The sequence below is a fragment of the Perognathus longimembris genome, chromosome 13, assembly GCF_023159225.1.
Source record: "Perognathus longimembris pacificus isolate PPM17 chromosome 13, ASM2315922v1, whole genome shotgun sequence".
NCBI classification, from domain to species: Eukaryota; Metazoa; Chordata; class Mammalia; order Rodentia; family Heteromyidae; genus Perognathus; species Perognathus longimembris.
Genome location: NC_063173.1, coordinates 44,541,244 through 44,613,332, shown reverse-complemented (window position 1 = coordinate 44,613,332; position 72,089 = coordinate 44,541,244).

The window sequence follows — 72,089 nt, the reverse complement described above, 5'->3', positions numbered from 1 at the left end:
AACAGAGCTGAATTCCATAGCTAGCTCCACCCAGAAGTCTGCCCCTCTCAACTCTCAGCAACTCTCAGCCAGGTAAACCAGGCCAGAGGCACCCTCCCTGCTGAGTCCACAGCCTATTCAAAGCCAGGCATTAACGGCACTGGCCCCACAGCAGATGGGAGGAGCCACAGTTCCCAACACTGTTCACGTGCCCTATCTACAGAGGACACCCAAGGCCTACCTGCAAGCTGTGCAAACCACAGAGCCCCTGGATTTCACTAACAGAAGAGGAGGGTCAAAGCATATCCACTCCCTGCAAACTGAAAGCAAGTCACACCAGCCAAGCAGCAAAATAGACTGCAGACCATCCCAAGAAAATCAGAGACTGTAGAAAGCCCACCCAAACAAGGAAGACTCCATTTTTTAAAAATAAGTTTTAAACTTCTTTCCTATTCTTTTTTTTTTTCATTTCTGAGACGTTGTTTTTTTGTTTTCCTTTATTTTTTTAAATCAGGTTTTGTGGGGGTTGTTTGTTTTACTGTTTGTTTTTTTAAAAAAAATAATTTTACTGTGTTTTGTGCATTTGTCTTCCAGTGTTTTTTCTTTCTTTCTCTCTTCACATTCACTTTCTTTAAAATTACTTTCCTATGAATAACACTTTCACTCTATTCTGCTAACTCTCCATGTCTATCATTTTAACCTGTTCTTTCTACTGATGCTACTCTTCTACACATTTCCATGCCACTGAAACTAAACCAAAATCATCACCCACCCCCATACATTTTACTCTATTCACTTCACTACCTCTATCCTACCCTCCTGATTTACTTCCAGGATCTCCAGATTCCATTTACCTCTGGTTATTGCATAGAAGGTTTCCCTGCTCAATCAGAGTGAATCAAAGGGGTTCATAGAGAAAACCAGTCCAAAAAGAACTTAATATAAGAACAAAAATAGCTCATAGGGTTGTAACAGTAAATAAGTAACTACTGAATACAGGGCTCAGGATTGGTTGTTATATTGAAAACGTATTCTTTAGGAACACCAAATTTAATTTTATATACAGGTATACAAGGTATCTGTATATAATTGTGAACTTCTAAGATTTACAAAACAGTGCTTGGTAAGGTCTGCTTTGGGTATTAAACGGTGCTCAAAGGTGCTTTTTGGATGGTATTTCCAATCCAAATGGGCAGAAGAAACACAAGAAAGATGGGAAACAATGTAGTCTTATCTCCCACTCAAAGGAAGCAGGAAGCAGAGCAGTCAATCAAAGACATAGAAGAGAACCCTCAAAATGCTCTACAAACTCTACTGATAAACATGATAAACAAAAAGTTTGATTCAATAAAGCAATCATTCCATAAAGTAATGGACGATTTCATGGTCTCACAAATACAAAGATAAATAAACTTCAAAAGTCAAATGAAAAGATACCTACTAAGCTAAAAGATTTGAGAGACAGGACTCAAAACCAAATTAATGAAGTTAATGAAGTAAAGAAGTCCATGCAGGACCTAAGAGATAATTACACCCAGGACATGGAAATCATCAAGAAAGTCCAGTCAGAAGGAAAAGAGATTCGAAATCAAATAGCTATTCTATAGTCCCGACTAGCTGAAGCAGAGGATTGAATCTCAGGAGCTGAAGAGTCACTAGAATCTATGGAGAAAGATCAAAAAGCAATACAAAACCAATTCAGTCAACAAAGCAGATCACTCCAGGAGCTCCAAGACACAATCAGGAAGCCCAATTTAAGGCTAATAGGTATTAAGGAAAATCTGGAGAAGGAAGTTAATGGAATATTCAACCTATTTAAGAGAATCTTAGCTAAGAACTTCCCAAATATCCAGAAGGATAGGCTTATACAGATACAAGATGCATTTAGAACTCCAAACAAACCTGACCAGAATAGGACATCCCACCAACACACTGTGATCAAAACAGGATCAATAGAGTCCAAGGAAAGAATCCTTAAAGGTGTTAGGGAAAACAATTACATGTAAAGGAAAAGCAATCAGAATTACACCAGACTTCTCAGCAGAGACCATGAAAGCAAAGAGAACCTGAAATGAAGTATACCAAACCCTTAATAAAATATAACTACCAACCAAGAATACTGTACCCAGCTAAACTCTCATTCATAGCCGAAGGTCAAATAAAAGTCTTCCACAGTAAGGAAAAACTGAAACAATATATAGACACCAAACCAGCTTTACAGAAAATCCCCAAAAATGTACTATACAGGGAAATAATCAAGATCCCAATACAGACCGAGAAATGAACCCTAAACAGAAAAACAGAACAATAGATCAAGAATTGGGAAGACACATCTTTTAACAAGATAGGGATAATGAAAGGAACAAATGATCAGCTCTCAAACCTAACTCTCAACATTAATAAACTTAATTCGCCAATCAAACGACATAGGCTCATAAGTTGGATAAAAAATCAAGATCCATCATTCTGCTGTCTACAAGAGACACATCTATCCAGCAAAAGTAAACATCTTCTAAAAGTGGAAGGCTAGAATCAAATCTGCCAAGCAAATTGCCCCCATAAACAGGGTGGAGTTGCAATCCTAGTATCAGATGAAATTGACTTCAGAATAAAAAAGGTAAGAAGAGACAAAGAAGATTACTACATACTAATGAAGGGATCTCTCCTACAGGAAGATATAACCATTCTAAATATCTACACACCCAATACAGGACCACCCAATTTCATCAAACAAACACTACTGACTCTAAGAGCACTCATAGACCCAAACACATTGATAGTTGGACACTTTAACACACCGCTGTCACCTCAGACAGATCAACACGCTAAAAATTGTACCTAGATTTAACCAAGATCTATAGAATATTCCATCCTGCAACAACAGATCACACATTCTTTTCAGCAGCACATGGAATATTCTCCAAAATAGATCACATCTTAGGGCACAAAGAAAATCTCTACAAATTCAGAAGTATCAAAAACATTCCCTGCATTCTCTCAGACCACAATGGAATAAAATTAGATCTCACTACAGAAAATCCTACAATTCATGGAGTTTAAACAATACACAGCAAAACCATCAGTGGGTCATTGAAGAAAATAGAACAAAAATTCAAATGTTTATGGAAATCAACCAAGATGATTACACAAGGTACCAACTCCTTTGGGACACAGCAAAGGCAGTACTCAGAGGAAAATTTATATATCTGAATGCTAACACCAACGAACTGGAGAAACAGCAATGCAATAATTTAAGGAAGCACCTTAATCTCCTTGAAAGAGAACAACAAGCCAAACCCCAAGTCAATAGACAGAAGCAAATAGTTAAAATCAAATCAGAATTAAACCATTTAGAGAAAAAAACAACATCAAAAAATCAACAAACTAAGAGTTGCTTCTTTGAAAAAAACAAAAAGATAGAGAGAACCCTAGCAAACCTGACCAAAAAGCGAAGGCAGCACAATCAAATAAACATGATCAGAGATAAAACAGGTAACATCACCACAGAAATAATCAAAATTCAGAGCACAATAAGGGACTATTTTGCAAAACTTTATGCCAACAAATTCGAGAACTTGGAAGAAATGGATGATTTCCTAGAAAAAATTGATATCCCCAAACTCAACCATGAAGATTTAAAACTTCTAAACAGACCCATATCCAGTAGTGAAATAGAAACGGCAATAAGTGATCTCCCATCCAAGAAGAGCCCAGGTCCAGACAGATTCACAGCAGAATTCTATAAGGCCTTCAAAACAGAACTCACACCAACATTTCTCAAACTCTTCAAAGAAATTGAAAGAGATTGTTCACTACCAGACACATTCTATGAAGCCAGTATAACCCTCATAACCAATACCAGGCAGGGACTCATCACGGAAAGAGAACTATAGACCGATTTCCCTGATGAACATTAATGCAAAAATTCTCAACAAAATTCTGGCCAATAGACTTCAACAGGTCATCAAAAAAAATCATGCACCATGATGAAACTGGATTCAGCCCAGGGATGCAAAGTTGGTTCAATATGCACAAGTTAATTAATGTAATCCACCACATCAATTGGAGCAAGGTAAAGAACCACATGGTTATATCTCTGGATGCAGAAAAGGCATTCAATGAAATCCAGCACCCATTTATGTGAAAAGCCATGGAAAAATTGGTATTCCAGGGAATGCTCCTGATAATCAAGGCAGTTTATGACAAACCTACAGCAAGCAAAATTCTAAATGCAGAAAAACTTAAGCCATTCCCTTTAAAATCAGTAGCAAGACAGGGTTGTCTACTCTTTCCCCTTCTCTTCAACATAGTACTAGAATTCCTAGCCAGAGCAATTAGGTAAGAAGACAATATAAAGGGGTTACAAATAGAATATGACATGATCCTATACGTAAAGAACCCCATAGATCCTACTCCCAATCTACTAGAGCTGATCCAAACTTTGGCAAAGTTGCAGGATATAAAATAAACCCTCAAAAATCAATGGCCTTTCTATATGCTAATGACCCAAACGTCGAGGCTGAAATCAGGAAAGCAACTCCTTTTGCCATAGTCTCAAAAAACATAAAATACCTAGGAATAACTTCAACCAATGAAGTGAAATATCTCTATGATGAGAACTTTAAAAACATGAAAAACAAAATTAAGGCAGACTAAGGAAATGGAAAATCCTCCCATGCTCCTCGATTGGGAGGATTAATATAATCAAAATGGCAATATTGCCAAAGCCTATCTACAAATTCAATGCAATACCCTTAATATCCCAACACTATTTTTTAATGAAATAGAGGAAGCAATCCAGAAATTCATATGGAACAATAAAAGACCCAGAATAGCAAAGACAATCCTAAGTAGAAAGAACAGTGCTGGAGGAACTACAATACCAAACTTCAACCTGTATTATAAAGCTATAGTAATGAAAACAGCTTGCTATTGGCACCAGAACAAGCCTGAAGACCAATGGAACAGAATTGAAGATGCAGAAATGAACCCACAGAACTATGCCTACTTAATCTTTGATAAAGGAGCTTAAAAAATACTCTGGAAGGAAGATCAGGAAAATGTGGTACATATACACAATGGAATTTTATGCCTCTGTCAGAAAGAATGACATTGCCCTATTCGTAAGGAAATGAAAGGACTTGGAAAAATTATACTAAGTGAAGTGAGCCAGAGGCAAAGAAACATGGGCTTTATGGTCTCCCTCATAGGGAATAATTTGCACAGGTTTAGGCAAGTGACTGCAGAGGATCACAAGAGCCCAATATCTATACCTTTATGAACACATAAGATGATACTAAGTGAAATGAACTCCAGGTTACGGAAATGATTGCTATATCACTGTTGTAATTACTTTCAACGTGCTATGTGTAACCGTAGCTTCTATTATTGATGATCTTCTTGTATCCCCTTCCTGTGGTTGTACCTGCACTATCTCTGTATCTTATCTGAGTACATTGGAAACTATGTATACTGGTATTAGAACTAGGAAACTGAAAGGGAATACTAAAATCAAAGGACACGGGGTACAAAAGACAAACAACTGCAAAAGTAATACTATTTGGTGTAAATGAACTGAAGAACTCTTTGGGGGGAAGGGTACGTGGGAGGGGGGTGAATGAGGGAGGAGGTAACAAACAGTAAAAGAACTGTATAATGCCTAACATATGAAACTGTAACCTCTCTGTACATCGGTTTGAAAATAAAAATAAAATCAAAAAAGAATCTAAATCTCAAAAAAAAGGAAAAGGGTAAACCAATACAACAGTGGTATTCACAAGATAGTATGTTGGAAATGAACTTTACAACTTGGGGGAGGGAGATTAGAGGGGAGGGAAAGTGGGATAATAGGAGGGAGGGGTAACAATGTTCAACAAGAAATGTATTCAGTACTTTATTGTAACTGTAACCCTTCAGTACATCATGTTGACAATAAGATTAAATTTATAAACACACACACACACACACACACAAAGTCTCATGGACTTTCCTGCCTGGGCTGGCTTTGAAAAATGATACTCACGCTAATCTCAGCCTCCTGAATAGCAAAGATTACAGGCATCTGGCTCTGCACTTATTTCGAAATTTCAAAATTACTATCATTCTCGGCACACAAATTAAAATTTTAGAAATATATGCAATTAAAGGACAATATTGCTCTGTCAGATATTTATCTTGTGATGATTGTGTAAATCTACATTTTTTTAAATGCCATCATAATTTATATACCAATTTATTGTTTGCTTTAACTACAGATTCTGAAAAACTTGTGCATTTTATAAATATGACAAAATTATCAGTACCATGGTCACTTAGGATTCCATTGTATTTAACCAGTCCCTCATTATTCTTTCATTTTGGTCGTCCTCTCACTTCCGTTTTGCTATTTTATAACAGCCCTGACACACTGTGTCTGCATTAGGACAGCCTCTCCTACTACTTCCTCAATCCCTGTTTGTTTCAGATGATAATGCCAAGCAGCTGGCAAAGGGCAGTTTAAACATGTTCAAGTTTAGCAATCATAGACATCATCTCCTATTCTGCTCTTGCTGAAAATCTAATGAGGTCTTTTTTGTTATTGTCAAATTAATGTACAGAGAGGTTACACTTTCATATGTTAGGCCTTGGGTACATTTCTTTCACTGTTTGCTACCTCCTCCCTCATTCCTCCATCCCCCTCCCCCTTTCCCTCTTCACCCATGAAATGGTTTTGTAAATATTGCTTTTGAAGTTGTTTGGTTTTTTTTATCCTTTGTCTCTCGATTTTGATATTCCCTTTCACTTCCCTAGTTCTAATACAAGGATATACAGTATCCAGTGTACTCAAATGAGATACAGTGATAGCATGAGTACAACCACAGGAAGGGATAGAAGAGGATCATCAACTGAAGAAGCTATGGTTTCACAGGGCATGTTGAAAGTAATTACAACAGTGATCTAACACCCTTTTCCATAACATGGAGTTCATTTCACTTAACATCATCTTATGTGTTCATAAGGGCATAGCTATTCAGCTCTTGTGATCCTCTCTTGTAACTAGCCTAAACCTGTACTAATTATTCCCTATGAGGAAAACCATTGGGCCCATGTTTCTTTGGGTATGGCTCACTTCACTTAGTATAATTTTTTGCAAGTCCTTCCATTTCCTTACAAATGGGGCAATGCCATTCTTTCTGATAGAGGCATAAAATTCCATTGTGTATATGTACCACATTTTCTTGATCTATTTGTCTACTGATGGGCATCTGGGTTGGTTCCATATTTTAGCTATGACAAATTGTGCTGCGATGAACATTGTCGTGCTTGCGGCTTTAGTGAGTTCTTGTTTGTGGTCTTTTAGGTAGATGCCCCAAAGTGGGGCTGCTGGGTCATAGGGGAGCTCTATGTTTAGCCTTCCGAGGAATCTCCATACTGCTTGCCAGAGTGGCTGAATATATCACCCTGCACCAAAATCAATTCCAAATAAAAACAGATACCCTGAAAACACAACAAGAAGTAGTAGGAGAAACACTTACGCTCCTTGGCACAGGACGAAACTTCCTTAGTAAAGGCCCAGAAATGCTATGAATCAAAGAAAGGATGGACAAATGGGACTACATCAAACTTTAGACCATCTGCAGGGCAAAGGGCATTGCTCACAAGATAACCAGAAAGCCCACAGATTGGGAAATGGTCTTTACCATCCATACAATGGACAAAGGTCTCATATGTAAAATATATGCAGAACTAAAAAAATTAAATTCCTTCAAAACAAAACAGCAAAGAATCAATAGCCCCAACAAGTGGGTTAAAGACTTACAAAGAGACTTCTCTGATGAGGAAATGAGAATGGCCAAGAGACATATGAAAAAGTGCTCTACATCACTGGCCATTAAAGAAATGCAAACCAAAACAACATTGAGATTCCACCTCACCCCAGTAAGAACGTTCTTTATCAAGAAAACTAACAATAACAAATGTTGGAAGGGATGTGGCCAAAAGGGAAACCTACTTTATTGTTGGTGGGAATGTAGTGAGGTATTTTGTCCAGAGGTGAAACCTGTGTGTCCTTGGAGATATCAGTGATGGTTTTTCTCTGGTGTTTAGTCATCTGGCTATACTGCTCCATGTTATCTTCAATCCTTAAATTGTAAAGCAGGGCTGGCCAGTGATAATAAGCAGTAACGGTAATGGCTTCATAGCTCTGTTTCCACTTCCCCTTTTTACCCTCCATCTCTACATTCGAGGCTTGCCTGAATCAAGTACTTTATTAGTCTGGGATTTTCTAATAAATTTGTGCCTATCCATTAGTAAGAACTTGTGATAAATGAGTCACATGGGTCAGGAAAACTCTACAGGATGATACACATGTTCTAGTTTATCCATAATATTTGAAATGATATAAAGAATTCAAATACCATGTACAGATAGGTTTAGAATAGAATCCGACACAAAAGATGGAACTATCAGATAGAGATGTGGTGGAGGGAGGGTCTAGGGATTTCAGGAGTTCCCTACTGTTTTCCACTGGTTCTGAACACACAAGAGAAAATCTCTTTCAGGAAATTCTCACCTAGTGTGTCAAAATTTTGGGTGTCAGCCGGTCACTATTATCTCACACCTATAATCTTAGCTACTCAGGAGGTTGAGATCTGAGGATTGTGATTTGAAGCCAGCCCAGGTAGAAAAGTGATATGAGACTTGTGTCCAATTAACCACTCAAAAACCAGAAGTGAAACTGTTGCTCAAGAGTTAGAGCACTAGCCTTGAGCACAAAGAGGATCAGGGACAGTGCCCAGGCCTGAGTTCATTCCCCCACAATTGACAAACAAATAGAGTGTCATGAGAGTGGAGAAAAAAAAAAAAAAAAAAAAGCAAAGAGCAGTATGTAGTCTTGAAAAAATAACCAGATAGAGTAAATTTAACATTACAATGCTTCCTAGGAAAGCAATTACAGATAGGAAAAATATACACACACTGAAACACTTAGGTTACAAGATAATGTGGAGCATGATGCTAGTTTTATTACCAAGAAAATTAACCTTTTATTGGCATGTTTGATTATAATCTGCATATCTACCTACCTATCCTGTTGTATTCCAAGGTGCTTCCAATGGTTATTTTTCAGTATTGGAAACTATATTTCCCCCTCCCCTCCTTCTTCTTGATCAGTAGTAATTTTAAATTCTTTCATAGTAAACAGCTGTAGCCCTTCCAATGGAAAAAACAATGTTAAGAGAAAAAGACACAGATCAATTTATAATCCATGTCTTAAAAGCCCCTCTCTATAAGTAGATGTGTATAGAGTTTCATAACATTCTTTTGAATAAATATTATTTCTCCCACCAGAAAGCATTTCCTACGTGGCCTGATTTACCTATAATTTCTTCATGGTCCTTATCTGTCCTTGGCATGCTTGAGGGTGGAGTTTATGTCTTACTCAATAGCGTGGTAGTCAGAGGTATTTTTTTGTTTTATTGTTTTTTTCCTTGAATGATTGAATGAATAAGAAAATTAGGGAATGGGGATGTCACTCAGTGGCAGAGCACATGCCTAGAATTCACCAGAACTTAGGATGATCCACAACATTGCCAAATAAAATCCTTTAGAAACTTTGAATAAAATTATTCTAATTCACTAAAGCTAAAATTAGTCTATGAGATGACATCAATAAAAGAGCAATGCATTCAACATAGGTAAAATTCTTAAATCTTGGATGTAAGAAGGAGAAACAAGTGAAACCGTCAATATAATCTTTTACCCCAAATCAAATACAAAGAGAAAGTAATCTTCAATCTGATTCAGGATCCTTAAATGTAGTAATGTTTCAGATACTTTGGGCCTTTTTTGAGAATACAGAATTGGAAACAGGGCTATGAGCTTAGAATTTCCTAGAAGGGATAATGATGGGAAGTGTATGAGTAGTGCAGGAAGGGAGGATCTAGGAATATATGAAAGGGAAGATAATGAGAGAGCATAGTTCAAGCAACTACAAGGGAACTATTTAGAACTCCTTGTCAGGGACCATGTGTGACAAATAGACACTGGCAGAATTCAAAGAGGCAGAATGATTCAATCTTTCTTTCTTTTTGGACTCAGAGCTGAGTAAGAGGTATGTAAATCTGAGAGAAAGTGTCACCATAGGGGTGGTATGAGTCATGTAGGTAGAAGAACCAACAGAATAACATATGAGGTGGAGTATTACTCTGAGTTATGAAGGGAAGAGTAGCAAAGATATTTGAGGCTTTTCTTGGGTCAAATTTTAAAATGTAAATAACAGCTGCCAAAACAAAATGGAAAAGGCTAGAAATTGAGTTGCTGGAGACCAAAAATAATTGAAGTATCTTCTTGCTTTATTGGAAATCTGCAAAGTGGGGTTTAATACTCTCTCTGCTTCATTCATCCCAAGTTTCTTACTTTTATTAGAAATGAAGGCCATCATTTTTGTTCATTTACCTTGGAGATCTGATTAAATAAAAATTCCTGCCCAAGAGAGAAAGAATATGGAACCCCAAGAGTTCTCAAATTGGATATATGGACTAGGAGAAGAGAGAAAAATACAAAGTATTTGTATCCTCTTGGTGTAAAGCTCTCTTTCTTAGCCTCAGTCCTCTAGAGTATTTCTGGAGTTTGAAGATTTAGCTGGTACTAAAAATATACATGGCCCAGGGATTCTCTGTGAGTTTCATCTCTCTTATGATAACTTCTGAATATTACTAGATAACTTTCACGGAAAAAAAAATTCCCATCATCCAATTTCTCTGAAGAGTTAAGGATTTTGAGGCTTATTAACATGGCAGATGAAAGCTGTCCCTTAGGCATGTCCTTCCCAGATATCTTTTATAAAACCCAAGGCCGGATCATTCGTATTCAACTCATAGTTATTAAGACAGAGTGTGATAGTGTGCACTACATGTTAAAATGTGCTCTATGGGATGTCCTCTCATGAGATGCTCTAAAAGATAGCCTTCAGTATAGTGTCTTACTGGGGAATTACAATTTATATTAGTATTGAAAAGACTCTGAAAATACTATGAGTAAATAAATCTGTTAAGATCATCAAAATATTTGACTATGTAGTCTTTGTGTATATGTAAATGGTATATTATATGTGTATATATGTAGTATATTTTGTGCATATATGTATATATGTGTATATATAAATGTACACAACATATTCACACATAATATGCCATATATGCATAATATATACATATATACATGTACATATATGTAAATATAATGGTCAAAGAAATATGGATATTGGAGTCAGAAAGATATGGGTTTGAATTTAATACTTGCTACTTACTGCTGTGTAACGAAGGGTTCTGTTTTCTTTGTGTAAACTGGCTATCACAGCCCAATAAGATACTTATGCTGTTATATAAGACAATACATACTTTAATGTCCGACTTAGTATGTAGAGCAATAGGTCATGCTACTGGAGACCATAAACAATTACATACATACACTGTGGTAAGAATGTGTGGTATGCAAAGCGGAGTAAGCTACTGTGCCTGAAACCGAAGAGGGACGTAATCAATACCTATCAGGTATATACAGTGTGTATTTTTACACCTCTCTTCTGGGTCTACACTGCGCCAGGTACTTCTGGACAGTTCATTATGAGCTGGAGATGGCCCTCCTCCCATGTGGCTTACTGCTTTGCTCTTGATGGCCTTTGTGTTCTCCAGAGTCCACTTCTGCTGAAACTTGTCACCTTTCTTGTGCCTGGCTGCTGTTCTCTTGACACGAAGACATACTTTTGTTTGTTTCTTATATTATCTCTTCAAGTACAGGTTCCTGAGGGAGTATTGTGCTGCTATTATGTTTCTCCCAGAACTCCTTGTAAACTGCCTGCCTTAAAACTGAAGGCAGTCTCATGGGTGACAGTCAAGTGCTTAGGAGCCTGATGGGGAGAGGAGCTGAATAGTGGTGGAAGTCTGCATAGAAGAGCAACAAGGAAACTCCAAAGCAGATATCAAACTTTCTTTTCCTCCTTATCAGGAAAGAAGGAAAAGAGAGAGAGAATTGTTCTTTCTAAACTTTGGAAAGAACATTTGTGATGGTAATTTTGAAGGGTAATTTAGAGAAAAACTTAGTTACTACTTGAAGTATTATTTCAGGACACAAAGGTAATGATTGTTAAGAAAATAACAGTTAACTAGCCTTCCTTGTACACTTCTCTTAGATATGTTTGAGTGCATTTACATGAAGAGATGTGGCAGATGCTTGAAATCATCAATAAGACAGTGGAGCGTTTTGAGTGGTTTGAAAGATGGAAAATGATTTTTTTATTCTTTGTACAACCTCTTTAATTCCTTTATATATATGTTTAAAAACCAGGCTGGGGGGCTAATAGAGGAAGGGCAGGTGTTATGAATCATTTGGAAGACAGAGAAAGTGTCCCTGAGCCCCAAGCACGTGGCAGTCTGTAGTTTTACTTCCAGCACAATCTTTGAAGACAAAAGATTTCATTCAGAAGACTTAAGGAGCCTTGCAGGTAAAAGAAAGTGTCAGGTATGTGACTGTTGAGGGAGAATTTCCTATCCTAAGAAGTGACCTTGAAATGCTATTCAAAGTTCCTATGAGAGATGTATGGCTTATTTCGGCTACAGAGCCCATGTGCTTTGCAAAAAACTTGTCCTTTGAGCTGAGTCTTCCCTCTAGCCTGGGCACTATTGTGTTTAAGCAGTGTCGCCCACAGTAGGATTCCTTCATAAAGACTTGTCGCTGCTATACCATTTCTAGTACTTTTTAGCTTGCAGTGTTATTCATCCAAGGCAGGAAGAAGGATGTGGTTGAAAAGTCCAAGTGGGAATTAGGTGATGAATTGAATCATCTCTATTTAAAAGTGGTCATTGAAATGAACCATTGACATAGGGTAAATGCTTTAAATTCACCTCCTCTTTAACCTACATAACAATACCATGGCAGATGTGCAATTATCTCCAATTTATAGATGCTCTCTAATTTTCTGAGGTGTAGAAAGATAAAGCGAATTGCCCGAAGTCATAAAACTTGTAAGAAACAGAACTGCAGTTTCAATCCTGCTTGTACTTTTGATACATAACCCAATGCTTTGATAGCAAATATTAGTACTACAGACTGCCACTATTACCTGCCGAAAGGAACAATTAAGCTGAACACTGATAGTTTACTTGTATAATCCCACCTACACGGAAGGCTAAGATCTGAGGATCCAGTGTGGACAAATCTACGAGCCTCTTATCTCCAATTAACCAGCAAAAAGCCAGAAATGAAGGTATGGCATCACATATGGGGGAGAATGCCAAGTTAGAAAAAAAGGCAGGTAAAAACATGGGGCACTGAGTTTAAGGCTCAGTACTGGTGTGCACCTGTATGCATGCACATGCAGATGGACACACACACACACACACACACACACACATACACATAGGTACACATGACCAACAGCTCTTACTCTATGCCAGATGCTACAATAAAGTGTCTAATTTAATCCTTCTTATTAGACTTTGAGGTACAGTTCTTTGGTACCTGCAGTCTCCTCTGATTTCTGAAAACTGAAGATGTTTGTGTTCCTTTTAGACGATGACACAATATTTGCATACAATGTCATAGTCTTGTGAACTTCAAATCATTTCTCAATGATTTATAGTACTTGATGTGATGGGTATCATGGAGATAGTTGTTTTCCAGTCTTTTTAGTCATGAGGAACAAGAATAGATCCGATAAAGATGAAATTTAATTTTTCAAATATTTAAAACCTATGATTGCTTAACCTCACAGAGTGGAAGCAATCGATCCAGTAGGCTAGTCTCCACTTTGAAAGACAGAAACATAACTTAGCCCATGTCACACTCATAGCAAATGAGGAGGCATTTTCTTGGAGTTAGGCAATTTGGGTCTTAGTTCTCTCTCCTTGGGCATGCTATCACCTTTTGATTTAAAAGGCCAGTGTTATCAAAGAATCCAGTATACCCAACCCATAGAGAAGAGGATGGAGACATTATTTTCCTAGACCTTCTATAAAACAGTACCACAAAGTAGGTGTCTTAAGTAACTGATATTTGTTGTCCCACAAAGAAAGGTCAGTATGTTTCCAGTCTTGGTCCATTCTGAAGACTATAAGGTAAGAATCAGTTCTAAGATTCTTTCTTTATGTATATATTTTACTTTTATTATCAAACTGAATTACAGAGAGGTTACAGTTTCATACATTAGGCATTGGATACATTTCTTGTACTGTTTGTTACCTCGTCCCTCATTCCCCCTCCCCCTACCCCCATGAATTATTCAGTACATTTACACCAAAATATTTTGCAAGTATTGCTTTTGTAGTTGTTTGTCTTTTTTTTACCCTATGTCTCTCGATTTTGGTATTCCCTTCAAATTTCCTAGTTCTAATACCAGTATACCCAGTTTCCAATATACTCAGATAAGATGCAAAGAAATTGTATGTACAACCACAGGAAGGTGATACAAGAAGAACATCAATAATAGAGGCTACAATTACATATGGCACGTTGAAAGTAGTTACAATAATCGTTTCCATAACATGGAGTTCATTTCACTTAGTATTATCTTATGTGTTCATAAGGATATATCTATTGGGCTCCTGTGATCCTCCGCTGTGACTTGCCTAATCCTGTGCTAATTATTCCTTATAAGGGAGACCATAGAGTCCATGTTTCTTTGGGTCTGGCTCACTTCACTTAGTATAACTTTTTCCAGGTCCTTCCATTTCCTTATAAATGGGGCAATTTCATTATTTCTGATAGAGGCATAAAATTCCATTGTGTATATGTACCACTTTTTCCTGATCCATTCTTCTACTGAGGGGCATCTGGGTTGGTTCCAGATTCTAGCTATGACAAATTGAGCTGCGATGAACATTGTTGTGCTGGTGGCTTTAGTGTGATTATGTTTGTGGTCTTTTGGATAGATACCCAAAAGTGGGGCTGCTGGGTCATAGGGGAGTTCTATATTTAGCCTTCTGAGGAATCTCCATACCACTTGCTAGAGTGGCTGAACCAGCTTACATTCCCACCAACAATGGAGTAGGGTTCCCTTTTGGCCACATCCCCTCCAACAGTTGTTATTGTTAGTTTTCTTTCTTTTTTTTTTTTTTTGGCCAGTCCTGGGCCTTGGACTCAGGGCCTGAGCACTGTCCCTGGCTTCTTCCCGCTCAATGCTAGCACTCCGCCACTTGAGCCACAGCGCTGCTTCTGGCCGTTTTCTGTATACGTGGTGCTGGGGAATCGAACCTAGGGCCTCGTGTATCCGAGGCAGGCACTCTTGCCACTAGGCTATATCCCCAGCCCATTGTTAGTTTTCTTGATATAGGACATTCTAACTGGGGTGAGATGGAATCTCAATGTTGTTTTGATTTGCATTTCTTTTATGGCCAGTGATGTAGAGCACTTTTTCATATGTCTCTTGGCCATTCTCATTTCCTCATCAGAGAAGTCTCTTTTTAAGTCTCTAGCACACTTGACAAGGGGGCTATTGGTTCTTTGCGGTTTTGTTTTGGAGGAAGGTAATTTTTTTAGTTCTGCATATATTTTAGATATGAGGCCTTTGTCTGTTGAATGGCAAGTAAAGATCTTCTCCCAATCTGTGGGCTTTCTGTTTATCTTGTGAGCTATGTCCTTTGCCCTGCAGAAGCTCTAAAGTTTGATGCAGTCCAATTTGTCCATCCTTTCTTTGATTTGTAGCCTTTCTGGGTCTTTGTAAAGAAAGTTCCATTCTATGACAAGGAGCCCAAGTGTTTCTCCTACTCCTTTGATTAGTGTTTTCATGGTGTCTGTTTTGATTTCTAGGTCTTTGATCCATTTGGAGTTGATTTTGGTGCAGGGTAATATACAAGGATATAGTTTTATTTTGTTGCATGTGTTGAACCAGCTTTGCCAGCACCATTTGTTAAAGAGGCTATCTTTCTTCCAGACTAATATTTTAGCTTCATTATCAAAGATTAAGTAGGCATAGTTCTGTGGGTTCATTTCTGGGTCTTCAATTCTGTTCCATTGGTCTTCAGGCCTGTTCCGGTGCCAATACCAAGCTGTTTTTATTACTATAGCTTTATAATACAGCTTGAAGTTGGGTATGGTAATTCCGCCAGCACCGTTCTTTCTGCTTAGGATTGTTTTTCCTATTCTTGGTCTTTGATTTTTACATATGAATTTCTGGATTGCTTCCTCTATTTCATTAAAGAATGGTGTTGGGATATTAATGGGTACTGCATTGAATTTGTAGATAGCCTTTGGCAATATTGCCATTTTGATTATATTAATCCTCCCAATCCAGGAGCATGGGAGGTTTTTCCATTTCCTTAGTTCTGACTTAATTTCATTTTTCATGTTTTTAAAGTTCTCATCAGAGAGGTCTTTCACTTCTTTAGTTAAGGTTATTCCTAGGTACTTTATGTTTTTTGAGGTTATTGCAAAAAGAATTCTTTTCCTGATTTCAGCCTCGGTCTTTGGGTCGTTAGCATAGAGAAAGTCCATTGATTTTAGAGGATTTATTTTATATCCTACAACATTGCCAAAGTTTTGGATCAGCTCTAGTAGCTTGGGGGTAGAGTCTATGGGATTCTTTAGCTATAGGATCATGTCATCTGCAAAGAGAGAAAGTTTAACTACATCTTTTCCTATTTGGATCCCCTTTCTATTTTCTTCTTGCCTAATTGCTCTGGCTAGGAATTGTAGTACTATGTTGAAGAGCAGGGGAGAAAGTGGACATCCCTGTCTTGTTCCTGATTTTAATGGGAATGGCTTTAGTTTTTCACCATTTAGAGTTATGCTTGCTGTTGGTTTGTCATAAACTGCCTTGATTATATTCAGGAATGCTCCCTGAAATCACAATTTTTCCAGGGCTTTTCGCATAAATGGGTGCTGGATTATATCAAATGCCTTTTCTGCATCCAGAGATATAACCATGTGGTTCTTACCTTGCTCCAATTGATGTGGTGAATTGTATTAATTGACTTACGTGTATTGAACCAACTTTGCATGCCTGGGATGAATCCAGTTTAATCGTGGTGTATGATTTTTTTGATGTCCTGTTGAAGTTGATTGGCCAATTTTGTTGAGAATTTTTGAGTCTATATTCATCATGGAAATTGGTCTATAGTTCTCTTTCCGTGATGAGTCCCTGCCTGGTATTGGGATGAGGGTTATACTGGCTTCATAGAATGTGTCTGGTAGTGAACAATCTCTTTCAATTTCTTTGAAGAGTTTGAGAAATATTGGTGTGAGTTCTGTTTTGAAGGCCTTGTAGAGTTCTTCAGTGAATCTGTCTGGACCTGGGCTTTTCTTGGATGGGAGATCACTTATTACCGTTTCTATTTCAATACTGGATATGGGTCTGCTTAGAAGGTTTAAATCTTCATGGTTGAGTTTGGGGATATGAATTTTTTTTCTAGAAAATCATCCATTTTTTTCCAAGTTCTCGAATTTGTTGGCATAAAGTTTTGCAAAATAGTCCATTATTATGGTCTGAATTTTGGTTGTTTATGTGGTGATGTTACCTGATTCACCTCTTATCTCATTTATTTGAGTTTGCTGCATTCGTTTTTTGGTCAGGGTTGCTAGGGGTCTGTCTATCCTGTTGATTTTTTTCAAAGAATCAACTCTTTGTTTTGTTGTTTCTTTAGATTTTTTTTTGTCTCTAATTGATTTAATTCTGACTTGATTTTAAATATTTGCTTCCATCTACTGACTTGGGGTTTGGCTTGTTGTTCTCTTTCAAGGAGATTAAGGTGCTTCTTAAGTTGTTGAGTTGCTGTTACTTCAGAGATATAAATTTTCCTGAGTAGTGCCTTTGCTGTGTCCCAAAGAGCTGGTACTTTGTGTACTCATCTTTGTTGAATTCCATAAACATTTGAATTTCCATTCTAATTTCTTCAATGACCCAGTGATGGTTCAGCAGTGTGTTGTTTAGTCTCCCTGAACTGTAGGATTATCTGTAGTGGCTGTTTGAGTTGAGTTCTTATTTTATTCCATTGTGGTATGAGAGAATGCAGGGAATGGTTTTGATACTTCTGAATTTGTACAGATTTTCTTTGTGCCCTACGATGAGATCTATTTTGGAGAATGTTCCATGTGTCGCTGTGAAGAATGTGTATTCTATTGTTGCAGGGTGGAATATTCTGTAGATGTCGATTATGTCTAGTTGGGCTATGCAATTGTTTAGTTCTGTGGTTTCTTTGTTCAGTTTTTGGCGTGTTGATCTATCCAGAGGTGATAGTAGAGTGTTAAAGTCCCCAACTATCAATATGCTTGGGTCTATGAGTGTTTTTAGAGTCAGCAGTGTTTGGTTGATGAAGTTGGGTACTCCTGTATTTGGTGTGTAGATATTTAGGATGGTTATATCTTTCTGTAGGAGAGATCCCTTTATTAGTATTTAGTAACCTTCTTTATCTCTTCTTACCTTTTTAAATTTGAAGTCAATTTTGTCTGATACTAGGATTGCAACTCCAGCCTGCTTATGGGGGCCATTTGCTTGATAGATTTGATTCCAGCCTTTCCCCTTTAGAAGAAGTATAAGTTTGCTGGATAGATGAGTCTCTTGGAGGCAGCAGAAAGATGGATCTTGATTTTTGATCCAACTTATGAGCCTATGTCATTTGATTGGCGAATTAAGTCCATTAATGTGGAGAGTTAGGATTGAGAGCTGATCATTTGTTCCTTTCATTACTCCTATCATGTTAAAGGCTTAGTCCTCCCATTTGTTGATCTGATATTCTGGTTTACTATTTAGGGTTTGGGATTTTGATTATTTTCCCTGCATAGTACCTCTTTGAGGATTTTTTGTAAGGCTGGTTTGGTGGAGATATATTGTTTCTATTTTTCCTTACTGTGGAAGACTTTTATTTGACCTTTGGCTATGAATGAGAGTTTAGCTGGGTACAGTATTCTTGGTTGGTAGTTATTTTTATATAGGGTTTGGCATACCTCATTCCTGGCTCTCCTTGCTTTCATGGTTTCTGCTCAGAAGTTTGGGGTAATTTGGATGGATTTTCCTTTATATGTGATTGTTTTCTTCTCTCTAACAGCTTTAAGGACTCTTTCCTTGGACTCTATTGATCCTGTTTTGATCACAATATGTCGGTGGGATGTTCTATTCTTGTATGGTTGGTTTGGGGTTCTAAATGATTCTTGTATCTGTATAGGCCTATCCTTCTGGCTATTTGGGAAGTTCTCGGCTAATATTCTGTTAAATAGATTGCCTATTCCATTAACTTCCTTCTCCAGATTTCCCTCAACACCTATTATCTTTAAATTGGGCTTTCTGATTGTATCTTGAATCTGCTGGAGTGATTTGTTTTGCCAATTGGATTGGTTTTGTATTGCTTATTGATCTTTCCCCATAGATTCTAGTGAATCTTCAGCTCCTGAGATTTGATCCTCTGATTCAGTTAGTCGGGACTGTAGGGTAGCTACTTGATTTCGAGTCTCTTTTCCTTGTGACTGGTCTTTCCTGATTTTTTCCATGTCCTTGGTGTAATTATCTCTTAGGTCCTGCATGGACTTCTTTACTTCATTAACTTCATTAATTTGGTTTTGAGTGCTGTCTTTCAAATTTTTAGCTGGGTAGTTATCTTTTCATTTGACTCTTGAAGTTCATTTATCTTTCTATTTGTGGAGGTCATGAAATTCTCCATTAATTTTTCCTTTGCCTCCACATGTTCTAGAATAATTGACTGAAGAGATTCAAACTTTTCATTTATCATGTTTATCAGTAATCTTTTAGAGCATTTTCAGGGTTCTCTTCTATGTCTTTGATTGACTGCTCTGCTTCCTGCTTGTTTTGAGTGGGAGATAAGACTACATTGTTTCCCATCTTTCTTGTGTTTCTTCTGCCCATTTGGATTGGAAATACCATCCAACAAGCACCTGTGAGCACCGTTTAAGATGCAAAGCAGACCTTACCAAGCACTGTTGTGTAAATCTTAGAAGTTCACAATTATATATGGATACCTATTATACCTGTGTACAAAATTATATTTTGTTCCTAAAGAATACAATTTTAGTATAACAATCAATCTTGAGCCCTGTAATCAGTATTTACTTATTTACTGTTACAAGCTTATGAGCAATTCTTGTTCTTATATTGAGTTCTTTTTGGACTGGCTTTCTCTATGAACCCCTTTGATTCACTTGGAATAAGCAGGGATACCCGCTATCCAGTAACCAGGAGTCAATGGAATCTGGAGGTCCTAGAAGTAAGTCAGGAGGGTAAGTTCGAGGTAGTAAAGAGAATAGAGTAGAATGTATGGAGGGGGATTATTTTGGTTTAATTTCAGTAAAGTGGAAATGTGGAGGAGGGTAGAATCAGTAGAAAGAACAAGGTTAAAAATGATAGAAAATGGAGAGTTAGCAGTAAAGAGTGGAGGTGTTATTCATAGGAAAGTAATTTTTAAAGAAAGAGAATGCGAAGAGAGAAATAAAGAAAAAATACTGGAAGACAGATGCACCTAACAGAAAAAAAATATTTAAAAAAAATAATAAGGAAAAAAAATCAGGCAAAAAAACAAACAAACAAACAAACAAAAAAAGAACTTGATAGAACCAACAGGTAAAAATGGAAAACAAAAACAAACCAATGACGTTTCTGAAATGAAAATATAAAGGGAAAAAAAAGAAAGCTTAAAAAGTGTTTGAGAAAAAATAAAAAAATAAAAAGGAGTCTTCCTTGTTTGGTTGGGATTTCTACAGTCTCTGGTTTCCTTATGATGGTCTGTAGTCTATTCTGCCACTTGGCTGATTTGACTTGCTTTCAGTTTGCAGGGGGTGGATCTTCATGGATAATCCTAAGCTTCTTTCTTTAGCTTGAAGATGGTCAATTTCATGTTCATATAGTAGTATATCTATATGTGTGTCAATCTGTGAATTCTTTCTCTTTTACAGGATAGCGTTTTATGAATTACTGCAAATAGCACTCAAACATCTATTCATCCATCAAACTTCCAGAGTGCCTACTATATTCTGGGTCCCATGGTAACAGTGAGGAGAAAGTGACAATGGCTTTATTTCCAACTTCAAGGCAAGCCCATATTTTGAGCTTTAGCAACCCCCAAGGAGAAAAATCCACTGCCATGGGACTAGAATGCCCTCCAATCCATGAAGCAATAACTCACAAATATTCAGGGAAAAATACCCCCATTTATTCAGGCATGAATAAATGAAGCTGTTTCTGGTCTCTATTAATGTATGTCTCTATTAATTGTTCTGCACCATGGAGGCAATGATTGAAGAAAAATTTAGGACCTCTTTTTATTGTTTTAAAGGTGAAGTACAGTGGGATTACAGTTACTTAAGTCAGGGCATATCTTTTTGAACAGTGTCAACGCTTCCCTCATTTTCTCTATTTTCCCCTCACAGCCCCTCTCCAACAAGTTGTATAGTTTATTTTCAAGCTAATTGTGTAGTGAGCATCATTGCTTCATTTGTTCACCTTTTGTCTCACTATTTCTGCATCCCCCTTGCCCTCCCCTAAAACAAATAAACTTACATATAAGACAAAGGGTATAGAAATAAAAAAAAAAAACAGCAACAAAGGAGAAAACAAAATGAAAACACAAAGAAAAATAACAAAAAATCCTTGTGTTTCCATTTTTTGGAGTTTGTTTTGATATGTATATATGGTCATATGTACATAGCTACTGAGCATTTGTGATCCTCTCCTAAGAATATTCTCCTTTGGTCTCACTATGTGAATGTTTAGAGTCTTCTATAGTTTATCATGTTCAATTGTAATTTTTTAAAGCTCTTATCATCCATATATGTTTACTTGTAGATTTATAGGCACGTTCTAGTTACAACAAATGAAGGAAACCATGCAACCTATATTTCTTTGGGTCTGGCTTACTTCACTTAATAATGTTTTTTTTTTTTTTCCCACGTCTTTCCATTTCCTTATTTATTTTTGTTGATTGTGGGGCTTGAACTCAGGGCCTGGGAGCTATCCCTGAACCTCTTTGGACTCAAGGCTAGCACTCTACCACTTGAGCCACAGCACCACTTCCTCCATTTCCTTATGAATGGTATAATATCATTCTTTCTGATGAGAGCATAAAATTCCATTATGTATACATACCACGTTTTCTTGGTCCCTTGGTCTGTTGTGGGGCATCTGGGTTGAGTCCATATCTTGACTAAACAGTGCTGCAATGAATATGGTTGTTCTGGTAGCTTTAGTATGGACTGGTTTGTGGTCTGTTGGATAAATGCCCAGGACTGGAATTGCTACGTCATTGGGAAGTTCTATGTTTAGTCTTTTGAGGAACCCCAGAGGTATTTCTAAAGGTTCACTCAGACCCTTAAGAGAACAAGGTGGGAATCAGTTTGGCTGTAACTAAAAGGCTCAGGATGGTTCTTGACTGATAGGAGTTACACTCTAGATGTGCTGTGGAGAGACACATATGTTGTTGCATGACAGTAGGACCTTGAAACTATTTGAAGACATGGGAAGACTTGATGAGACCATCAGGAACTACTGAGACAGATTATAGAGGGAAGTGAAGACTGTCAAGAGCTCTTCTCCACAACATCAGAGGATGTTGAAGCCTTGAGGGGGATCACTAGGGACCAGGATAGGGGACAAGTACATTGTAGGTGAAGGAATCAGCCAATGACAACATCAATTGGTGAGTGCTGAAGCAATAACCCAATGAACAATTGTTCCTAAGCATTTGAATCCAATCTTGTCAGCAGAGGGATCTAATCTTAGGGCAGTGTACTTGTGGACACCTCTCTTTCCCTGGGCACGTTGCTCTTCACTGCCTCTTAGTTTTCATTTATATTTCAATCACTACCAGCTAGTGGAGCCAAAGATCCACATCTAAGTCCTTGAAGGAAAAGTGGCATTTTGTTTTTCTTCCTGAGCTAGGTCAGACAATGAAAACTAAAAAAAGAATCAGAGGATTGGTTTTTGTCTTTTGTTTTATTCTTTGCATGTTAAAATGCTGATTTGGGTAGCTCTGTATTTAATACAAAGAAGATGCTATTCCAGAAACATTGTGGCCTATTTGTATTTAATAACTTGACCCACTTATCTTGGCTTTTAAAAATAAAGTCAATGACAGATGTAATTTTCATTTGTAATTTCTTTTGAAGGTGGGTGGAAGTTACAGAGGTAGGACTTACTGTCTCTTCAGGCGATTGTGTGAGGATACTACTTTGAGTGTGGCTTCCAGGAAAGAGCAGTGTTGTCTTTTTTTTTTTTTTTGAAGGATGCTTTCTTTCTTTCTTTTTCTTTTTTTGAAGAGAAGTGACTGACACTTTTTTATGGACCAACAATAACCCATAGACATAGAATTCTAGGAAGGAACTCAAGCCTGTAATTTCTTACTGTTCTCAAAATTCAATTTCAGCAGGAAGGACAAGGGTCTCTCTGTTTTGCCCATTTCATGAAGCATGTGCCTGTTATTACACTCAGCCAGATTCTTTTTTTTTAATTTATTGTCAAAGTGATGTACAGAGAGGTTACAGTTTCAAATGTTAGGCCTTAGGTAATTTCTTGTACTGTTTGTTACCTCCGCCCTCATTTCCCCCCCCCTCCTCCTTTCCCTCTCTCACCATGAGTTGTTCAGTTGGTTTACACCAAACAGTTTTGCAAGTATTTTGTTTCATAATCTCACTTTTATCTGTTTGCTTTCATAATTTCTTGGTTCTCAAATAGAGACACAAGAAAAGCTGTTGCTGTTTCCACTTTAACCTTCAGCATAGATTTTTGGTGCACTTTGGGTGCTCCAGAAATATTTATTAAGTGAACAAAAGAACAGTACATTGCTATTTTTAATAAAGTTCCAAAGCTGTAATGGTTTATTTAAAAACAACTCAAAGCTTACCCAGAGTTAGTAATAGTGTAATACTGATCATTCCACACTTACATGGCAATATTCCACTATGACTTATTAGGATGCAAGAGAAATAGGAACAGTTCCTACTTGTTCCTGGAGAATTGTCAAAGATTTATGTCTCACAGGTATGAGCCACCTTTAAAGAGGGCGAACACAGAAAACACATTGACAAGCAGCTATTTGGGGGAACAGCAGGATTTTCCTGTCAATTTGGTAAGTGAAATATTGAGGCATGACTGACTTCATAAGTAACTTTCTTCATTAGGTAATTTTGTATTTCATGGTTTTAGTACACGGATTTTACTGGTCTATTGCCCATGGCATTGCAATATGTTGGTACATTTTTTGTGATTCTTTCTTATTAATATTTGGGGCCCTTCCTTTTTTGTTGAAAGATACTGCTAGAGTTTGAGTTTGTGATGTTTCCTCCAAGACTCACATGTCTAAAATCAATCCCCAGGTTTGGAGACAGTCGTGGGAGACACAAGGCTTGCAAAGGCGATCCTTAAGTGATTAGAAGTCTTTAAAAGGGATTGTGGGTCTTTAGTCTCTCAGTCTCTTTCTCTCTGCTTCCTGACACCCATTACCATCTTACATCTTTACTGATGGCCCAAAGCCATGAGGCTAACCCGGTCTTGAACTGGGACCTCTAGAACCCTGAGCAGGATAAACCTTTTCTTTGTATAAGCTATTTGCCTTTCGCACTTTGTTATAGTGATGGAAAGCTGACGGATACAGGCATTTTCCTTTACATAGAAAGAATGAATTGTGTATTTGTAACTAGTCCTAGAGACCTTTGTCTCCTCTGAAGGTAGGAAAGAGGGTCCAATTTCTTGTCAGAATATTGTTTTTCAATAATATTATTTTTCAAAAATGCCTTTCTTGAGCACAGAGAACAGTCTTTGGTGGCTTTATCTTATTCAGATGGTTCCTTTTCTTCTTGTATCCTGCCTATAATGCCTTAAACTGTACTTCAGATTGGCAAACATGGGGTGCAGAGAGGGAAGATACATTTCCAGGTGAGGTAAGATGTGTGGTCACCTGGGAACCTAGCTATTGAAGTCTTCCTCAAATTTCTCTACAGGGATAAGATGTGTATTTGTGGTTCATCTTTTTCTTTTGGAGGAATTTCTTTGGTTTGAGGGAGCACGGGTGGATCTCAGCAGGCAGAGTGTGGATCCTCGCAGATTCTTCCCTGAAGGGGGATTCAAAATAGGACTGATATGGTGACCAGAGGAAGTCACCTGATAAACCCAGCTTCCTCTTTTTTCTCCAAGCCAACATTCCCAAGTGGTCATGGCACAGAATGAGTGCTAAAACGTATTTTCAATTCAGTTCCAGCTGTTGCTTTACAGCTTTTGCTGTGAAGATACAGATTAACTGGAAGCAAGCTGGGAAGTGTTATTATGAGTTATTAAGACAATTCTGTCAGGTAATCTCAGTCTCCTAGAGTCCACCCTTTTCTGCTTTGTGTAGTGCTTTTCATATTTATTGTCTTCTGTTTTTCCACATCTTTAGCTTTCCAGATCTGTCCTGCTTTCCTTATCAATCTCTTGTACTTTCTGTTCCTTAAGCCTGTTTTTGCAATTCCACCACACAGAGGAACATAACATATTCTCACCAGTGGCAATGATTCTTGCCTACTAGCCTGAGCATCCTGGCAAATAGTGTCTGGTAGACAGTAACATCCTACTATTAGAAGAAGGAATGAGTGACATGCAGACATTGCCGGGTAAATTAGGGTGATGGGATTGGTATTTGTGATGCTTTATCACACACAATCTTGGCCATTGCCTCGGGGTCAAGGAGAGATTTGCTTGCATTTTGGGAGAATCACTCAACAATAAAGTTCCTGTAATATTGAAAAAGTAAAAGTTTATTTACAGCCATTTCATTTTACAGATAGGATTCTGAGGCCAGAAGAGGAAAGAAACATGTATCTCTCGATATTGAATTATATCTATTACTTATTCAATGATTTAATATTAAAATGAAGCCAGCAGTATGATTACAGGGTACAGAAACTTGCCAAATTTTCATCCTCTTTCATTCAAAACAAGGGAACTTTGCAAAGCAGCATGGTGATAGTTTTTATATGTATCAAACATTATGCACTGTATAAATGTATTCTCTTATTTCATTGTCATACAAACCCTAGAAATTGCTGATCTTACTAACCCTAGGTTAAGAGTGAGTATAGCTAGGCTAAAAGAAGCTAAGATTTATCCAAGATCACTCTGAGAGTGTCAGAAACCAAGAAATCAGATCACTGAGTCCATCTTTATAATGGGTACACATTTTCCTTATGCTTTCATTGAGAACAATTAGAGTACACCATGCACAAAAGGGATACATGTGTGAGAAGTGAGCTGAGCTCGGTGTTCAGTTTCTAGTACAGGCTCATTCCTTCTGTGTGCTAGGTGGTCAAGGTTTCAACAACCCTCCTACACCTAGGACCAGATGGGCTCCCCTGTTGCCTAGAACAAAAAGGACTCCTGATTTTTTCCTGTTCTTTCAGTGTAAGAGGTCTTGTACTTAGAAAGGGGTAACTATAGTAATAGGAGTCTGGTGATTTAACTGTATTTTTGAAACTTATAAAGCATTGGTGAAACCTTTTGCTCAAAGACAGTCTTGAAATTTATCTCAATTCTTATGGTCTGAACCACACTATGGGGCCAGTAAAATTTCTTGGAAGAAATAAGTGTTTGATCCAGTCCAATTTTCTCAGTCTTAATTTATCTTAATAGTTGTTGTGGAAGCATCCCAAGGGGCTGTGGGTGGAGGAGGTCAGGTTGGTTGTTACTGTGCTACAATTTCAATTGCTTATCAGAATCCCTGCCATTTCCTGTGGTCGTTTAATAACAAATGAACTTTGTAGCATCTGTCTTCATAATATAGTGTGGATTAAATCAGAACATTGCCGGTGGGTGAAAAATCAGCTACACAGGGTTAGTGTGAAGGAATGCAGCCAGGAGAAATACTCCAAATATTTTAACAAACACAAATGAAACATCCCTCCTTCCTCTTTTGGTACATTTGGGAGTTTCAATAGATTGCAGAAGGACTAAGCTTTCAAATTGGAACCGGAGCCACATAAAGATTTATCCTTACTCCTTCTGGTTCTGGAATCTGGAGAAGAAAATGAAGGCATTCCCTCTTCTCAGTGATTAGCTGGCTGCCAGGAGACTGTGCAGAAAGGCTTTCCAGTCCCAGGAGCTCTGGGAAGCTGCCATCAATAGCTTTTATAGTCTCAGTGCTTGAGAATTTAATTTATTTGACATTTGGTTGTTGAAGATGATTTATTTTCCCTGGCTTGTTTTCATTATTTCAGGCACTTGAGAGGGGGAAATTTAGAGACTGGTAAGCAGGAGAACAGTTCTTTAGCTATTGGCTAGCACGGTCTCTAGGCGAAGACATTACCAGGTAAATGCAGAAGCTCAGGTCCCTGTCAACACCTACAGACTTAGAGTCTTCACTTTTTTATGTGTGTACTGGTATACTGGCATTTTTAGCTCAGGGCTTAGGCTTTGCCTGAGCTTTTTTAGCTCAAGGCAAAAATCATTTTATATGTACAACATATCTGGATCAGTGACACACCTTGTGAGAGTCTCATGCTAACTAACGTGGTCCATCTTTCAGAGCTGAAGACTTCAGTCTGGAATCACAAGGAATGTGTGATTTGTTGGGGCTTTTTTTTATACACTTAAAGTCAATTGTACAGCTTATAATGGACTGTAATACAAGGTCTTGGATACAAGTGTCTTGGATATACAACTATGTCCATTGGTTAATAAGCATCCTCAATTTAAGTACTTAGCTTCAGTAATTGCTTTGGGTCTAGGTCTGTCCCATGAAAGAATTTAGATTCTGTCTGTATTAAATGCCAGTTTCTTCAGGTGAGGTGTGTGGAAACATAGAATCAGTACCTTACCTCGAGTGCCATCTTTATTGACTGCTATCATTATAAAGCAATGCCATTTGAGAGTAAAACAGAGTTGGGTTGAATACACAGATGAAGGACCAAATTGCCTGGGGCTGATTGTTAATTCCAGTGCCTACTAGCACTGCTAACTAGCAAAGGTACTTAACCTCTCTGTGCTTCATTAGGCTCATATATAATGTACTTTATAACTTTATAGGTTATTGTGAGGATTAAATGAGCTGATACTTATAAAGCTCTTGGAATGACCCAGGTAAGTGTTTCTGTTATACTTACCATTCTGAATACCTATTTCCTTATCTGTGCATTAGGAATAATCTGATTTCTCATGAGGCAGTGAGACACACATAGCCACATCATAGGTCTATTGCAGGGCATGGCATGAGCAGGGACACAGCTAGTGTTTCTTTTACTAAGCCATGTGACATGTCAGCTATCATTCTGAAAACAGAGCCTTGTGCTTGTATTCTGCCTTTATGTGCATAATGTGGGGGTATAAGTTGTAAATATTTCCTAGACTTAATTTACTTTACTCATTTATCCTAGTACATAAATCTCTAACAAGAGAGGTAAATACCAGATGAGCTAAAAACTATATATAACGAAGCAACAGTGATTATGAAGCTAGCTGTTTTCCAAATTTTCATTGGACAACTGACATGGTCTCTTGGGTAACTGGTAGGGGTAGATGACTCCAACGTCATTTAGTTAAGGAGTTGCATCCATGGCAACTAATGAGACAAAAGCGAGGCTGGGTCAGGTAACAAAATGATGGGAATGGCATTTTTTAAAAGCTTTCCGAGAAATCATAAGCTCAACTCGGCATTAGAGAACTGCTCCAGATGAGAGGTGGCTGGCATGGACCTGTGCAGCTAATTTCTTCACAGTACTGGAATGTATGATGATGACACCAATGATGACCCACCTGACCAGCTTTCTAACAGGCGGGGAAGTCCCAGAATGACATTCCCCTTATCTGATGGGTTGGCAAGGTTGTTCTTAGGAGATAGTGTAAGGTGAGGTGTACCTTGGTGCAATCCAGTCCCCTCCTCCCTCCCCCCTTCTCTGTAACGCTTGCTCCTTGTCACTATATGTGAAATCTCTTTCATTCCCTTACTCTACCACTGATTCTGAAGTTCTTTCTTTTTACTAAATTAAACTTTTTTCTTTATTCTTAAGTGTGGTACAGAGGGGTTACAGATTCATATGTACGAAAGGGAGTATATTTCTTGTTCAACTTGTTACCTCCTCCCTCATTTCCCCCCCTCTCTTCCCCCTTTCCCTCTCTCCCCAAGAGTTGTGCAGTTGATTTACACCAAATGGTGTTGTAAGTGTTGCTTTTGGAATCATTTGTCTTTTTGTTCTTTGTCTCTCGATTTTGATATTCCCTTTCCCTTCTGCTGTTCTAATACCCATATAAACCGTATCCAGAATATTCGGATGAGATATAGTGGTAGCAGGTCCTTCTCTTATGTGGTTAAAAAGATTCATAAAAGGTTTAGAGGATAAACTATATAACTTAAGGTCATTCTTACTCTTGAGGTATTTGTGTATTAAAGTTTCTTGAAGACTAAGAACCATATTGCTGGCAGAGCGTATTTTGAAGACTTTTTGGTTCAAGTGGACTCAACCTCCCAAGGGGAGACCTGTGTTTTAGGGTTCAGACAAAGCATTGCTTTTCTTTGAGGACATTTTGATAAGCTTCAGAACAGGCTGTGGATTTTTGTTGTCATCTTGGCTCTGGGAAAGTCAGCCTTGGTTCCACATGAAATGTTCTGTCCTTTACTTTCTTGCTCCAGTACCTTGTGGTTTTTAATTTGGTTTCTCCTCTCTGCTCAGCCAAGCCTTCCAGGGGCTCACACAGCTTCCATTGCAGATGGACTATGGGGTCTGAAGCTTGAGTAAAGCAGCTTTGACAAGTGTCTTAAAGTACCTCTTGCCTCAGGAATGTACTGAAATCTAAGCATTTGGGAGGTAGAGGCAAGAGTTTGAGACTTACATAAGAAGTTCAAGGCCAGTCTGGGTTGTATATTTTGAGACTTAGTCTCAAAATAATTATGTATATATGCACACACATATATTTATGTGCATATTAGTATATGTGTATATATTACATATGTAATATATGTAATATATACACACATATACTTGGATAGTTTCCAGTTTTCATCTAATGCAAGTCTGTAATCTGTGCCTTAGACTGCTCCTTGAACCCCTGGGTGACCACACCGGCCTACCTATTATCTTATTGCCTTCAGCCTTTCTAGCTAGGCCAATGGTTCCTAAGCTCAGTGCCACAGGAACTGATAAAATCACCTCCTAGGTTCTGTTTCAGTGTCACCAAGTCAGACCAGAAATTGGAGACCAGGAATCTCTAGAATCTTCAAGAGAAGTAAGAACAATAGAAAGTTTGTATTTGATGTTCACACAGACACTCCACCTCTAGTTCCAAGTACTTGCCCTTGGGAATCAGTTCAGCACTTTTCAGTTCATCACAATGAAAAATTGGTCCCAAGAAATTTGGCCTAAGCCTGTGAGTCAAGACTCTTAGCAAATTTGGTATTCCCTTTGAATTACCTACTTCCAATACCAGTAAACACGGTTTCCAATATACTCAGATAAGATTACAGAGATAGTGTAGGTAAAACCACAGGAAGGTGATACAAGAACATCATCAATAATAGAAGCTACAGATACACATATGACGTTGAAAGTAGTTACAACTGTGATACCAAATTTGAGAGACACAGGGTAAAAAAAGAGAAACAACTACAAAAGCAATACTTGCAAAACTGTTTGGTGTAAGTAAACTGAACACCTGGGGGGGGAGGGAAAGGGGGGAAGGGAAGGGGATATGAGGGACAAGGTAACAAACAGTACAAGAAATGTATCCAATGCCTAACGTATGAAACTGTAACCTCTCTGTACATCAGTTTGATAATAAAAATTTGAATAAAAAAATGATACAAATAGAAAGGCAAAAAAAAGACTCTTAGCAAATTGCATCTGTATCTGGCTTTATGATTATTGTTAGCTTTCCTTTCATTGTGACCACTTAAGAAGTACTGGCAACTGACTGTACGCTGTAGGTGAGAGGTGCCGATGTGTGGCCTCCTTAAACAGTTGCATAGCTACTTTTACTGGAGTCGGAACTCAATGGTCTCCTCCCGTTTCATCAAAAATAGATTTTAGTTTATAATGTACCCCCCCCAACTAGGCTTACTTTTTATTTAAAGGACTTTCTATTATGTTTAAAGAATACTTTGGGGCTGGGAATATGGCCTAGTGGCAAGAGAGCTTACGTCGTATACATGAAGCCTTGGGTTCGATTCCCCAGCACCACATATATAGAAAATGGCCAGAAGTGGCGCTGTGGCTCAAGTGGCAGAGTGCTAGCCTTGGGCAAAAAGAAGCCAGGGACAGTGCTCAGGCCCTGAGTCCAAGGCCTAGGACTGGCAAAAAAAAAATTATTGTTGCTTAATTTCCCAATCAAGTATGCACAAATATTTTACAGATACAATGTTACACTCAATTTTTTTGAAATTGCCCTGTGTGGCTTTATCAAGAGCAGAGCTGGGGAAGCTAATTTGTCTGATTGGAAGAGGGGTCATATATATAATTTAATCATTCAGGTGGTAAACACAATAGGCCCATGAAAGCCCTAATATCTGTTTTTATCCATCAGATTTAAATTGTAAAGGAAACAGTCATGATGCATTCAAAAATGCACACCATGTTTTGCTAACATAATCAGAAAAATGAAGTTGCTACAAACCCTTTCCTCATCTGCCAGTCATTGTATTAAATGCTTTTGCAATTTTATTAGAATTCTCTGTCTCTGCAGATGCCAGTCAGCTGTGAAATTGAAATTGCAAACAGAAATATTACATTTTCATCCACAGTGGAAATGGAGAAAAGTCCATTTTTATGGCAAGCAAAGAAATAGCATGACCTTGTCAACTGGGCCATTCTCTGTTTCATTTTGAAGGCAGCATTTGGCTCATCTCTTGAAAGGGAAGAAGGAAAAATGGCTCTATATTCCTCTTTGCTTTCTCTGGCAATCTGACCAACAAGTATCCTCCACAATTCAGAGATGGAGAGCCTTTGAGTTCATCAATGCAACCCATTTTCTTCTTTCTCTGAGTGAAGAGAGGTTGTACTGAAGAGGTTATAGTTATGAGAGGAAAGGACACTGTAACCAAATGTTAGCTCTACAATCTCTCATTTTCTCTTGGCTAAAGAAGATGAATGGCAGAGATGGATAGTTCTAGTTGGACTGTGATAACCAAAGTTCGGCGTGAGCAAAGGTTGAGATTGATAGTTGGATTGTCTTTGCTTAAAGCACTCTTTCCTATCTTCTTCCTATGGGCAATGTTTGCTCATTCATTTAGTCTTACTTAAGTGTCACTCTCTTTTGGAAGATATCATCCATAAGCCTCAACCACTCACTCAAATCCAGGTTATTTGTACCTGCTTTGGGGTACAATCACCTTACAGACCTACCGATTTTATCTCTTAAATGTCTACTTTGGTTGATAGATTGCAGATTTTTGTGTGTGTGGCAGAGGCCCTAGACATCTTGTTTGTTATTTTATTGCTGGGCTTAGAATAGTGCAAGTGTGCAAGATTTGGACAGACATGATTTACATGAGAGCAGGGAGATCAGAACTAGGTTAAGGAAATGTAGGAGGGAGTTCTCAAGGATGCAGCATTATCATGAGGGTGAGGAAATTACAACAAGAAGCTGCTTACAGCATGTATAAGCTCTGACTCTGACCAAGAATTTTAACTGGCAGGGGAAAGTTATGGTGGACTTTTTTCTAGGTCAGAGCATGGACTCAACTCACTACCTATTGTTTATGCTCATTGGCTGAGCCAGTGCCTCCAACCAACTGAGTCATGCCTCCAACCCGGAAGGTGGACTCTTGTAAAACACATTTTTTTTTTTTTTTTTTTGGCCAGTCCTGGGCCTTGGACTCAGGGCCTGAGCACTGTCCCTGGCTTCTTCCCGCTCAAGGCTAGCACTCTGCCACTTGCGCCACAGCGCCGCTTCTGGCCGTTTTCTGTATATGTGGTGCTGGGGAATCGAACCTAGGGCCTCGTGTATCCGAGGCAGGCACTCTTGCCACTAGGCTATATCCCCAGCCCCAAAACACATTATTTTGATATTAATTTGTTTTGAACAGATGCTCTTTACATTCACCATGGAGCCCAACTCCGTTTAGCTACCATGTCTTTGTATAATTATGACTTAAGTGTTTCTTATATATCGTCTTACAAATCCTCTAAGCATTTTTTGTTTCGGTCAGGGAAGTTGGTTCTGAAGCTTGAACTCAGTGCTTTGTGTTCTTGTTTAGTTTTTTTTTTGTTTTTTTTTTTTCTCAAGGCTGGAACTCTATCACTTGAGCCACACCCCTAACTCCTGGCTTTTTCCTGGTGAGATGAGTATCAGAGTACCTCAGACTTTTCTGGCAGGGTTAGCTTTGAATGGTGATCCTCAGATCTTAGCAAGGACTACAGGCATGAATCACTAGAACCCAGGTATCCCAACCTTTTTTTTTATCCTTTAAAAAAAAGAGGAGGAAACTGAGTCTCATAGCTTCCTGACTTCATAAAGTCATGCTGATAATGATGGCGAGATTGTGGCTTGCAGCTATGACTGTTGGATTCCCAAGGTCAACAGACGTCAAAATATTCATAAAGAGCTGTATGCTTACACAGGTCAGAATCTTTGTGTTTAATTGCCTTGAGGAAGGACTGTGGGAATGTCATCAGGACTGTCCAGTGAATGAACCAAGGGACTTTCACAAGAGGGCCTGGAAATGAGGCCAGTGGGGAGGGAGAAACAACCCCTTGTGGGAGAGAAACTGGGTCTTGATTTCACAGGTCATGTCCAGCTGCTCCCAGCCAGGTGCTTGCATCGCTGTTGTACACTGACTCTGAGCAGTCGCGGCTCTGAATCAGTGTTTTCCAGATGTAGATAGCTGCTTGCTTGAAAACCCTTCAAAAAGGGAGACCAGTTCTTTGGAGCATGGCTGGTGGTGTGCCCAGCTGTACTTGAAGCTATCTCATCTGTGATATCGTGAGAGAATAGATCATGTGACTTCCTGACCATTCCTGCCTGCACATGTGCTCTTTGTTCATCTCCCTTGCTTGGCAAGACCAAAAGATAGGGAAAAAACCCACCTCTCAAACTTGGGGCAACAAAAGAAAAGACATCAAGCAAAATATAACTCCAAAGTTCACTGGCCTCTTCCCCTTTTTATGAGTTCCTAGGCATGGATGGCCTTCTGCATTTGGTCCTGACAACCATAGACATTGTTTTTTCTATTTAATATTATATCACCTTAGTGGTGACTAATATTTTTGAACACTTTTACTATATTGTGGAGTTTAATTGCCTTGTTTCACTGTCATTTGTTGTTTGCAATCCTTTCCTATGTAAGGAACTCCCTTAAGATCACACAATAGTAAGTCACAGGGCTGCACAGCATGGGACGTCCATGCTGGCTCCAGAGTTCAGCTCTAATATCAATACACCACTCTGCTACTCTCTACAATGCTGAAGAATTGGCTGGGCCAAATTAATAGGCCTTGTCACAGAAGTTACGTTTCTGGTGGTCTAGGTGTGACATACACCATTGCCGGAAGGTCTATCATAAAGTCAGGTAGACGGGAATTTTTTTTTTCTTTTCTGCCAGAATGGCTCTGTTGCCTGTGACTTCCCCTTCAATAACAAAGTCCATGCACAGCTGAAGGACACCAGAGGCAATTAAAGGTTCTTACGAGCCAGTACTTCTCTGAGGGATATAAAAGCGACATCCCAGATCATTCTGGTTTGCTCTGTTGAGCTAGCTGGACACTTAGCTTCTGCAAGGTTTTTTATCCTCTAGGCTAACAGCTGAATGCCTTCCAAAAGCCTCTCTGGCAAAAAATTGTCCAGGAGGCACATGCTATTTTTGAATACTGTCTTCCTTTGCTGGCATGGTTCCGGAATTTAATTATGGAGCCTGGATTAGTGTAAAGCCATGTTCCATCTACTACTGTACTTAGTTCCTCTTCTCTCAAGAGAAGTGGTCCTTTCCACCTCCTTCTTCCAATTTCTATTTGTTTATTTTTATTTTTTTTTTACATTTCTTTTTTTATTATAAAAGTGATGTACAGAGAGGTTACAGTTTCATACGTTAGGCATTGGATACATTTCTTGTACTGTTTGTTACCTTGTCCCTCATACCCACCTCCCCCCTCCCCCTTTCCCCCCCTGAGGTGTTCAGTTCACTTACACCAAACAGTTTTGCAAGTATTGCTTTTGTTGTTGTTTCTCTTATTTTACCCTTTGTCTCTCAATTTTGGTATTCCCTTTCAATTTCCTAATTGGAGGCGGGCTTGTCAAGGTGCTTAACTAGTGTCTGGTGGGTGCCTTTGGGCTGGTTGTCTTGCTTCTGATTTCTGTCCAGACTGACTGCCACCAGCTTGGAGATTCACATTCTGCATTGGTTTGGTTTTGTTCTGTTTTCTGTCCAAGCCTTAAACACCTCCTCCTCTTCCTCCTTTTCCTCCTCCTCCCCCTCTCCCTCCCCCCTCCTCCTCCTTTTCTTTCTCCTCTTTTTCTTTTTTTTTTCAAATTTTTATTATCAAACTGATGTACAGAGAGGTTACAGTTTCATACGTTAAGCATTGGATAAATTTCTTGTACTGTTTGTTACCTTGTCCCTCATACCTCCCTCCCCCCCTCCCCCTTACTCTTTCCCCCCCTGAGGTGTTCAGTTCACTTACACCAAACAGTTTTGCAAGTATTGCTTTTGTAGTTGTTTGTCTTTTTTTACCCTGTGTCTCTCAATTTTGGTATTACCTTTCAATTTCCTAGTTCCAATACCAATATACACGGTTTCCAATATACTCAGATAAGATTACAGAGATAGTATAGGTACAACCACTGGAAGGTGATACAAGAATATCATCAATAATAGAAGCTACATATACAGATGGGACGTTGAAAGTAGTTACAACTGTGATATAACAATTGTCTCCATAACATGGAGTTCATTTCACTTAGCATCATCTTAGGTGTTCATAAGGGTATAGCTATTGGGCCTTGTGATGCTCTGCTATGACTTGCCTAAACCTGTAGTAATTCTTCCCAATAAGGGAGACCATAGAGTCCATGTTTCTTTGGGTCTGGCTCACTTCACTTAGTATAATTTTTTCCAAGTCCTTCCATTTCCTTACAAATGGGACAATGTCATTCTTTCTGATAGAGGCATAAAATTCCATTGTGTATATGTACCACATTTTCCTGATTCATTCGTCCACTGAGGGGCATCTGGGTTGGTTCCAGATTCTCGCTATGACAAATGGTGCTGCGATGAACATTGTTGTGCTGGTGGCATTACTGTGATTTTGTTTGTGGTCTTTTGGATAGATACCCAAAAGTGGGGATGCTGGGTCATAGGGGAGTTCTATATTTAGCCTTCTGAGGAATCTCCATACTGCTTGCCAGAGTGGCTGAACCAGATTACATTCCCACCAACAATGAAGTAGGGTTCCCTTTTGGCCACATCCCCTCCAACAATTTTTATTGTTAGTTTTCTTGATATATGACATTCTTACTGGGGTGAGATGGAATCTCAATGTTGTTTTGATTTGCATTTCTTTTTTGGCCAGTGATGTAGAGCATTTTTTCATATGTCTCCTGGCCATTCTCATTTCCTCACGTTCTCCTCTTTTTCTTTATAAAGTCCACAGGAGACTTTATTATAACAAAGGTCAGGGTAGGCTAGCTTTTAAATGCTAACAAAATGCTGTCACTTCTCCTGGTCAAAGATAACCTCAGCACATTTGAAAAGCTGCAAATTGGCATCATGCTTAGTGCCCTTAAATATTGTTGGACATCAGCTCATGCCCCAAAGACTTAGCTTGCTGTGAAGGTTAGTCTGCCTGAAGTGCTCAGTCTGGGTTCAACCCACAATATTGGTGGGCTGTATACTGTGAAGGCATAAGCTTTCAAGCCCATATATCAGGGCATCTTATTCATGGATTTCATGCGTTCTGGGAAAAGGTAAAATTTAAGATTTGGAAAATTGAAACATTCTAGTTATAGGAGGGGGATTTTATTATTTTTTACAGGACTTTGACACTAATGCTCTAGCAACTACCAGACATGGTGTGTGTGTGTGTGTGTGTGTGTGTGTGTGTGTGTGTGTGTGTGTGTTGGATTTCATTCATTCAGTAGGGACCTTCTATAATGGTATATCATCACCACCATTACTTTGAGTTAGGCTAAGACAATGCCCTTCCCTTCTCCACAATTATCTATGTTTCATTCTAGGGGCAACTATTTATTCCAAGCTATATCATGTGTTCTTATCTGTTCTTCAAGTAAAATGCTTGCATTTTGTTGAGAATGTTCAGTTCATTATGGTGAGACCTTGTTGGAAATTAAAGTAAGAATAGATTAATACCACCACTTTTGTTTCTACAAACGGGGACAAGTGACTGGAGCTATCAGCGTCCTTCAGACAAACCGAAAGCTGAAAGTAGACACATTCAGGCCTGAAGGCACCTGAACCTGCCAACACCTCACTTTACATCCCAACTGAGTGATTCGCCCTGTCACCAAGATTACTGGGTACATTTTCAGGGACTGGAAAAAAATATGTCATGACAGAAAGCAGACAACCATGCATGTTCTTGGCAAGATCTTGTTTTCCCCAAAGAAAACCCACGGAGGCTGAACCTTACTTCTTTCAATTGTACATTGAGGAAGTAGGAGATATCTTGTAAATAAATACCTCTATTCACCATCTTAATATCCACTTCAACTATAAAGACAATCTTGCCTATATCCATCTAACACATGGCAGAAAAAAGATAAGGAAGTAGGATTTTTTACTTCTCCAATATAGTTTTTTTTTTTTTTTTACATTGCCCTGACTTCCCACCATTCCTATTTTCCCATTTGAGTGGTAGAATGAAAGTCAGTGGCATTACCCTTAAATGATACATTTGAAGAGCCATATGTATGTTGCTTGCAGGAAAATGCACAATGTTCTGTCTAGAGACAGAGCTGATCATTAGACTGATGTAAACAACTTTCCACTTGGGAGAGGTTTAATTACCAACTCCAGATGTTGGTAGAAGCTGGTTTGTGGACTCCAGGAACCTGACTCTCTCTGCTAGCAGATCTCATCCACCCCCAACCACACCTGCACCCTGGCCAACTCACATCTCAGCAGTAAGAGCAGATGCTCCAGACACTTAGAAATAAAGAAGGTAAGACTGACAATCAAGTGTGCAGGGGTTCCTGGACCACAAGATGCTTCACAGCTTTTCTCTTCCTTTCTTCTGGTTTTTGGGAAGTGGCGCTATGGCTCAATGGTGGTAGAGTGCTAGCCTTGAGGTGAAGCGCTCAGGGACAGCGCTCAGGCCCAGAGTTCAAGCCCCATGACTGACCCAAAAAAAAAGCAAAAAACAAACAAAACAAAAGACTCTAATTGGTGCTATTAAATCATTCCAGATTGTAGCATTAAAATTAGCCTTCCTACCTGTAATGTATGTATTACAGGAACACATTTCTTCACATATTCAATAAAGTGTGATTCCAATGACTTGCTAAAGGCTATCACTTTTCAAGCCTTTGGATCTGATGTCTTGATTTGAAGGCATCCTAAGCAAAAAATTTACGAGATTCTTACCTTAATCAATCAGCAAAAGTTTGTAAATGGAGGTATGAATCAAGTGGTAGAGAATTAGCCTTGAGCAAAAAAGCTGTGATGTTAGAAGTGTCTTGGGATGTTGGGGTTTCACATAGAAATAATGACTCCAGCTTGAAAGGAACTTGACAAGACAAAATTTACTTCTGCAGAAGGGTGGGCCATCAGCTAAAATTTGGATTGGGTAAACAAGCACACAGAGCAAGCAGGTGGCTCCCTTTATATCCCTAACAGGCCCTGCCTGCCCAGTAGGAGTAGAGGAGGCCCAGCCCCTCTGTTCATATTGGCTGAGCTCTGCAAAAGGATGAAACTAAAATTCAAGGAGCTTCTAACAGGATGTTTCAAATAAAAGGAAGCAGGAAAAGCAGGAAAAGTATGTACCTACAATGTATTTAACAGGGGCCAAGCCACCTGGTCAAGGCAAGAGCTTTTCAGAAAAATAATTCTCAGGATAGTAACAAAGGAAACAAAATACTTTGATAGAAAAGGCACTTTTCTCCACAGCAAGAAATCAAGGCCCAGTACTGACATGAAAAGGAAATAAATGTATTTATGTATTCTACATTTTTAAAACACTTGTCTTCCCTTTTGTTTTGGTCTAAGTTAAACAAGTCATTTTTCAGTTATTAATATATTTACCTGTATTTCTTTTATTGCATTTATTGTTTTTTTCTTTTTGCTGGTCGTGAGGCTTGAACTCTGAATGCTGTCTCTGAGCTTCTTTGATCAAGGCTAGCACTCTATCTCTTGAGCTATAGCACTACTTCCTGCTTTTCTGAGTAGTTTATTGGACTTTCCCTGCCTAGACTGGCTCTGAACTATGATCCTCAGATCTCACTCTCCTGAGTAGCCAGGATTACAGGTGTGAGTCACTTACATGGATAATTTCTTTACAATGAGATGGAGCCTTAACAAATGTTTGCTGAATTAATTTGAATGCCTACTATTTTAGACATTGGCATTTCTGAGATTTTTTTTTTCTTGTCCCTCCTTCCCCCCATTCTTCTACCCAGTCCAAATATCTCATTAATAAAAAATACAGGGTTTTCCTTGCAGGGATGAAAAAAATCATACATGATAGCACATCAGAGATTGATTCATACCTCACCTTTCCCATTTCCCAAATGCCAGGAATTGTTTCAACAGAGGAAATAGGGTTGCCTTGTTCTGTATCAGAGCATGTTCTTTAGAGAACAAATGTATCAGATGGAGTGGGTACTCACTATTTTTTTTTGTTGCAAACAGGTAAGACCTGAATGTGGAACAGAGAAAAGACAACCTGAAAGAAGAGGAGACCTTATAGAAGGACCCAAGTTTGCAGTGTCTTCGTCTGTAAAATGGAGAATAATTACCCATTTTGTTGAGTGCATGTTGATTCAGGGAGATAGTTCTTGCATAGCACTGAGCACAGGTACCTGGTATGTTAATGATTAAACAAATGTTAGCTATTATATTTATTATTATTTATTTATTTATTTATTATATTTATTATTATATTATATTATTATATTTGAGAACTGTTAACAGCAATTGCTTATGCAATAGTATGTACATCCTAGTTTTTAATTGTCTTTAAGTTGCTGTACAATGGAATTGCCATTCAACATAAGAGCAAGGCAAGGCGAAGAAAAAAACCAAAAAACCTCTGAGACCAGTCTTCAGGAAGTAGAAGGGACTTTATTTATGCTGGTGGGTTTCAGAGGGGATAATTTCCCCTAAATGAGCCCAGATTAGAGTTACGGGTCAGGTTTATATACCCGGAAAAGAGGAGTATTACAAATAGGTAGCATGAAGAGTACCCTGCAACTCAGAGGGGTGGTGAACTTCTGGATCCTTGGTAAGAGGAAGGAAAAAGCAACTTTCCCCAGTCAGGGAATAGGTGCAAGACAGCTGGTTGCACACATTGGAATCTACAGTTTGTTACAAAGCAACAGAGATGGGGAAGGAGGGAGTTAAAAATTGGTTGCAAAAATACACCTTTAGAAGCTTGTTTTGCAATGTTAGTATTGATAACAAGGCTGCCTAAGGCTGAATAGGTGAAAAGCATAAATGCCTATGTGCAACACTATGGCTAGCTGGCAAACTGAGTGAGAGATGTTTTTGCTTTTTACTAGAGCAAGCAAATGGGAAACAGGTAAATCCCAGAATTCAGCAAGCTTGATCCTTCAAAAGCCATTTATTAGTGCAATGAATTTTCATCAATGTCACCCCTTTCATCATTTTCCCCCATCCTTTATGTGCCTTCCTATGTCTCTGTAGTTCTGAGCAACATAATGATGAGAGCACAGGTGAGCTAGGCCTGACTAATCCAACTACTACTCCATTCCCTTGGATACAGTTAGGTCTGGAATGAGTCTTGACCTGAGTTCCCAGCTGTAGGGGTGGAGCTGGAACAATTGGGAAGGAGCATCCATTCTCTTTGCCTGTCATTACTAATTTGGTAGCAGGAAGGACTGGAGCTGCTGGCTTGCCTTGGCTTTATAATCAAGCCAGGAGGAAGCAGAGTGGAGAGAAAGATTCCTGTGGACTCTGTGTGAGTTCTGGATCCAGGCATGCCTCAGGCAAGAAATCCCCGGGCTTCTTTATCATGGGAGACCAGAAATTTAAGTCCATCCCTTGAGTTCATTTATATTTATTTTTTACAATCATAGTAAATGTGAAGGTTGCTGTCCTTTGTTCATAGAAGAGTTTAGGTAGACGGATCTAAAGCAGGCATGAACCTTTATAGCCACATCCTCATTCTGACCTGTGTCATCCCTTCCAGCCAGGGTGGTTTCTGTGCTTCACTATGGAGGTCATGCAGAAATGATGGAGTTAAATGCAACTAGACTCTCATGGTCCTGTAATAGCTGCTGTTTTAAAATTTTTAATTTTTTCCCCTGTTTTACTTAGAGCATTAAAATCCTGTTTGGCAGAGAAATCACAAAAGTAGAAACAGCAGGGATCTCCTTAAAGCACAGTACTGTGCAGTTTCCAATTAATTTGCTGCCTACCCACTCACTGTCCATTTGGAAATGCTTTTATTAACATATAGCACCCTAGGACTTCGTGAAGGTGTCAGGGCTTGAAAGTAAATCACGGGAAAAAGAGGGAAAAAAAGAAAAAAGGATGAGGGATGTCCTCTAGACCCTATACACTCACAAAAGCTTAATTGAAAATACCTGCACAGTGGGTTGGCATAGAACACCCAGGTTGCATTAACACATTTCAGAAAGCAGGTGTCTTTACACTGAGGGCTCAGAAGTTGGCTTTTTCCCAGATACCTGTAGTCCATTTTAGTAATCTCAAACTTTTGAAAATTTCTAAAATGTATGCCCTAGTGTTGTTCTCCCAAATTGATTTCGAGTTTTGGGCAGCAACAACAAGGTCATTTATGGTCACAGAATCCAGTACTCTGGAACTCCCCTTACTTCTAACTTGTGTATATTGACCTTTGCACTACCTGGGTGATTTTTAAAAAATAATTTATATATTGTCAAAGTGATGTACAGAGGGGTTACATTTTCATACATAGGTAATGAGTACATTTCTTATCAAACATGTTACCTCCTCCCTTATTTTCTCCCCCTTCCCCCTCCCCATTTTCCTTCCCCCACCATGAGTTGTACAGTTGGATTATAGTATACAGTTTTGTAAGTATCACTATTGCATTGGTTTTCCTCTTACCCTTGGTCTCTCTGTTTTGATGTTGCCCTTCTCTAGTTCCAATAAATGTATATACAATACCCTACCTGAGTGATTTTTGTACATCAGAGCTACAGTGCATTTCCAAGAGCATAACCATAAATTTGATAGAAAAAATGAACTATAAAACTTGTGGATGGGGATGGGAGGGAAAATCCGGGAGGGATCAAGGGAAGAGGTGACATTGTTCAAAAGGAAATTACTCTCCATCAAACTTATGTAACTTTAATCTAACTGTAAATTACCTTTATAATAACAATAAAAATACACGAAAGTAAAACATCCTAGAGGAGCTAAATAAACAACAACAAAAACAGAATTTCCCCAATTTCTCCCTGCCTGTAGCATTAATTGGGTAAAAGAGTCTCTTCTTGATTCCTGAAATTTTAGTCATAAATATTACATCATATTCTAATTAACTTTGATACTGATTCTCAATTTATTTTAGAGCATGATTTCCCTGGACTGTGGATGCTCCATGAAGGTAGGGCCTACATGATCTATTTATTTCCAAGTTTTCATATCTTGCTACAGTGCATGATACTGGGAAGCATGAAAGACATTTTTGGGGTCTTATAGAACCTTTCCAAGTTCTCTCTTGTACAAAGAGTTTAAAAACCTGAGATTTAACTCCATTATAAGGATTATAGTAGAATCAGTAGTGAGGTATCTTGTGAAATTTGGAAGGTAAAGGAGAGAAGAATATGCTGGTCCTCTGGTGATACCTATGGACAGACATGAGAGAATGGGAGACAACTGTAGTAATTTTTCACCCATCATCTCTGAGGATCCCCTGTTTCCGTCCTGAAGATAGCCTGCAATACTGCTAGTGGTTTCTGGGAATCTCTGCTTCTGCCTTTGGCCACTAAGACCTTACAATGCTCATGCAAATCTGAGTTTTCTACAGTAATGCTCTTTCTAGTTTCAATACCTATACTGATTATGCATTGTCTGATTAAGTGGTGATGGATAAAATAATTACATTAATGACTGCCTGTCTAGAACATTTATGGCAGATAATAATTTTTAATTTTGTTTGAGTTCTTCACATTGGGAAAAGTGCATATTAGCTGCTAATGAGTATAATTATTAGACAGGCCAGAATCTACATCTTAAACTGCCTTTATTGTGTACTGAAGATGGTCTCAGATATAAATCTCTTACATCAATACTAGAAGCTTTTAAAAAGCAAAGGAGATTTGTTGCTTGGTGAGGAATGGTCTACAATTGAAAAGCAATTGCTCTTGTTAATAAGTAGAAATGAAAGGCATGTAAATGAGTTTTGGTATTATTCAGTTTTGACTTTAGGACAAACAACATCAAAATCTCAGTGGTTTAAACAACAAACATTTGTTTGCATGTATGCAGACCTGAGGTCAACTGTGACTTTTCTGGGCTTGACTGGAAACTGGATGGGCTTGCTTGGCTTTCAAATTGGATTTTAGGTTCAAATAGATTATACCTGTTTTTCCATTCTCCATCTACTAGCAGCCCTTCAAGGGAGACTTATCATGGTAAATAAAAGGAATGAGTTGGTGAGGGAAAACAACTGAGACCTTTATTGGGACATTAAGGCTGTTCACACCTCACAATATTCTGTTGGCTAGATCAAGTCATATGACCAAACACAGCTTGAATGAAACAGGGTAGTCTACTCTATCCATTCTTGGAGGCATTGCAAAGAGACCTGGGAAAACAAAACGGTGTGGGAAAATAATTTTAATGTTGGGAAGGAATAAAGGAATGGGAACAAAAATCTAGTCTACCATGGGTTCTTTGTCAAATGAGAGAACTTTTTGGATAAGTTATAGTTGAAACTCCAATAGGTTCATGATTTCTCTGTGTAATATGAACCCATTCCTCTCATAATTACATAAAGCAACTCATTAGACTGTTTCAAGTGGGACAGAACATTACAGCCAAAGTGGTGTGTGAGAAGAATCATTAAAAAAATTTTCTCAGTGATTTGCAAGGAGCCCAGAAGCCAATGCCCTTCTTATCTCTATTCCAAGCAGATATACCATAATATACATTAGATAAATGTTTGCTGGATTGTCAATCCAATGGTAGTATTTGTATTGAGAAGGGGTCAACTGCCAAGTGGAGGTTGGTGATTGATTAGTTATGTCTACTTAGAGATACAGAGGAGGGACATGTATTTCCCTTTTTTATATTATTATACTTCCCCTTAAGTCAGTTGGATCTCTTTTCAGCATTAGTATCTACAGCTCTATGATTGAAATTCCTCACAGGGTAGGATTCAAATTCATTTGTGAATCTCCCACAGAACTCAAAATAAGGAGATAAGAAGTTTCTCAATACCTGGAGAGGCTCAGTATATGTGTTTCTAGGTCAGAAGGGGCAGGATTCAACTCCTATTTTAAATTTCAGCCACCCCCTCCCCACCTATATGTCTTCTCTGTTTCCTTGATCTTTAAAGGATGCTAAATTAAACAAAATAATGCATTCAAACCTCATAGAAAAGTGCTTTGCACATAGAAAAAATACCTGCTGCTTTATCAGTCATTATGAATTTGACACTATTACTTCATTGCTTGAGAACTGATACAGACTTACAGAGCTATTGAAGTGTGGAAAGGGTAGAACAGTACTGTGCAAAGTAAGATTGCACATCTTTGAGAATCAATGATAGAAGTTGTTCACAGTGGTAAAACAAAACAAAGCAAAAGCAAGACAGAGTATAATGTTTACTTTGGAATGCCCAGTTTAACCTTGGAACTAAGTACAAACTCAGTTACTATAGTAATATCCCTCCTTTATGTTTCTTATTCCTTTCCCTCTATTTGAAGTTGACTGAAGAAAACAGCAGTAAAGAATTACTTTCCCAAGTAATCAAACATGCCAGTTGGAAAGTCAAGAGTACCATTTCCCAAGAACTGGTTGGCAATTTGTAAGCTGAATTGTATGAAGGCAGCTGTGATATCACTAGAAGGCTGGCATCCTCAGAGAAGGCTAGTTTGATGTCTTGTCCAATGCATAGGCATGAAGGCCTGCTGAGTGCAGTTTTCCTTTGTAGAACTCAAGGAGAAGAAAGCACAGAAAGCTAAGAGCTCACCACACTGATTTTAGCCATACTTTGTATTAACCATTGCCTAGAATGAGTTTCTTCAAAGTGTTGCATGCTGGTTTCTTGTCAAAACTGGATTAGAATAAATCAACACAAATATCTCCATATTATACCTACCACGATCAGCCAGTAACACCATCATCACCATTAACATCACCATCCTCACCATCACCAAAATCACCTTTTTCAGCTACATCACTATTATCAACATTACCACTATTCAATATTAACATCATCATTATTAAAATTGATCAAGTACTAGCTGTGTGCCCAGACTAATACTTTAGCATTGTGTATATGCTAACTTATTTTATAATCTTCATAGCAAGCCTATGAGTTTGGTTTTAAATGATTATCTCTACTTTGAAGATGAGGAAATTGAGGTTCAGAACTTGTATGAGTTTATGTACTTAAAAAGGGACAGAGGTCAGATGTCAATCTAAGCAATCACTAGAAGCTTGTATTTAATCATTGTGCCTCTCTAATTGCCCAAATATATTTTAAAAAAATCTAGTCATTTCTCTTATATCATCCAGTTCAAATTCTTTGCATAGCAATAATCTCTAATTTTCTTCTTTTGTTAATTTGTTGGCTTTATTCCGCATTTAATGTCACTTCTTATCATCGATGGAAATGAACTAGTCTCTTTCACTTCTTTATCTCATTATGCATTGAGTGACTTGTTGAGAGTGTCTTAGACTTTCCTGCCTGGGCTGACATTGAACCATGATCCTCAGATCTTAGCCTCTGGAGTAGCTAGGATTGTAGTCATGAGAGACTAGTGCTGGGCTTTGCTTACAATTTTTTCAGCACTTAGACTACAGATTGTAACTAAATTTTTTTTTTTTTTTTTTTTTTTTTTTTTTGCTAGTCCTGGGCCTTGGACTCAGGGCCTGAGCACTGTCCCTGGCTTCTTCCTGCTCAAGGCTAGCACTCTGCCACCTGAGCCACAGCGCCGCTTCTGGCCGTTTTCTGTATATGTTGTGCTCGGGAATCGAACCTAGGGCCTCGTGTATCCGAGGCAGGCACTCTTGCCACTAGGCTATATCCCCAGCCCTGTAACTAAATATTGATAGCATACTGATGGACTTATTCTTTGAACAAATATTTATTAATTGTTCTTAATAGGTAGGGTATTGACTTGAAAAAAAGATTTAACATTGAATACAACAAAGTTCAACTCTCATGCTTAGAATTTAGAGGAAGGGTAGGTGAATGAATGATAAACAGATGCATAAATAAATAAGCAACATTTGTTCAGAGAACACCTCCTTTTTAGAAATGAATTTGATGCATCTGGAATGAAAATAGTTGTTCAAACATCTTGGATATGAGAGCATCTCAACTGGGGCAACAGTATAATGTCATAGTAGATAAAGTTTGACTTAAACAGCAAATGGCTAGAGAGGAGTCTAGAGGAGGAGATTAGGAAGAGAGAAGAGGCTAGGCCAGGTGAGAAAGAGAATAGAGAGGAGCATGGATTTTATCTTCATAGGAAATTTACTGAAGGTTTGAAGTAGATATTAGAAGTTATACCATGTAGAAAACATCACTGTTGTCGTTGTCTAACTTTAGTGAATTTTTGAGGTAGAAAGGATTCTGGTTTAATTTCTATATGGGTGTGGGAAGGGGGCTTTGTCCTTCTAGGTCATCTTTCCCACAGAGCAGAAGTCTCTGGTATAAGTATTATGACCTAATGTTGAGAACTATGCCATGTAATGTGCTATTCAAAAGCATAACATACACTTTCAAATCAGGGAAAGGCTCCCAAAGCCATCTATAGTGCAATGAAGAAAAGCTGATGCTCTAGAATTGGAAGCTTCTCCCATCTATTACAGAGGTACACATCAGCCCATTACCAGACAGGGACAAACCCTCCCTGAGAATGGTCAGAATCCAGAAGACATTGGTAGAGATGGGTTGAAATCCAGTATTCACATGGTAGTTATATCAAGCTGGAGTTTCCTTTGTGTAGCAAATCAGGCTGAAACTTTACCATCATTAAATCATATTAAAATATTTCAAACATTTTCTTAGGGTACAACACCTTATTTCTACAACTATTTAAACCTTTGCATTCATTTTCAAGTGGGCCTCAGATGCACATTTAAGGGCTTCTTGCCCCACACCCCCTTTCCCCAGACATAGTGCATTCTCTCCTTACATCTCTCAGTCTTCAGACTTGAACTAGCCAAACCTCCAGTTTATCTCTCTGTGCCACAACCACTCAAGTGGTTAATGGCTCGTAAACAAGTAATGAACTCTCAGTGTATGTTTAAAGGAGTCCTTGGTGAGTAATCTTTTGTGTTGTGAATAATCACTCAATATTTTTTTTTCTTTTCACTAAAAGATGTCCTTGTAGCAGCATTCAGGGTAATTAAAAGAGCATTTTGGGCTACTGTTTGGCTTAGGTAAAATAAATAAAATTAGTAGTTAAAGTGAATGATGTGAGATCATTTAATGTATTACATTCTTTTTCTTTCTTTTTTGCTGTTTATCCTGAGGTCTGAACTCGGGCCCTGGGTGCTGTTCATGAGATTTTGTTGCTCAAGGCTGGTGCTCTCCCAGTTAGGTCACAACTTCCAGCTTCACTTTGGGATTTTTGGTTGTTAATATTTGATAAGGGTCTCATGATCTTTTCTGCCTGGGCTGGCTTCGACCTTAGCTCTCTGCCTCCTGAGTAGCTAGGATTACGGGTATGATCCACCAGTGCCTGTCATTCTAGGATCTTTGAGCAGCTTTTTTTAAAAAAAATAATTACTTATTTATTGTCAAAGTGATGTACAGAGGGGTTATAGTTTCATATGTAAGGCTATGGGTACATTTCTTGTACTATTTGTTACCTCCTCCCTCCCTCCCTGCTCCTCTCTCCCCCTTTCCCTCTCTCCCCATAAGTTGTTCAGTTGGTTTATACCAAATGGTTTTGCAAGTATTACTTTTGGAGTCATTTGTCTTTTTATCCTTTGTCTATTGATTTTGATATTCCTTTCACTTCCCTAGTTCTAATACCAGTATATACAGTATCCAGTGTATTCAGATGAGATAAAGTGATAGCTCCTGGACAACCACAGGAAGGGAATACAAGAGGATCAATAACAAAAGAGGCTACAGTTTCACATGGCATGTTGAAAGTAAAGTAATTACAACAGTGATATAACACTAGTTTCCATAATGACATTCATTTCACTTAGCATCATCTTATGAGTTCACAAGGGTATAGCTATTGGGTTCTTGTGATCCTCTGCTGTGACTAGCCTAAACCTGTGCTAATTATTCCCTTTGAGGGAAACCATAGAGTCCACGTCTGTTTGGGTCTGTGAGCAGCTTTATATATATATATATATAGTTTCCTTTCCTTTTATTTTGGTGACAGTCTTTGAACTTTGAACTTTGAACTCAGTGCATGACTGTTATCCTTGAGCTTTTTGTGTTCACAGATAGTGCTCTCCCACTTGAGCCGTAGCTCCTTTTCTGGCTTTGATTCTTTGGTCTTTAATCATTGCTAAGCATCTCACAGAGTTTTGTAACTGGACTGGCTTTGAACTGTAATCCTCAGATCTCAGCCTCTTAAGTAGCCAGGATTACAGAGTGTAATCTACCAGCCTCCAGCAAGAGTGCTCCCTTGTTTGATTAGACACTGCCTGTTAGGTTACTATAAGTGAAGATTTATCTGACCATCCTTTCACCTGCTGGCCACTCCCAATCAGCTTTTTTTTATTGACTTACCCTCTTTAAGTGATATTAAACACAGAAGACTCTCTTCTCTCTGGCACCTTTCTTGGCAATGAAAAAAGTTCCATTCATATACAATGATCTTTAAAGCCCACATTTTTTATGTGTGTGTGTAGGTAGACTTCAAATTTAAATGCTTAGCAGTTGTCCTTATCTTTCTACATGGATGTTTAATAAGTAGCTAAAAGGTACGACCTAAACAGGGCCTTGGGGATGTCAGATATTCCTGAGTCCACATTCTCATCTCAGGAAATAGCACCACTATCCAAGAAGTCAGATGCCTGTCTTCATACGGTAATACACACAGTCACTTCTAAGTCATTTCTGTAGTTCCTTTCCTAAAATGATCCTAACTGACCTAATTTCCTTTTTATTTATTTTTTAGTCATCTAGTTTGTGATCAATATTAGTGTCTCTTACCACTATCTTTCATCTGATGAGTGTTTTAACTTGCCTCCCATTTAGACTATACTAGAATAAAAAAAAAAAAAAACCACAAGCAATTCATGTCATTGAAATGACATGAATAATCTCTTGGGAAGACAGAATGGCATTACCCCTCTGAAATCAGGTCACTAAGTAATCCTCTTAGCTGATTACCAGGGCTATGAGCTCATTAGTGACCACATGGTGTCAAGACCTTGGTTTCCTGTCTCAGAGACTCAGTGACAGCTAGGCACAATCATTGCAAAATTGGCCAGGAGTCAGCAGGGCAGACATCACAATGTGAACTACCCTCAGTGTCCACAGGAGAGCAGCTTCATTCTGATGGCCTTTTCTTATCCATAGAATTTGGGAACTGAGGAGTCTGGGTGGGATGACTACAGTCTGTTTTTCATGAACAACGACAGTTGACCTGTGGTTTGGTCGGCTAGATACAGATAGCTATCATTCCACATCTTCTCCTCCTTGTACCACACTTTTCCTTTCTCTCACTATGGCTGTGCTGGACTCTCTATGCAAGATGGACCACTCTGGAGAGAGGAAATAAATAAATGTCAAGTAGTAGTGAGTGAAAAAATTATCTCATTCTTTATCACAGACAAAAGTAGTGTTCCCTTCTTAGCCAGGAGGCCTCTGGCAGCTGAAGTATATTTGTATGTAATGAGTAGAGTCCTGGAGAAAGTATAGCTTTAAGGAATGGAAGCTTTCCAGTTCCACTCTTAAACATAAATGTGAGATTGTACAGTGTTTTGTGTGATTGTGTTTGGATGTTTTGTTTTGTTTTTACTTGGAATAATGTCCACATTTTACAATGTGTTGTGCAGAATGGCAGAATCTTTATTCAAAGTAGATAATCCATTGTGCATATTTAGCACAATTTCTTTATTCATTAGTCCACTGATGGGCACTTTGGTTATTTCCTCATTTAGGCCATAAGATAAAAAGTAGCAAATATGTATTATCAACAAGTATAGAGATCTATTATACAATATGGAGACTATAGTAAATAATAGTATCTGGCAAATTCTTAGGTACTCTTGCCTCATATGTGCACACAAATGAGCAACTGGATTGAATGTTGCATAGGTTAATTGACTTAAGTACTATTGTCATTTTATGATCTGTAACTATACCAAAAACACAATGCTCTTATTTTGATATACATATTATTTTGAATTCATTCAATAAAGCTAAGAGAAGAAATAATGAAGTAAAATAAAGTAAAGAAGTCTCCAGTCATGTTTGTCCCTAGGCACTCTGTCCAGATGCCTTGCTTAATGTTGGTTTCTTGCTGTCATCTGCATCATCTCTGGGTTATTCATTGATCCATTATTCTTCCCGTTTCATTAGATAAACTCCTCAAAGGCAGTCTCTACCTTTTGTTTTCTCTGATTCCTCGTGCCTGGCTGAGAGTGGTTAATTAATAAAATGATTAATGAAGTTTGTATGAATGAATTAGAAAGAGAAAAAAGTAAAGAAAAATTAACATAATGAAAGAAAAACAAAGTCATTTTTTGTGTCACTTGTGGAAGAAAGTGATAAAACATTTTCTTGGATGTATTCTAACTTTTACTGCTAATAATTACTATCATATCATGTTCAAGTATTAAAATGAGTTAGGTTATCTTATTCTCCTTTGTTACAAAAAATTCTATCTAACCCCCATCTTAAAAACAGCTAAAGCAAAACAAACAAACAAACAAAAACAAATGGTAGTGTTTCTTTCTAGCATGCCTGAGGTCCTGAATTCATAAACTAGTACTAGAAAAATAAAATCAAGATTATATAGTTGAAAGAGAGTCAAGATGGTAAATTAGAAGGATATACTGTTTTGATAAAAAGTCAGATAACTAAGTAGGTTTTATATTCTAGAGCGAGAACAAGATGACTGGGATTCATACAAGGCGTGGTAGGTTTATAGCAGAGCAAGGAGAATGGTAGACATCAGATAAAAACAACATAAAGTGCTAGCTAAGCCTGACTACATTTCCATCAGGACAGAGAAGGGCATGCACAAACATGAGCCTAAGTAAGGTAAGGCAAAGGGCCCTGGAGAAAAGCCTGTTTTTCCAGTTGCAGCAAAAGGCCTTCTGCACACTTAAAGCAAGCATGGGAGTTTGTTGAGGCAGAAACAAATCAAGACTTAGCTGGGACAGAGGAAAATGGTGGTGATTTGGTCTTTATGACTACTGGACCACAGAAGTGAAGGGTAAAGGGCTGTGGTCTGCACACCCATTTGACAAGCTTGTGGGAACGACAGGTTTCCCACAACCTGAATCTTCTTAGGTAGAGTGTGTCACCTACGTGTACTGAGCTGCCAGTGGCTTAAGGGAACACTCTCTGGAAGAGATAGAAGCCATCACAGGCAGCACCCCACCTGTTCAGAATTCCTAGGACTTCAAACAGTAGTTGTGCCCCCTCTTTCACTGTATCTCAACTGAGTACTGTATATATGTGTATCAGAACTAGGGAAGGGAAAGGGAATATTAAAATTGAGAAAGAAAGGATAAAAAGACAAACCTCTGCAAAAGCAATAATTATAAAACCATTTGGTGTAAACCAACTGTACAACTCATGGGGGCGAGGGGAAGGAAGAGGCGGAGAGTTGGGGGAAAAATGAGGGAGGAGGTAACAAGTTGAATAAGAAATGTACTCACTGCCTTATATTTGAAACTGTAACCCCTCTGTACTTTACTTTGACAATAAAGAAAATTTTTTTTTAAAAAAATCTGCTTAGGTGGGTGCTGGTGGCTTATACCTGTAATCCTAGCTACTCAGGAGACTGAGATCTGAGGATTGCAGTTTAAACCCAGCCCAGACAAGAAAGTATGTGAGACTCTTACCTCCAATTAACCACCATAAAACTGGAAGTGTTACTGTGGCTTAAGTGGGAGAGGGCTAACTCTGATCTGAAGAGCTCAGGGACAGCACCCAAGCCTAATGTTCAAGCCCCACGACTGACATACAAAAATTCTGTTTGTCATCCCTATTGAGGTTACTTGATAGAAAAGTTAGGATCCTCTATCCACTTAAAAAGCTACTTTGTTGAAAGACCCCACCCTGTACACGGGATCGCCTGGGAGGTACAATTCTACGCATCTAAAGCTGTTGCCATAGCAGCCATAGCTGGTCCACACACACAAGCTGCAGTTAGAGATGAACTGATGGATGTGTGTGGTTCACCATGCAGAGGAACTGGACACCACCCACATTGGAAGGACACAGACAGATAGATCTTGGGGAATCAATGGGTGGAGTAGAATATTGAACTCTGGGACAGGCCCAATTGGTATTTACACTTCTCAGAAACATTGACTCTTTTAATTTTCTCAATTTCTCTGTCATAGCTATATATCTCTTTCATATTACTTCCTATACCATCTCCTCTCTCCCTATCTTTCTATGCCGCCCTTTCCCCACTGCTATTATCATTCTCCCCATCCCTCCCAACCTAGCCCCATCCCCTCAATTTCCTAGTGTCATAGGATACACATTGAATAGTGTGATCACATTCTCCCCTCTTCATCCTGTATTTCCAGCTTTGCTGATCTCCACCATAGAATGATTGTGTTTAGCTACTGACATACATTTTCTTACTGGCTGTGCCATTTTTGAGTCTACATTAAATAGGATTTGCTCTTAGCTGTGTGTTCTAATAAGTCCAAATAATAGTAGCTTCAATCATAGAAAATTATTTGTCATTCTTAGCAAACATTTCTGAGTCAATTCAATTGCTCTGTAAAATTGTCGAACACTCAGAAACACTTTCCCTTTCCTTTATTTTAAAGAAAGGCTTAATTGATGCAGAAAAGGTAATATACCTATGCTGTACAACATGAAGTTTTGAAATGTGAAATGGCTTAATTAAATTTAACCTACTCTACTTATAATTTTTTTGTAGGCAGTGAGGATATTTAAATTTTCTCTTTTTAGTCTGCCTTATCTCCTGTAGTTTTCATTCTCAAGGTTGCAAGATAGCTTCTCTATTTTCTAAGCATCACATCTATACTATACACAAGAAATAGGGGGCAAAATTGATAGTTTGTTTCAGCATTCCAAATGACTGTCTTCTTTTACAAACTTAGTCACACAAGGGCCATATAACCTGTGATCGTGTGGATTTTAGCTGTGTTCATTGCTCCTTCATACAATACAAGTTCTCTAATTAAAGAGAAATAGGAGAGTAGTGACCACATGGGTGACTGGCATCTATCCCAATCTACCCTAGGTTAAGCAACAGGCATACGTTCCCTTCTTTTCTGACCCAGGTCAGCGTAACTCCAAGGTTTCACTAGGTGATAACATTCAGCTCAAAGTACAAATAGTGGTCTGGTTCTTGAGTTCTCACATTGAATAAACTTAGTGAAACCTTCTATTGCTTCCCATACAGAGGGTTGGGGGAGAGGACACAGTATAGGAGCAAGAACATGACCAATCAGAGTGAACAGAGACTTGGGGACACACCTCTTCTTGCTTTAGCAGGGAAGTCTCTCTCAGTGTCCTGATAGACAGCTACCTTTGCTCTCCAGTGTTATAACCCTTGGGGCCAAACTTGAGGAGGGCACTGAGAAGAACGGCACTCCGTGAGACTGACTGGCTTCCTCAGACTGGCTTCTTGTTGATGGAAGTCAAGAACCTGAGATTACCTTAGGGGTTAAAAAGAAAAAAAGATAGACCCTTGGTGAACATACCATGACCATACCTGTAATCTTTTCTTTTTTTTGGCAGAACTTCGCTGCAAATTTGTGGCAGGCTATTCATTACCTGTGAGACTAATAACAACACACAGGTTGTTTAGGTGTTGTTTTTAAGCCTGAAGCTTTTTCCTTTTACCTATTGCTCTTTGTACTGTGACCACCGTCCCATGTCTTAGAGTAATGGCTTCTCTTTTGAGGCAATCGGAACAGTGGGCATCAGTGGCAGGACAACCTCTTAATCCCTTTACTGCCAGCAGGCTAGCCTCCTTTCCCTGCCAGAGAACTATTAATGGAAGGTATTTAGAAGAGGCCTGCAGTTTTTGTGGCTGCCTTTTTTTTTTTTTAATCAGTTTTATTTTGGAGTTGTCGAGAAGCCTGGCCTTTTTTTTTCTTTCTTACAATTGTAAGACTCCTACTTAACTTAAATTGCAAGCTGCTGGCAGAGAACTTTCCCTTAACAAATTGGTATTTCCTTCCCACTCTCCTTTTGCTCTTAATAGCTCCAGACTAATTTCATCTGTCTCCTTCAGACATTGCTGAAAGGAACAAGAAGAATCACACATGCATGTAGGCGTGCACATGTGCACACTCACTTGCTCGCTCTATTGGACACCTCTTCTATGTCATCTCAGCTGGGGAGATCTTCTCTCCCCTCTCCCTTCTTTTCTTCATACCCTCAGATGCCAGCTCTACCACAAGACACCTCCATAGCCAATGTGTCATGTGTCAAGAGTCTGACTCCTCCTTATATTTTTGAGGGGGCTTTGTCATGACACCTTGTAGGGTGGTGGAATGGTGTTGTTTCTAGGCTGGCTGCATTAAGATAGATTAAAGAAAAGGAGAAGTGTGAAGTTTTCATGCTGTGAAGTTTTTCCTGTGTGAAACGGGTCAGGAGAGAGGAGGGCACATTAATTTCCTTTCCTTCCTCCTCTGGAACAACACCCTGAGCTTAGTTTCATCTGAAAGCTGACAGGGGAGGAAGTCCCTATGGCTTAGTAGACATAAGTGCGTGGATGTCAGCTGTATATCTGTGCCTATTGACATGACAGCCATTTCCATGGTGATTGAGTACTTTGAGTTGTTTCCCAAGTTTCTCTCACTTCTGTTTTTGTTTTTGTTTTTTTACTCGGCACTGGAATTATACTGCTCAAATAACATGGCTATACCCAACCCCTGTCCAGTTTTGTTTCCTAAGTGAGCTGAGAGAGTACCTAAACACGGTGACTTTTTTCTTACCATTTCCCATAAAGAACTGATGTGGCCACTGGATTTCAGCCCAATAGCAAGACTTCATTGGCTTCTCTAGCCAGCAAAACTGGAATCTCTAATGCCCAAGTATTGATAAGTCTTTCTTTATAGAGCTGGCTACATAATTTGCCAGGCTCTCTTATTCAAACAGAAGGAAAAAAGTGAAGTGCTATAAAAAACACTAGAACAAGCCACGTGTGGTGATGCACACCTGTAACCTCAGCACTTAGGGGACTGAGATAGGAGAGACTGAGGTAGGAGCATGATGTGTTAGAGGCTAGCTCTGGCTGCATAGCGGCACTTTCTCTTAAGTCAACAATGACAAAAACAACTAACCAACCAACAAGCAAATAAGACACTAAATTATAAGGCTCTTGTCTTCCTTCCATGGTCTTTATCTTGACTTATGCTATGCTCACTTTAAGGGTAGATATAAGGGCACTTTGTTGTTTTGTGGAGTTTGTGACATCACAGAGTTTGGGTTGTGGTATTTTTTTCTTCCCAGAACAGTGGAAATGTAAAACAATAGCAGCTTGACTTTTTATTTCATGCCCATTATCTACCAATACTCTGTCCCTTTGTGTTACTGATGAGAAGGGAAGACTGAAAGGAAAAGGAGTTAGGAGTTACCCATACTTTGTTCTCATTCTGTCATTTATCTCAAGGTGCTTATAAGAAAACTCTAGAAAATTCTGAGGTTCAGACAATAGAAACATTTTCTCACAGGTCTGGAGGCCAGGAGGCAGAACAGGATGTCAGCATGGTCAGTTTGGTGAAGGCTCTCTTTTGCTCTCATTATCCTCTCATAGGATAATGAGGCTAGAAAGATCTCTCTCTTCCTCATTTTATAAAAGCATAATATTATTGCTTTTTCACCCAATAACCTCAATTAATGTTAACCATTTGTTACCCTTACCTCCTAAAGACCCCATCTCTACACAATCACACTGATAATTATGGCTTCAATGTATGAATTTTGGAGAACCGTATTTCAGCATAAGTGGCTAGCAATGCAAGTAATAAAGGATCTGATAGAGTTGTTTGGCCAAGTATTTTTCACAGAATGGCATTGCCTTCTTTCTGCCTTCGAAGCAACTTCTGGCTGAAATTGGAGTGGTCTTTGGGGCTGTTAGGGCCTCTTCATGTTTCTGTGCTTCTTCAGTTTTAGATACAACGAATTTACCTTGTTCATCTTATACATTGCCTAAACTTCCAAAAAATATATATAAGTCCACCTGCCCCTTTGCTCATGGGGGATTACAAGCACCACATGCAAGAGGGTGGCAGAGAACAATGTGCATATTGTGTCTGCCTCTTCTGCTCAAGTTTGTGCTTCATTGTCTCCTTAGCCTTTGCTTGCAAACTGCTAGTTCAATTATCAAATTATTTGCAATTTTATAACAAGGGGAACATAACATCAATCCAAATATCAGGCTTTATTGAACCCCCATGAAGCCAGTACTGCCGAGCTACATCTAAGAAGTCCAAATTTTAGGTTCTGTTACCTGTGGCAACATTTTTTTCCCTACAAGTGACATTTGACTCTGGGTGACAGAAAATGCTAAAGCCTTATAGAGAACACAGAGTTTGTTTCCCTATATACTAGAAAGTTCAATATGTGAAACTTCAGTCTGGTGGAATAGCTCCACAAAATCGTCATGAATTCAGCATATTTCTATCTTTTCAGACCATTAGAATGGTGGCTTTCCACTCCTGGTGATAGGATATTTCCTGTCCTTTTATGCAGAAGAAATGCAGGCAATAGGGAAAACTAGTCCCATTAAGGATCTCCCAAAAGAGCTTTATTTTACATTAAATCTCTTTTGAAATTTCAAGTAGGAACACAGACTTGATTCTACTGCTTAGCCATATATTGCTGCTAGAGAAGCTAGGGAAATTAGTATTATTTTTAACCAGAGCTGTTTCAACAAAATCAGCATTCCACTGGCAAAATGAAGGTTGAAATGGATAATGGGTTAGGCACAAGTAGTACCAGCCTCTCAAGCATCCTTGAACTTCATAGCAGAATGCTCCTGCAATCTGTGGGTTAGAAATGCAGGCAGAGCACATTCCTCTGTTGCCACACTGTCTTGGTGAACACAGCTGGTCACACTCAGATTCTGGGAGATAACAGAAACAGCTGATAGGTGGACCTCTTGAGAATTCCCAGATGGTGTAGAATGACTTGAACTGGGCTCTAGATCTTAGTCTTAGGTAAAAAGGACTGTCAGCAAAGCAGGGAATGTATTCTCTGTATGGCTTGGACATCTGTCAATATGGAAGCTGGTTTCTGAGAGGAAATACTCTAAGGGATTGACACAGTCCTTTCTGGCCATTTCGAAACTGACCTGTAAGTTGAGGTGTGATATTAGTTGTAGGCAAGTAATTATAACCAAACCACATTCAAAGGGAAGGGGAACTCCACTTTATGTGCAGCGGGCAAGGCCAAGGCCATGTTGCAGAAGAGCAGGTGGAGTGGGAGATATTGTTATAGTCACCTGTCACAGTTGACTGTCAGGTCCAAGGATCAGTGAGGTGTTTCTAAAGTTCCATTATTATTCTATGTTCTCATGTGCTTCTGATCACTAGAGGGAAAAGCAGAACTTCAATTTCTTTCATAGAATTTTTTGTTTCATCTGGTCAGAAAAACAAAACACCCAGTGTCTAGCCATTCCCTGGATTCTTTCTCTGTGTTCTTGTGCACTTTAGAACTGATATGTAGTAATCATCATTGTTTTTGGTAGGTGCAGTTCTGAGGAATTTAACACTTGGTTAGATTCTTGTCATTAATACTACATATCACATCTAGAACAATCTCAACACCCTGAAGAATTCTCTTGTGCTTGCTGGAAAGTCCCACCTCACTTCTAACCCTGGGCAAGCTCTTACCTCCAGGTAAAATTGCTTTGTTTAGCAATGTAATCAATGTGTTATATATATCCTAGAGGGGCACTCAAGGTATTCTAAAGAGGAAAGCTGGAAAATACAGAAATTCTTTTATTCTATTTGTTTTTGTCTTATCTGTTTACATTTCAATTTTTTTCTTGTTTGAAAATATACATCATACCTTAGCATGGTGGCCCATCCATAATTTATAAAGACATCTATATATGTTAGGAGCACTGTTCAATAACTGATTACTGATGAAGATAAATGATTAAAACATGTTCTTGCATACTACAGCCTTAGATTAACACCCAAGGCAAATTCCTCTGTTGTGAAAGTAGCATTATTTCTTAGCTCCCGCCTTTCCTCAGCTAAATGCTATAGAGAATAGATGAGATGGAAACAGGAAAAAAATGTATAGTTTTCTGATTGAAAACTCTGACTCCCCAAAGGAAGTTACAATGACTTTTTCAGTGTTTGCCTATCCAGATAGCCGATGTGTGCCAGGCAAGGAGGGCCTCTTTTTGTCATTATTTTAAGTTTAAACCTGATGTAGTCTCAGGATTTGAGTTCGCTGGGATGGATGAAACAACCCAGACTGGCTCTCTTGATGAGATGAGTCATTTTCTGGAACTGAAAATAAATAGTAAGCAAATAAACAAATAACATTTCAGAGACCAGTAACTCTCATGAAGAAAAAAGAGGAATTGTGGGAACACTATTCGTTTAGATATCCTAGAATTTCTGGAAAGGCCCTCTTTGAATTAGATCCTGAATGATAGCACAGTCAGCCACATGGTTATCAGTTAGGTTTTCAAATCTGATAACAGATGGGAATAATGTGTCGAGTTGTTGCTTGTTTTATTGATTTTTAAAATTTTTAATATGAAGAGCTGAGAGGATTTGGACAACCTTACAAAATGAGTCTATGCTCATCTACATGGGGATCCATAGCAGCTGAGAATGAGCAGTTACTTGCTGTGTGTTCAGACTGAGAATGTCTGAACTACTGCATTGGCTTTGCCATGTCCTAGCACATCAAAGGAAAACATTCAAAAAATGTCTTACCTTCGAAAAGGGGCCTGGAAGAATTGGCTGTAGGGTCACTTCAGGGAAGACACAGAGACTTGAGTGGCTTGAACAGTTAGAGATGGGAGGGAAACTCATGTCTCGGTGGGTACCATCAGTGTGGCATCCATACAATTTTTCCCCTACAGGTGAGCTTGTTCTCACCTGTGTAATATTCCTGGGCAGTGAAGACAAAATGGCAAATAAGTCCCTGATAGCCTTCGTAGTTTTCTCGTGTGGAAGAGGATCATCATCTCTTTTTTTATGGTAATGTGGGACCTATCTGAAGCAGGTACAAAAACAATTAAGCACAAAAGATTTATCTGAGTGATTCCCATGTCAGAGAAGAGGAAGTAGGAACAGGCTGAGACAGTGTGCAGACTGTGATGCAGATCTGACACCTGTGAATAGAGAGGGGAACTGAAGGAGGATTGTTAGGTTCTGTTGGGTTAGAAAATCCTTCAACTTTAGTGGGGCTCTGAGAAAGCCCCATGCAGTCCCAGGGGGAGTCACAGGCAGTGGTTATTTGTTAATAGTAATCTGGTCCAGGCAGGAATTGGCAGGGGTTCTGAAAGTCCTCTTGTGGTCTAAACTTAGAGCATGTCACAGAGGCACTGACTGTGGTTAGGGCCTGCCAATTAACTGACCTCAGTTTTTAAAAAGCCAATTACGAGGATTGAACTTTGGCTTTTTTTTTTCTTTTTTTGGTTAAGGCTGGACTCTACCACTTGAACTACATCTCCATTTCCACATTTTTAACCAGTTTATTGGAGATAAGCGTCCTAAGGATTTGTCTCTCTGGGGTGTCTTTGAGCTATGATCCTGAGTAACTAGGATTATAGGCAAAAGCCACTGGTACCTATCATTACTGTTTTGTTCACAGCAGGCTCTTCTTGAAAGTAGTACTGAGTCTTGTATTTCTCTGATTGCTGTACCTTGTCCTTGCCAGTATCCCTATTGCAAGCTTCTATGGCTTTAAAATGGATAAGTACTGTCCCTCTTCTTCCTACAAATTAACTCAATGACATTTTAAAAGAAGAAATGTGAAATAGCTTTGTTCCTGTTGACACCCAGCTCGAAGCATATCATCAATTACAAAATTCATAGGCATTAACTTTTTTGTTAATTAATTTTTGGATGTGGGGTTTGGAATAATTTGGTTAGGAACACTATTTTGTGACTATGAACTCAAAACCTAATGTAGACTATGATTGATTTGCATTTTGTGTGTGTGTGTGTATGTGTGAGAGAGAGAGAGAGAGAGAGAGAGAGAGAGAGAGAGAGAGAGACACTGAGGGCCAAAGATGGTAACGTGACCTAGCCACATATGCAATGGGAAAGAAGATGAAGACAGCTAGGATCATGGCAGCATCACAGCAGCATTTGTTAAAAGAAAACCTTATCTGTAGTCAGGTGCTGGTGGCTCATGCCTTTAACCCTAGCTACTCAGGAAGTGGAGATCTAAGGATCATAGTTCAAAGTCAAGTCCAGGCAGGAAAGTTTGTAAGACTCTTATCACCAATGAACTACCCCAGAAGTGGAGATGGGGCTCCAAGTGGTAGAGCACAATCCTTGAGTAAAAATTCTCAGGGATAGCATCCAGGCCCTGAGTTTAAGCCCCATGACTAAATCTTTGCCCTCCTCCCCGCAAAAAAACAAATCATATCTATATGTTCTTAGTCCAGCAAATGGGAAAAGTAGGGTTTGGATTACTCTTAAGAGTCTTTCAATGAAACAGAGCCCCTGGAAAGGTGCAGACCAGCCTATGTGTGGTTTAGGAATAATGCCCAATAATGCACAAACCATCATCCCTCCTGGAACACAGTGAATGTGTCACTTCTGCAGTTCAAGTAACCTCTTCTGGTTGCAGATGGCCTTGAACGTTTTGCTTCCTACCTGAGACACATTTTTAGTTCCTGATTACACTGGCTTGGCTTGACTTTCTTTTTTTTTTCTTTTTTGTCTTTTATTTCCTCTGAAATCAATAGGCCAGTTATTATTTATTCTTTTCTCTCTCTCCAGATGCCATTAGTGATTCTCTGAAGTCACACATGTTTGACCTGCTGGTGACCATAAGTCTCCAACCAGCTTTCTGACCTTGCTCAAGAGATGTATAGATTTTTTCAAATATTGTGTGATAAGTCACCAGGGTGGCACTGGAAGAGGGAAAACAAGGGTAGAAAATAAATTGAGTTTGAACGGTGGAAAACAAATGCCATGTTAATGCTGTCATTCAATATATAGAAGGAGTTGTCTGATTCTTTGTTAATTAAACTTCAAAGAGAGGCTTGTCTTATTCCCAAGTAAACAAAGGTAATGAGATTTTGCCCAAGAGAGGACTGATGTATGCGATTTATCATTGAGACTTTCAGCTTGAAGCTGTCATGGAGTCCTGAGCAAGAAAGTTTGGTTCTGATTGAGTTGAAAGAGAGCAAGAAGCTGGACATCATTGGCTCATCATGCCTATTATCCTAGCCACTCAGGAGACTGAGATCTGAAAAATCACAGTTCAAAGCCAGCCAGGGTAGGAAAGTCCATGAGATTCGTATCTCTAATTAACCACTTAAAAAAGCCAGAGGGAGAGCTGTGCCTCAAGTAGTAGAACACTAGCTTTGAACAAAAAAAGTGTTAAGGTAGCACTCACACTCTGAGATGAAGCCCTAAGACCAACACAAAACAAATAACAAACAAAAAAGAATGAATACAGCATTAAAGGAAGAAGGAAAATAGTGTGTAGTGTGATAAAGAAGGGTTCTGTTCTAGACAGAAATACTATCCAAAGGAAAAGAAATAATAAAACCGGAACTGTAAAATCTTAGGTAGCATCTACTTCAACTTTATATGTAGACAGAAAAATATATTTAAGAGGTAGAAAGATGCAGTAGGAAAGAAAAAAGAAACCACCAAGACAGAACTGGGCTTAGCTATCAGCAGTGACAGTAATCTCTGTGATTTTGGCAAAGAGCTTTGATGCATCATCCTTCCACTATGACCTGGCTTTTCTCTGAGTTGTCAACGTTCTCTAAGACCAGAATCTTAGGCAACATTTCCGATACTCACTGGCATTTTGAACATAACTACACAGTGCAGGCTAAGCCTTTGTTGCTCTTTCCCTCCGAACTAGCCATTCTGTTACCCAGACATTGTGCTCATTAGAGCTAAGGAGAACAAACGCGAAGCTTTCATGTTCATTCTTCTCTGCGATGTTTTCCCTAGATGGTCTTCTTTAGTGACTCTTGCATTCTTGGCTACAAATGGGTCCATTAACATAGAAAACTTCCACCCTGAGTCTTTAAAATGATAAGCTTTAAAATGATAAGCTCTTCCCTCATATCTAGCATCAATAGAGAGGTATACATTAAGGTATATAGGGAGGCCAAAAGAACTTATATTAAGGAACTCTGAAAGAAATATTATAGCTTAGTATACAAGAACTGAAACATACTAGAGTGGTAACAAGCACTATGGGGACAAGGGGCAACCTAGGGGAGGGCTTGGTGAACAGACATTGGCCAACGTCTGTTCACCCTATAAGGTGATTAGGTAACTGTCACTCACCGTAGTTACACTGCCATCTTCATACCACACAAGATGGTGATACTGGCACTTAAAGCTGTTGGGAGGCTCAAAATTAAACAGTGGCTTTTGTATATCTTGAAAGTGTTATTAAAATATTAGAGTTTATGATTGAGTTGGTAGCACTGAGCTGGTTCTGGGAAATTCAAGAGAGTTACTATAGGATTTTTCTTACAGCCTTGGGGGAAAATATGAATAACAGTAGCTTATAGAGAAGATAAATTAATGTTTGGAAAGCAAAGGAAATTGTCATTTGCAACATAGAATCCTTCTTGGAAAGATCAAGAAAATTTTTTTAGCATGTGGCATTATTGAAGTTATCGTTTAGGGTATGGAAACCATGTGAATTAGTTTATGATCTGAAAGGAAAGGGCAGTGGTCTGAGTTGATCCTTTTTGTTTTGTTTTTAAGGTACTGGGATTTGAATTCAGGGTCTGGCACAGGCTACACAAGTGCTCTATCACTTGAGCCACACCCCAGTGCTTTTTACTTTAATTGTTTTTTGAGATAAATTTTCACACTTGTGCTTGGGCTCATCTTGGAACTGTGATACTCCTACCTCTGCCTCCAGCCTAGCTAGAAGTACATGTATATACCACCATGCCTGTTTACAGACAGAGTTCTCTTTCTAGCTTATTTTGCTTGGACTGGCCTTGAATTGTGATCCTCCTATCCCAGCTACCAATGGGCTCTTCCTTTTCAATAGAGTTGTTCATCAAGTCCAGGAAGAAATGTACTTCTTTTTCTTCCAAGTCAAGATGAAGGAGAGGTGGACAGGAGATAATTTAACTACTGGGGATGTTTTAGCTTACATTCTCATAAACAAAGTTCAAAGCTTTCCTGAAGTCAAGGAACAGCATCAACTTTAAGGAGAAAACAAGTCTAGGAAAGTAGTCTCTTTACTCATGTGTTTGTCCTAAGTAATATTTCTCTGGCCATTATTCAGAGAGTATCATATTTCATTTCATTTTCCAACCCCTCATTCTTCAGCGAGGACTGTAGAAATTCATTTACTAGTCTGCAGATGGGACGCAGGACTTCATCATTGGAAATCACTATTTCCTGCTGCCTTCGTAATAACACAAGGCCTTTTCTTAGTCACTTACTTTAGGGGACTTTGTCATGAGTTAGATCTATCCACTTCAACATCTATTAATAAAATGTCTAAGAACAGTGAGTATTTGAGTGTTTGAGATGGGGAGTCTTAGCTCTCTCAAAAAAAGATCTATAATGTTCACTGCTTGGTAAGTACCAATTTACTTCTGGGAAGTAGCTTGGTATTTGAGTGGTATTCTCTCTTATCTTCACTTTCAGAAGTATTTCCTGTTCTTTAACAGTGATCTAAAGCTTGTCAATGGTATACCCATGCTTTTTATTTGAGTAGACTGAGCAAGCACAGTTTCTATACACCATGACCTGAATCGTCATCTCTAGAAGTTAATTTAGCCCACACCCATTGAGTACCTCCTGTATGTAGAAGTCCAGTGTTGATATTTGCCTGCTTTCTCAATGCAGACAGAGCAGTACCCACTAGGTCTCTATGAGATCTCAATAGATAGCTCTTATATCCAGAAGCCTGACATGAATAATCAAGTCCACATAATACTGTGTGACAAATTTTATGAGATATATACCAAGACCACTGAAGGTACAAAAGAGAGAATTAGGTAAGAGGAAGTGATAATTAAGTTGGACCTTGAAAGTGAGAGAGGTTTTTTTTTCAGCTAAAGGTATTTAGAGAGTAAAAAGCCTATATGCAAATACACAGGAAAGAGTAGAGTATTATCTATGTCTGACATAGCTGTAACACAGAACAGTAAGACCTGAATAAGATGAGACAGATTTTGAAGGAGATGTTGTTTATCTAGTAGGCTATCTTTGCTTTACTCTGTTGGTGTCTTTTGGCTGGTGGGCAAATTGAGGAATTATGACCATATTGTTTAAATTCTTCTTGTACATAGGAACTAGAGACAGATGTGTTTCTAAGAATCACTCAGTTTGTTTGGAGTTTCAGTTGGACCATAGTTTTCACTTTCTGCCCTCCTCCCACTCCATATTGCAGAAGCCCTTTCTTCCATGCCAGTCACCTGATATTCAAAGGTATTTTCTTTTGCTCATGGACCTGCTTTGTCACAAATTGTTTCCACTTAAAAAACTGTCATATATTTGAAGCACCAAAGAAGAACAAAGCAACAAGCTTTCCAAGTTCTTTATGTACAGTATCTTCTAATTAACAGGGTGAAATAGACGTATGGATAATAAGAATGTGAAGGAGTAGGTTGAAGTCAAAGTGACCTTCTTCAAATTGGAGCAATAAGCTTGATTGTGTCCCAAGTTTTGTCTTTCTTCATGAAGAACATTGCTGTGCCTTTGACACAGCTGCAGAATTTTTTTTTTTTTTTTGGCCAGTCCTGGGCCTTGGACTCAGGGCCTGAGCACTGTCCCTGGCTTCTTCCCGCTCAAGGCTAGCACTCTGCCACTTGAGCCACAGCGCCGCTTCTGGCCGTTTTCTGTATATGTGGTGCTGGGGAATCGAACCTAGGGCCTCGTGTATCCGAGGCAGGCACTCTTGCCACTAGGCTATATCCCCAGCCCCAGCTGCAGAATTTTTAATCAAATGCTTCTCTTTCTTTTTGTGTTTGTCTATTTAGTCTTTGCCACACATCCCAGTCATTTTAGGGATTAATACACAAATCTATTGGTGTTTTTCATCTCAAATTGTGTGAAGTAATTAAATATATACTTAAGAAACAGCTTTGAGCTCTCTCTAGGTTCTGGCTTTTACTCTCCCATTTCATCTAATCACTGCATTACGAGCTAGGGGGCAATATCAAGTACTTAAAATGAAGCACCCGTTAAAGACCTAGTGGGAGCTTTAGTCAATAAGCTTAATATGAAAAAAAGTTTAATGTCAACCAAAGTAGAATGCAGCTTCTATTCAATTTTGTATATTAGTTACAGAAATAAGAATGGAGGCACCAGAAGGCAAGGGTCCCTTCGCAGATCTCAAGGATAATAGTACAGCTGAATATGGGTTACAGTTCCACCTGAGATATTTTAAGGAGCTATCACTGGAGAACTCAGATGTTTGTTGAAAATGTGTTTTAAAATGAGAACAGATAAAAGATCAGGGCTAGAACACAAGGCATGTGTCCCCATGGTGGAGTCAGAGGTTTGGATTTTCGGATGCCTATTTATATTAGAGATGAAAGTTACAGAGAGGTTGGAATTGGATTGATATGCATAGGGAACCTGTGGTGATTAGGTGTTTCCATCAGTGAAATGGCAGCTTTGGTTATACACACACACACACACACACACACACACACACACACACTAGTTTTAAATTTTTTTGTAAAGGTGATGTACAGAGAAGTTACAGTTACATAAGTCAGGTAATGAGTACACTTCCTCTTGAACAGTGTTAGCCCCTCCCTCATTCTCTTCCAGTTTTTCCACTCCTGACTTCCCTCTCCCCAAAGTTGTACAGTTCACTTCGGACACAGTGTCTAGTGGATTTCACTGCTGAATTGGTTCACCCTTTGTCTCACTGTTTCTGTGTTTCCCTGTTCCTCCCCAAATCAGATAAACTTACATACAAGACAAAGGGTATAGAAATAAGAAACAGCAACAAATGGGGGAAAAACAAGGAACCCCCCACAAATGACACAATAAGAAGCATCTTGTTCCCATTTCTTGATGTTCATTTCGATAAGCATCATTTTATATGATCATGTACACATAGCTATTGAACCATTGTGGTCCTTTCCTAAGAATATCTTCCTCTGTTCTCACTGTGTGAATGTTTAGACTGCTGTTTAATTAATCATGTCCAGGTATAATTATTTGTCTTTTACTGTCCATTCGGTTTACTTGTAGATTTATAGGCACATTCTTATTATTACAAATGAGGGAAGCCATGTAGCCTATGTGTCTCTGGGCCTGGATTACTTCATTCAGTATACTTGCTTCCCTATAACCTAGCAATCCCACTGATGGGCATCTATCCAATTGACCACACACCAGGCTACACTAAAGCCACCATGACGACCATTTTCATTGTAGTATTGTTTACCATAACTAAGATATGGAATCAACCCAGAGGCCCCTCAGTGAATGAATGGATCCAGAAAACAGGTATATATATATGCAATGGAATTCTATGCTCCCATCAGAAAGAATGGCATTGCCTCATTCATAAGAAAATGGCTCAGAAAAAAATTATACTAAGGTTTGAGTATATTCTATACCACTTTGGTGGAAGAGCTAAAACCAGAGCAGGCCGTTACCATGTAATAGCCCTGATTTGCATAAGTAATGTGATTCAGATGAATACTAAGGTAACTTCTCATTCCAAAACAGGAGTGGACTCTATGGAGGCAGATGGATATAAAGGGCTCTTTGCTCCATTGGTGAAAAATGATGTGAAAACTTAGTTCAGAAAAGGAATTTCCCCGAATCCTCTCAGCCTTCTCTCTGTATGCCAAATACATGGAAAGGAAAAGAGCTAGGCTGTGATTCATCTGAAAGAGAAGGAAATAAGTCTCTTGTAGATGGGAATTCTGAGGAAGATTTCTGAGGCCACTCTATGTCCAATGACTCTATACCTAAAGAAATAACAGGCCTTGATCAATGGGCATGTGTGAGGGTGGGGGACCTGGATGATAAAAAGGTAAGTGTAGATTCCATTTGGGAGAATGATGATGTTTCAGTCCCCTGGTCCATGGCTCTAAGCCTGGCAGGTGAGTCTGGTACAATTGATAGCTTCTGACGCACAGCGGTTTCAGTAATTCTGTGTCAGTGACATGTCCAAACAGCTCTCAGAGCCACAGATAGCTTCATTGTTGTGGGCTGATCTTCACTTAACTGTAGACCATCCTCCACCAGTCAAAGATGAATGAGAAAACCACCCAGGCTTTACATGTTTTCAGTATTATTTTGTCTCTTCTGTCCAGATTTGCTTTGGTTCATGAATTCTGCTGCCTTCCCTGTGAACTGTGGCACAGGAGGCCCCCTGCCATCACACCTCCCTTCAAATGATATGTGAAACATGGACAAGAGGTTCTTCTCACTGAGCTTGGCTGAGTATGAATCTCTGCAGCCTTCAAAGAATGACAGAATGTGCTCTGGCTTGTCCACGAATAGGCTGAAGTTCATTGCTACTTTCATTCAAAAAAAGCAGCTCCTTTCCCATTTGAGAGAATAGCACTTGCAAGAATGAGAGCAGGCCACTAGCAAGTCTTCCTTTCCTTGCAAGAGAAGGAGAAATCCACTCTGGTGACAGAGGTAACATGAAATGGAACACTAAGCTGACTTCTGTATTCTATGTCGTCGAATTGCAGAGAGATGCAGTCTTTCAATATCTCACAGTTAAACAAACACTGATTATTTTCTTCCTTCCTTCCTTCCTTTCTTTCTTTTTTAACTGAATTTGAAGAGAAATAAAAGTAGCAAGTCAATGCATTAGCTATAAACTTTGGGCACATTTTTCTAATATTCTTTTTTTTCTCAAGGTGTGACAGCTGACTTTTCTCTTGTTTCCTGACAGGCACTATATCTACCCTTCCTTTCATCAGTGTCTTCATCCACTAGGAATCTCCCAGCCATTCTTGTGATTTTTCCACCCTGAAAAGCCAGTTGTAACATATGCCAAGAGAGAGGATGAGGAGAGCCTTGAATATTGAAGTTTTATTCTTGACTGGACTATGTTTTGAATGATTAAAGGAAGCAAAACATTACAGAGCCTGCTAAAACCATTGCTAAGGGATAGAAAACATTTAAAATTGCAGGGAAGAAAAATCATGGTAGGAAAGATCTTTGACCCTCTTCACAAGGAATCTGAGGGGTAGGTGTTGAAACAGCATGCCCTGTCTACTTGGCCACCGTCCAGTTCCAAGATCTCAATCTTGTAGGTGAGGTTCAGAAACTGGCTCCCGTGTTTCTAGGCAGAAGAATGCTACAAACAGATAGCAGTGTTGCTGTGGATGGATCTGAAATGTCTCTGAACACTCATGTGTTGAAGTCTTGTTCCTTAACGCACACATGCTTAGAGCTGGGGCCATGACATAATGAATGGATTAAGCCATTGGTAGTTTCATAATCTGATGGGCTATTTGGGAGGTCATAGAAATTTTGGAGGAACTAGAACCTAGTTGAAGATGAACTGAGTTGATGCTTGGAAGTGCATACACTTGGAGGCTATACCTTGTCTCTATTTCCTTTCTTTCTCTTCCTAGGTTTTGTCTTGGGCCTGAGGTAAGCAGCTTTGTCCCACCACATACTTTGTAATGATATTCATCCTCATTCAGGCCCAGAGAGATTGGACTATGTGACTATGGACTGAACATCTAAAAACCATGGGCCCCAATAAATCTTTCTTTTAAACTGGGTTACTCAGGCAGGAGAATGAACTGAAAAGTTACATTTAAATTTCTGTCACAATCACTCATTTGTAAATCCAGTCCATTATGCAACTTGGAAAATTATGGTCCACTGACAAGTCAGTTAACATCTGTGATGGGACAGACTATTTATAATTTCTCCTAGGGTTTACTCAAATAAATTGACAGCATTTGTTTAATAGTTTGGGACATGGAGAGAGAGGGTGCTTTGATTTGTCTAGGATTAAAATCCCAAATGAATCAGGCCAAACCCATGACATGGCTGTCATTTTCTAGAGGAAATAAAAGCACTAACAGCTTAATACCATACTTAATAGATGGCATAGTAAGCAAAAGATTTATTATTAGTATTTGGCTCTGTCCCAATTCACCTTTCCTGCTATTTCTCTAATATCTGTGTCATCTGATCATCTTCACTTCTTGCTGCTCAAGACCTTTCTCCCTACCCCCAACCCTCTCCCCCCTTTTTTTTTGCCAGTCCTGGGGCTTCAACTCAGGGCCTGGGCTCTATCCTGGAGCCTCTCTGTGCTCAAAGCTAGGGCTCGATCACTTGAGCCACAGCACCACTTCCAGCTTTTTCTGTGTATGTGGTATTGAGGAATCGAACTTCATCCATGCTAGGCAAGCACTTTACCACTAAGCTACATTCCCATTCCTTCTCTCTTTTAAAATGGGGTTTCTGTCATCTGAATGATTTTATAGGTCTCTCCTTTTATATCACATAAACTGTAAAGCTTAGGCTGCCAAGCATCAGAGCTTCTTTCACTGACTGGCTATACTTAGTATACTTAGTCCATTTGCACAAAGTCTGATGTGTATGGAACTATTTTGATAGACATTTCTTGTTTTAATGTCTTGATGATGCATTGAGTTGAATTGAGTGTTTTAATTTCCTTAATTTGACTACAATTTTTGTAAAGATTGGATGTTTATAAATTCATGAAATTTTGATTTTTTGACTCATAAAATGGGAGCAGATGGGCATAGGGATCAATTATTTAGTGGATGCTAATTGGTTCCAGATTTGTGTTCAGTTATTAATGGGACCATTGCTAGCACGTCTTTATGGCTTTCCTCTGGTCCTCTGAAACAGTTATTTGATATTAATACTCATCACTTTAACTCTCATATTATCCTGTATTGGTTTCATGGCTCATTATTAAAAAAGCTTCCCTTAAAATAACCCATTTACTTTTGTTAAATGAATATCACAATGTAATTGTTAGGTGTTAAGGACTTTGGAACCCCAAAGATGCCATCCTTGTTTAATATGTTAAAAAAAATCTCCTACAACCTTTTAACCACCTTCACAGTGCATTTTAGCTTTCAGTTCAACGGAGCCATCAGAAACAGCCTAAATGAGGAGGGATACTTAGATAACATTTGGGTGTGATTGTAGCTACTGAATTGAAACTGGGAAATTAGCAAAAGCAATTTGATTCTCCTGATTTTCCAAAGAGAATGATCATTGGCAAGGTCTTTTACTAAGTCAGACATCCAACAACACGCATCAATGCTATCCCATCTTTATGCCAGCCCTTGTGATCAAATATGATGAAGTACTTACAGTTTCCCTCTCTTACTCCTTCCCTCCCTCTCTCTTCCTTCTTTCTTCTCTCCCTCTTTCCTTCCCTCTCTTCCTCCTTTCCTCCTGTGCTTCTGTCTTCCTTTATTCTTGGGGAGATAAGAACAATGATATAATGTATGAAATTTACAATGGTCACAAAAGATAATTAGAGTTGGTCTAGAAATCAGCTTTCACTCTCCAGTTTGATTCAGTGGACTCCAAGAATTGGAAACAAGAGGTTTTGTTTTGTTTTGTTTTTGCTGAATTTTCTTTTTTTGTTTTGTCACTTCTGTTGCTGTTTTTGTTTTCTGTACCTTTGGTCCTGTATGTAAATTTATCTGTTTTGGGGAGAGTAAAGGAGTGTCGGGAGCTGAGCGAGCAGCTAAGCTCATCCTGACCTCTGGCCGTGCTGATGTCGCCGGAATGTCGGGAGCCAAACTTGCAGCTAGATTCATCCTTACCACGGGCTGTGCTGTTATCGCTAGGATGTACCAGATGCAAGGACCTTTGCTCACGGCCACTATCTGGAATTGCTTTGCCATTGTCTGCACCTTGCTATGTCCGCTGGGGTAGATTCCTATGTTAATCTACCTTTTCCTGTGTTTACCATAATCAAATGTTTGCCAACTTCAAAGCCCTGTGTGTTCTTAAATTTTAACAACCCTATGCTATTCTCTGGTTCCAAAACTGCATATAAGCTGGAAGTTAAGAATAAACTGTTGCTGCAGTCTTGAGGTTCAACCTTGCGGCTGCAGACCTCCCGTACCCCATCTTTGTCTCTTGTCTTTTTTCTCTTGCCTTATTTTTCCTTTTCCTTATCCCCGCCGCCCCTCAGTCAGGATTCCTGCTCCCCTGCCGGCTGGCCTGGCAGGAAGGAGACCTCAAAAATTGTGGGACAAAGGGTGAACAAATGCCACAGTGATACTCACTAAATCCTATTTTGAAAATTAGCTATATAACTTGTGGGAGGAGGTTGGGAGAGAAAAACTGAATAAACAAGGTAAGACACTGTTCATAAAGAAATGTATTCATTACCTGGCTTATGCAACTTTAACCCCTCACCTTTACAATAACAATAAAAAATAAAGGCAGAAAAAAAAGAAATCAGCTTTCACAGACATTGTTAACTAATATTCAATCTCCTAGAAAACTGTGTACATAATTTTCCTTCCTAAATATGTGTCCACATTGCCCTCATCTCATATGTACCTGGCGGGTGATAGTTATACAATTGGTTACTTT